Source organism: Arabidopsis lyrata, assembly GCF_000004255.2.
Source record: "Arabidopsis lyrata subsp. lyrata unplaced genomic scaffold ARALYscaffold_4, whole genome shotgun sequence".
In the NCBI taxonomy this organism is placed as follows: domain Eukaryota; kingdom Viridiplantae; phylum Streptophyta; class Magnoliopsida; order Brassicales; family Brassicaceae; genus Arabidopsis; species Arabidopsis lyrata.
Window position 1 is genome coordinate 5848467 of NW_003302552.1, and position 64642 is coordinate 5913108.

At 38.4% G+C, this 64642-nt stretch overlaps 10 protein-coding genes, 2 long non-coding RNA genes and 1 pseudogene across 14 annotated transcripts in view; 1 reads left to right on the forward strand and 12 right to left on the reverse strand.

The window, feature by feature from the left end:
- LOC110229089 overlaps positions 1-1149 on the reverse strand; it is a 2067-nt gene extending 918 nt beyond the window's left edge. The window contains exons 1-2 of the mRNA XM_021027963.1: positions 912-1149; positions 86-667 (exon numbers count right to left, since the gene is read on the reverse strand). Of these exons, the coding sequence (XP_020883622.1) occupies positions 86-667; positions 912-1149 (820 nt within the window). The remainder of the gene's footprint in view (positions 1-85; positions 668-911) is intronic.
- Positions 1150-12895: 11746 nt separating this feature from the next.
- On the reverse strand, positions 12896-13748 carry LOC9314997 (B3 domain-containing protein REM14). Its single transcript, XM_021027528.1, has 2 exons — positions 13389-13748; positions 12896-13301 (listed from the first exon to the last, which is right to left on the reverse strand). The coding sequence occupies exons 1-2, from the start codon at positions 13725-13727 to the stop codon at positions 13038-13040; spliced, it is 603 nt and encodes a 200-aa protein (XP_020883187.1). The 5' UTR covers positions 13728-13748; the 3' UTR covers positions 12896-13037.
- An 11-nt stretch (positions 13749-13759) lies between these two features.
- On the reverse strand, positions 13760-15237 carry LOC110228985. Its single transcript, XR_002332508.1, has 3 exons — positions 14431-15237; positions 14056-14335; positions 13760-13963 (listed from the first exon to the last, which is right to left on the reverse strand). It is a non-coding gene; the product is annotated as an uncharacterized LOC110228985 (long non-coding RNA).
- Positions 15238-16738: 1501 nt separating this feature from the next.
- On the forward strand, positions 16739-19631 carry LOC110229090. The gene has a single exon (XM_021027964.1). It carries the CDS (start codon positions 17104-17106, stop codon positions 18265-18267), a length of 1164 nt encoding a protein of 387 aa, XP_020883623.1. The 5' UTR covers positions 16739-17103; the 3' UTR covers positions 18268-19631.
- Positions 19632-22384: 2753 nt separating this feature from the next.
- On the reverse strand, positions 22385-24308 carry LOC110228964. 3 transcript variants are annotated; one of them, XR_002332478.1, is made up of 6 exons: positions 24201-24308; positions 24062-24106; positions 23923-23970; positions 23753-23821; positions 23251-23679; positions 22385-23156 (listed from the first exon to the last, which is right to left on the reverse strand). XR_002332478.1 is itself a non-coding variant. In XM_021027454.1 (5 exons), the coding sequence occupies exons 4-5, from the start codon at positions 23260-23262 to the stop codon at positions 22521-22523; spliced, it is 648 nt and encodes a 215-aa protein (XP_020883113.1). In that variant the 5' UTR covers positions 23263-23679; positions 23753-23821; positions 23923-23970; positions 24062-24308; the 3' UTR covers positions 22385-22520. The 3 variants fall into 3 exon arrangements, 2 of the variants coding, with proteins under 2 accessions (XP_020883113.1, XP_020883112.1); XM_021027454.1 differs by having other exon boundaries at positions 24062-24308; XM_021027453.1 differs by having other exon boundaries at positions 23923-24308.
- A 397-nt stretch (positions 24309-24705) lies between these two features.
- Positions 24706-25431, reverse strand: LOC110228921. The gene is made up of 4 exons (XR_002332421.1): positions 25393-25431; positions 25228-25281; positions 24899-25141; positions 24706-24812 (listed from the first exon to the last, which is right to left on the reverse strand). It is a non-coding gene; the product is annotated as an uncharacterized LOC110228921 (long non-coding RNA).
- Positions 25432-25523: 92 nt separating this feature from the next.
- On the reverse strand, positions 25524-27941 carry LOC9316817. Its single transcript, XM_021027965.1, has 5 exons — positions 26852-27941; positions 25933-26643; positions 25810-25845; positions 25665-25730; positions 25524-25571 (listed from the first exon to the last, which is right to left on the reverse strand). The coding sequence occupies exons 1-5, from the start codon at positions 27716-27718 to the stop codon at positions 25524-25526; spliced, it is 1728 nt and encodes a 575-aa protein (XP_020883624.1). The 5' UTR covers positions 27719-27941.
- A 13529-nt stretch (positions 27942-41470) lies between these two features.
- On the reverse strand, positions 41471-42721 carry LOC9316819 (F-box/kelch-repeat protein At1g64840). Its single transcript, XM_002880706.2, has one exon. It carries the CDS (start codon positions 42652-42654, stop codon positions 41500-41502), a length of 1155 nt encoding a protein of 384 aa, XP_002880752.2. The 5' UTR covers positions 42655-42721; the 3' UTR covers positions 41471-41499.
- A 70-nt stretch (positions 42722-42791) lies between these two features.
- On the reverse strand, positions 42792-44037 carry LOC9316820 (annotated as a pseudogene).
- A 14-nt stretch (positions 44038-44051) lies between these two features.
- On the reverse strand, positions 44052-46007 carry LOC9316821 (F-box/kelch-repeat protein At1g64840). The gene is made up of 2 exons (XM_002880708.2): positions 45990-46007; positions 44052-45850 (listed from the first exon to the last, which is right to left on the reverse strand). The coding sequence occupies exons 1-2, from the start codon at positions 46005-46007 to the stop codon at positions 44702-44704; spliced, it is 1167 nt and encodes a 388-aa protein (XP_002880754.1). The 3' UTR covers positions 44052-44701.
- Positions 46008-47931: 1924 nt separating this feature from the next.
- LOC9316822 (F-box/kelch-repeat protein At1g64840) lies at positions 47932-49565 on the reverse strand. The gene has a single exon (XM_002880709.2). The coding sequence runs from the start codon at positions 49193-49195 to the stop codon at positions 48056-48058; it is 1140 nt and encodes a 379-aa protein (XP_002880755.1). The 5' UTR covers positions 49196-49565; the 3' UTR covers positions 47932-48055.
- Positions 49566-55289: 5724 nt separating this feature from the next.
- On the reverse strand, positions 55290-58277 carry LOC9316823. Its single transcript, XM_021027967.1, has 9 exons — positions 58255-58277; positions 58038-58104; positions 57732-57956; positions 56453-56579; positions 56209-56282; positions 56024-56110; positions 55769-55917; positions 55545-55675; positions 55290-55414 (listed from the first exon to the last, which is right to left on the reverse strand). Exons 1-9 carry the CDS (start codon positions 58275-58277, stop codon positions 55290-55292), a joined length of 1008 nt encoding a protein of 335 aa, XP_020883626.1.
- On the reverse strand, positions 58255-59484 carry LOC110229091. The gene is made up of 6 exons (XM_021027968.1): positions 59456-59484; positions 59224-59341; positions 59011-59070; positions 58883-58910; positions 58708-58782; positions 58255-58616 (listed from the first exon to the last, which is right to left on the reverse strand). Exons 1-6 carry the CDS (start codon positions 59482-59484, stop codon positions 58531-58533), a joined length of 396 nt encoding a protein of 131 aa, XP_020883627.1. The 3' UTR covers positions 58255-58530.
- Positions 59485-64642: the final 5158 nt, after the last annotated feature.

Genomic DNA, 64642 nt, shown 5'->3' on the forward strand with positions numbered 1-64642 from the left:
TACAGAACAAAGGAGAATAGTAGATTAATAAAATAGCTGATGTCTGTAACAAGTCTTGCTAAGGCTCGCGTTCTAAAAAACTTACCAGTTTCAGAAATCGAAGCTGGTGAAGGGTTTTCAGTACTAACACTCAACCCTTGAGACGAAGGAAACTCTGGTCTCAATTCATCGATTTCTTCTGGAATTACTATGTCGCTCGGAAGAGGGAGCTCAGGGTCTAAAGGTTCCAAAGAAGGAAAAACAGAATGCAAAGGGCTAGGAGCTCGTAACGGAGAACTAAATCTGACGGTTTTGAGTTTCTCGTTTGACAAAGTATCTGAGTCTGGAGCTTTCCTCTTTGTATAAGGAGAAGAAGTAACTTCTCTCTCTCTCTCTTGTACGGAAGGGCAAATAGCGGTAGCAATTGGAGGGTTGTTAGGAATCTCGGCTCCGTGAGAATCCACCGCAATTGACAGAGCTGCTTCTAAAGAACCGTCATCGACCAAGAGGGTCTTCATGTGGAAGTTACCAACCCTTGAGATTGGGGCGATCCATTTCTTTTTCCCAATTTCGGATAATTGATCCTTAAGAGCCTTAGTCTTGGCAAGGATTTTTCTTTTATCACGGGCATTCAGGCTCGAGACATCTTTCTCTTCAGAAGGAGGATCGAGGGGATGAGTTTGACCATCTTTGATAGCGAGCCCCGCATTATGAATACGTTGAAGGGTGAAGGAATTCTAATTTGTTTCACCCTCGGAAACGATTCGAAAGAAAGATAAGAAATCAACAGTTGGACGGGGAATAGTTTGATTCCCTGAAATAAAATGTTGAGTTAAGAATTCTATTTCTTTCACACAGTACAGTAAAAAATAGTAAAGGTTGGTTCTAACCAAGTATAGACGACCAATTTAGGAGAAGAAGACCGGAAAGACCTTGGACGGAGTGAGGATTGACTCGGAAAAAGAACCAGTATTTCCTCCAAGGCCCATCATGCGAGGGCATTCCGTCGATCAGGTTACGGTCAAAGATAGGGTTCATAGAAAAAATACCCGCCGCTGTGGATTCACGGGCTCTAAATAGCCCTAAGAGTTCGCTACTGGTGAGAGAAAACCCTGCTTCTACCGAAACAGTCAAGGTACTCAGGACATATCGGAAAAAGTTGGGAGCCATTTGGGGAAAAGCAATACCCAGATGGAGGAGGTACAAAAGAAGAACTTCCGGTATGGGAAAAAATAAACCGCAACCTTTGAAATAGACTTCGTAAGCACAACAGTAACCTTCTCGTACTATTTCCGGAGACTCATTGGGTTTAGGAAGGGAGAATTCTATTTCCTGAGGGATGTTGCAGAGGCGACGAAGAGCGCCAAGGGAAGCATGGGTCGATTGAGACCTAAAATGCGGACCGAATTTATCTCCACTTTGGGTGAAGACTTCGTTCCCTCTGGGAACAAGGATTCCCTGACTATCATCCTCGTTGTCTGAGACATAAACGGCTGGGGAATAAATTTTTTACTAGAAGATTTTTCTTTCTCTGGTTTGGTAAAAGCTTTTTGGGGTGAATGTACGCTGTAAAAGTCGTCGTTCCATTTAACCCTATTTAGCGGAAAACCGCCTCAGAAATATTGGGAAGCGGGACAGTTTTCCCTGCAGTATTAATATAAAATTAAGAAATTAATGATGACGGTTGTTAGGAAAATCAAATCATTTGATTATCCGAGATCGGCGTCACAGCGTAAAACGTGGAGAAATTCCAGAATGTTAAAGATCTCGATTCATTAATTACTATTTACTTAAGTCTTCCAAGCCGAGCACTCAGCTCGCAAGACTTGGGGGGCAAAATGTTGGGGTCGGATCCCACACATTTTCGGTAGGATCCACTTGGATCTGTCCACGTCATTATTACATAATAATACTCTCGGAATTCGAGATATTTTATTGAACTTGACCAGTTGGGAGTTCGATTCAGCTCACTAAAAGAGTTCGATCTTTACCATTACGGAGTTCGCTCTTATTCAACATACAGTTCGGCCGAAGCGAGGAGAATATTGTTCAAGGCTCGCAGTAGCATTAACGCACGGGAGTTCGGAGTCAGCAAGAAAGAGTTCGGAAAGCCCATGTGAAGCCCAAGACAGTTCAAGTTCAAGCCGTTTCGGTCAAAATTGTAACTTACATGATTAATGCGGATCAATATAATTATGTACAGTGAATGACCGCATTAATCATGTTTTATGTATAAAAACAACCTCAAACGCATGTGTTTGAGGGAGAGATCTTTTTACTTACTACTATCAAACAATACAATATACTCTTTTCTCTTACAATTTCGCAAGGCCTGTTGTACTTCGTTCTTATCAAATTATCAAATTTCTTTACTTTATTCTTTTCTTGGTTAATTTCCCTTTCGAATTCTCATATTCATTCGTTGATTTTAAAAGTTTATCTCCACTAAAATACTTAAAGACAATTGAGTGTGAATCCTACATCCACATACAGGGAAAGTGAGATTTAGAGATGACTCTCGGATTGATATCAAAGGCAAAGGTACCAAAGCTTTTACAGATGCGAATGGAAGATCAAGAGTAATGACTGATGTGTACTGATATGTCTATAATTTGCATGTTTTACACATCCAATTATAACCATTTTGAGTCTAGTTTCATTCATCTTTCATAGCATTCATCATCATTTCTCACAATTTGCATGTTTAAGTGTGTCTAGCATTAGTCTTGCATGCATTTTGCATTCTGGAGTTGTTTTAGGTGCTTCGGAGCTATTGGTGTTCAGAAAGTGCAAAAACAGAGCTGAAAGTCACATTTGGACCACTCTACTCGATCACCAGTAGCAAAGAGGGAAGCAGTCAGCTCAGCAGTCCATCCAGACTGTTCTACTCGATCGCAGAGGAAGAGGAGCAGTCCATCCTGACAGTCTACCCACATACTCGATCGCAGGGTTGAAGAAGCAGTCCAGATCATGCCATCAACCAACCTAATCGATCACAGGAGAGAAGAAGCAGTCCAGATCCTGCCACCAACCATTCTACTCGATCACCACCTCGACCCTCTGATCAATCTGCACTCAACCAGACAACCTGAGCATAGGAAAGAGAAGAGGAGAGAAGGAACCACTTGATCGCGGCTTCGATTCACGCTCGACCATGAAGCCCACTTTGAGCCCATATACTCGACCTCCACGGTCCATGGGCTTGTTAAGCGGACTCGAAGCCCACTTACTTGTCCTTGTCGTTTTTACTATAAATAAGTATCTAAGGGTTTCGCCTGAGACATTCACTCTTAATTGACGTTTTAGTCTCGAACCCTAGTATTGTTTTAGTAGCCGCTTTTGCTTCTGCAACTTTGTATTTTTTCATTTTTCTAAGTTATTGAGATTCTGCTTTCATTCTCTTGTTGATTTCTGTTTCATTACCTTTAATCTTTGAAGTTATGCAATCATCAATCGTTTCTGTGTCTTTGAGCATGTTGTCTGAGTAGTGACTAGGATTTATAAGGATGGGATAGAGTAGATTTGAGATCCTTAGTTGATTCTGATGATTAAGTGTAGTTTTATTGAATCCCTTCTGGATTAGTTGAGTTTACCTCTTATTCCTTTTTGATCAACTGGAATTCGATCAAAAGCATTCCCGCACCCAGAAGGTGTTCGATGGAATGCTTGATCTACTAATTCCAGTGATAATCGTCTCTATCCCAAGGGATTGGCCGTTTAGAGCGGTTATTGACTTTAACAGTCGGTTCTTATTGCCTGCATAGTTAGATTCCGTTAATGGGAATTAGTCTGGGCTAGCTTTGCTTGAGGATTTGTTGCACGGGAGTGAATAAGTCTGTTGTTGAACCTGTTGTCTAGGGATAGCTTCATTGAGAATTGTTAACCATCTGAATTGATTATGGAGTCCACACTATTGGATTACCCCATCCTTAGGAGTTTCTTATCCAATTGATTTATCTGTTTATTTACCTTCCGCATTCACCTTCTCTGTTACTTGCTATTGAATTTTGATAATTGTCTGTTTTTGGACCCTTTTACTCTATCACATCCTCCTTCTGGCAAAGAGCCTTGTGATAGAGTATAGCAATCCATTTCTGCAAATTTACTATTTTCTGCATAAATCACTAGGACTGTTAGAAAACAACCAATTCCTGCTTGGCTTGACTTAATAATTTTTTATCATATCTCATTTGTTTGCATCACACCTGATTGGATTGACACCTAAAATACTACAACGACATGATAGTGCTTTAGGATTAATTGATCTTAAAAACCTATTATCAATTTGGCGCCGTTGCCATTTGGGTGTTATCTTTGCTATATTTGAGATTTTTGGAAACGTTAAGATCAAGTTCGTTTTTTTTTACAAGGTTACTAACGCTGTGGCTTTCTCTTTATTTGTCTGTTTCAGGTACTATCTCTGATTACTCTGCTGCTCAAGCTGAGCTGATACCTGTTGCATGCATACTAGATCAAAAGGACATCAGAACCTGCTTTTCAACGAGAACATCGACCGTATTGCTCGTGACTTAAGAGAACAGACAGGCACAGACGTTATGGCCGACGATCAGAACCCAGAATTGCCAAACAACATTGGTGTATGCGATGCTCCACGCAATGACAATCAGCGCAATGGCATTGTGCCTCCACCAGTGCAGAACAACAACTTCGAGATCAAGAGTGGTCTCATTGCCATGGTTCAGGGCAACAAATTTCACGGCCTCCCAATGGAGGATCCACTCGATCATCTGGACGAGTTTGATAGGCTATGCAGCCTAACTAAGATCAATGGAGTCAGTGAGGATGGCTTCAAGTTGCGTTTGTTTTCATTTTCTTTTGGAGATAAAGCCCACCAGTGGGAAAAATCACTTCCTCAAGGCTCCATCACCTCCTGGAATGACTGCAAGAAAGCCTTCCTGACTAAATTTTTCTCCAACTCCAGGACAGCAAGACTCCGGAATGAGATTTCTAGCTTCACTCAGAAGAATGCTAAGACTTTCTGTGAAACATGGGAGCGTTTCAGAGGATATCAGATTCAATGCCCTCACCACGGTTTCTCCAAAGCCTCACTCCTGAGCACTCTCTACAGAGGAGTTCTCCCTAAGATCCGGATGCTCCTGGATACAGCATCCGACGGGAATTTCCTGAACAAGGAGTTGAAGAAGGATGGGAGCTGGTAGAGAATTTAGCTCAGTCTGATGGAAACTACAATGAAGATTATGACAGAGCCATCAGAGGAAGTTCCGACTTAGAAGAGAAGCACCGAAAGGATATGAAAGCCATGAATGACAAGCTGGACAAACTACTTCTTGTGCAACAGAAGCAAGTCCATTTTCTCTGTGAAGATGAGACGTTCCAAGTCCAGGATGGGGAGACTCTTCAGTCAGAAGAAGTAAGCTATGTGCAAAACCAAGGAGGCTACAACAAGGGCTACAACAACTACAAGCAAAACAATCCCAATCTGTCTTACAGGAGTACCAATGTTGCAAACCCGCAAGATCAGGTCTACCCTCCACAACAGCAAACCCAACCCAAACCATTCGTCCCATACAACCAAGGACAAGGGTTTGTTCCTAAGCAACAGTTTCAGGGAAGTTATCAACCACAGCAGCCGCCACCCAGATTTGTACCACAACAACAACAACCCTCTAGCGCTTCTGACTCAGAACTGAGGCAAATGCTCCAACAGCTTCTTCAAGGACAAGCATCAGGCTAAATGGAGATCGCTAAGAAGCTGGACAAAATGAACAACAAGATAGACATCAGTTATAACGATCTCAACATCAAGGTCGAGGCACTGGCCTCAAAGGTCAGATACATGGAAGGCCAAACTGGGTCAACCTCTGCTCCCAAGATTACAGGACTTCCAGGGAAGTCAATTCAAAACCCCAAGGAGTATGCCACTGCTAACGCCATCACTATCAGTCACAATCGAGAGATGCCTACTCGATATGCCCATAACTCAATCACTACGGACAGTGAAGTTCAAGATGGGGTGGATTTCTATCAAAATGAAGATTCAGCTGAAAAGGCAACAGAGGAGCCTATACTCGATCCATCTACTCGATCACCAGCTCCTGCAGCATCGCAATCTGTTGAAAAACCAGCTGCTACCAAAACCAAGGAAAACTTCTTTGTTCCCCCACCTTACAAGCCTCCACTCCCATTTCCTGGTCGATTCAAGAAGGTTCTAATATAGAAATACAAGGCTCTCTTAGATGAACAACTGAAAGATCTTGAAGAAATCATGCCTCTAGCTGATTTTCTTGCTCTAATACCAGATTCCCACAAATACGTGAAGGATATGATCACAGAGAGAATCAAAGAAGTTCAAGGAAAGGTGGTGTTGAGTCATGAGTGCAGTGCAATCATCCAAACGAAGATTATTCCCAAGAAATTGGGAGATCCTGGTTCGTTGACCTTACCTTGCTCACTAGGTCCTTTATCTTTCAGTAAGTGCCTATGTGATCTAGGTGCTTCTATAAGTCTCATGCCTCTCTCCGTGGCCAAGAGACTAGGTTTCAGCAAGTACAAATCTTGCAACATCTTCTTGATCCTGACTGATAGGTCTGTTAGACTACCTCATGGGTTATTAGATGATTTGCCTATTAAGATTGGAAATGTTGAAGTCCCGACAGACTTCATAGTGCTAGAAATGGATGAAGAACCAAAAGATCCATTAATCTTAGGAAGGCCCTTCTTAGCTACAGCTGGAGCAGTCATAGATGTTAAGAAAGGGAAGATTGATCTTAATCTTGGAAAAGATTTCAAGATGAAGTTTGACATCAATGATGCTATGAAGAAACCAACAATAGAAGGACAGACCTTCTTGGTTAAGGAAATGAATCGGCTAGCTGATGAACTCCTAGAAGAGCTTGCTGATGAAGATCACCTTCAAACTGCTTTGACCAAGAGTGGTGAAGCTGGGTATCTCCTTGGTGAGACCTTGAGCTCTGAGAACTCATTAGACTTACGCAAGGTAACAACTGGGTCTGATGTCATTAAGGGTTTGATTGCGTCAGAAACAAATGTTATGGCAGCAAATGAGGCAAGCTTGACCCGTACTCGACCTGCTGACTTGACCGTCTACTCGAGTAATCCTTTAACTCGCCCACAGAGCTCATGCTCGACAAAACTGCTTGATCAGAAGCTAGAGTCTCACAATTTCGCATCAGAAGATTGGTTAAAACTTATGGAGAGGTCTAAATGGCAGGATAAAGCCATAAGGGAGTTAACAAACACTGTGAGAAATCTAAAGGATCAAATCAAAGAGCTCCATGGGAAAGCCAACCAAGGACCACTCAATATCAAGGACGTACCAACTGATGAAGCCATTACTCTGGTTAACAAAGAAAAAAATGAATTCACACTAGAATGGTCTATAGAAGAAGACTATCCGAATGATCAGAATGAAGCTTACTTTGAAGAAACGGCCATTGAGTACTCAGTTGCATACGTTTCAAGAGAGCATGCTGAGTTTGATGATCCATCTACTGAGGAAGAAGAGGAAACCTCATGTCATCTCTACAAACCTCCCTAAGCCTAATAAGTGTGAGGAGTCAAGCTAGAGACTTTAAACAAGCTCACTTGGGAGGAAGTCCCATGACTATCTCTGTAAATAATTTTTCCTTTCTTGTTATTTTTGATTTATTTTGGTTGTGTTTGTGGTTCTCAGGAATGGAGAAACAATCTGGAGATAGAGTAAAAATTCAAAAATTTTACTCTACCAAGGACCTTGTGATCGAGTATATCAGCCCAGTGGAGTCCAAAAATTTGAAAAAATTTTGTTGCACCCAGAGACCTTGCGATCGAGTAAGAGGGTCGAGTACCCACGCAGAGCTGAAGCCGAGACTGAGCAAGGAGATTCTTCAATGGCCTGGCAAGAATCGCAAACGGGCACTAATGATCACATCCGCTCCTCCTTCCATTGAGGTAAGCACCATACTTCAACACTGTGCATTACCATCCCCTGTTTCGTTTCAAGGATGTGTTTGTCCTGAGTACTCTCTTCCAAATTTGGTCACACAGAGGACTGTGTGATTTAAGTTTGGGGGAGGGCTCAGGAAGTGTGTGAACTGATGAGTCTTTTGTGTTCTTATCTTCATATTTTTGCATTTCATACTTGAGTCTGCATTCATCTAAGGCATAGAAAAAACCAAAAAAAATTTGAAAATTTTTCTGAAAATGTATTCCACAAAAACAGAGTGTTCATTTAGTTGCATCACATTTAGGATTGAGTCTAGTATGTTTCATATAGGATTGTTGCATATGCATAGGGGATTATGATGAGATAGCCTTGTAAGCATGTTGGTTCAGTAGATAGACTCAATGCCCTCGTTGCTAGTTGTCTGATGCGTAGTCAATGAAATTGAAGTAAAACTGCACCATGTCTTGAATGCTCTACTCGATCACACTGTCATGATTTGATACCATTCCCTATCAATTTGAACTTGAACCTGATTTACAATTATCATGTCTTAGCATCAAATTTAAACTCATGGATACCATATACATACTTGGGTTTTCTTTCAACTTTTCACCACCCTTGCTAACCCAAGTAGCTGCTTCCACCATAGAAGCAGTTTCCCTAGCCCTTAACCAAAACTTTCTTTTAAGCCCTGTAATATCTCGTGTGTGATTGTGAGGCCTGTTTCAGGATTGAGCTTGGTAGAAAGTTTTAGGTTTGAACCGACAAGAATAGTGTCTCATGTAGTTCTAGTCCATGTTTTCTGGACTAGATAGGACTAGGTGGGAGTCTATTTTTGGGTGGGGATCGAGTATATGAGTAAAATAAGGTAAAGGTTGATGTTTTTAGGAGAAGGAAGTTGAGAAACAAGTTAGTCTAGTAATGGGTTTTGAGGAACTAAAATTCGAATAGATAGGCTCTGTAACAAAAGAAAGCAAAAGTCTAGAAAAGTCTTTATCATAAGAAGATAACAAGAGCCATAGTTGTCAAAGAAAACCAAAACCCACTAGATCCATCAAGTAAAAGAAAACTTCTCCTTAGAACAGAGTCAGAGAAAAAGAAAGAGTGATTTGATCAAAGATAAAAATGAGAAAAAAATGCCTTGAGTGCAAAGGGTAGAACTAGGATCATCTTCTGGGCTTGAGGGTAGTACCATCTGCTGGTGTAAACACGGTTTATGTTATTGGGTAGATGAGATACTGTTGTTGTATGCATAAGTTAGATCTTACCTATAGCATTCTCCTAAAGCTCAGTCCAATTCTTTTGAGAGTCCCCTGTTACTAAACTTGAACCACTTTAAAGGGACTGTCTTTATCTCCTAACCTTCACCTTAAGCCAAATGAGTTCATTGATGGTGCGTTGCTTGATTCACGTTCTGATACTAATGAATGTTAAAGGGATTGGTCGATTTGAAAGCATTTGTAGATCGAGTATAAGAGTCGGATTGAATTATAACAAGGCATGGCTAACGTTTTTGAGTAGAGATCGATCATATCGCATCCTAGAACTATCAACTTGGACCTTGATTTTATCTATTCTATCTGATTCTTTGGTTCTGAATCCCCACCTTCAAACCTCGGCTTCATCTTATGTTTACTTGTTTGCTTGAGGGCAAGCAAAGACTAAGTTTGAGGGAGTTGATATGTCTATAATTTGCATGTTTTACACATCCAATTATAACCATTTTGAGTCTAGTTTCATTCATCTTTCATAGCATTCATCATCATTTCTCACAATTTGCATGTTTAAGTGTGTCTAGCATTAGTCTTGCATGCATTTTGCATTCTGGAGTTGTTTCAGGTGCTTCGGAGCTATTGGTGTTCAGAAAGAGCAAAAACAGAGCTGAAAGTCACATTTGGACCATTCTACTCGATCACCAGTAGCAGAGAGGGAAGCAGTCAGCTCAGCAGTCCATCCAGACTGTTCTACTCGATCGCAGAGGAAGAGGAGCAGTCCATCCTGACAGTCTACCCACATACTTGATCGCAGGGTTGAAGAAGCAGTCCAGATCAGGCCATCAACCAACCTACTCGATCACAGGAGAGAAGAAGCAGTCCAGATCCTGCCACCAACCATCCTACTCGATCACCACCTCGACCCTCTGATCAATCCGCACTCAACCAGACAACCTGAGCATAGGAAAGAGAAGAGGAGAGAAGGAACCACTTGATCGCGGCTTCAATTCACGCTCGACCATGAAGCCCACTTTGAGCCCATATACTCGACCTCCACGGTCCATGGGCCTGTTAAGCGGACTCGAAGCCCACTTACTTATCCTTGTCGCTTTTACTATAAATAAGTCTCTAAGGGTTTCGCCTGAGACATTCACTCTTAATTGACGTTTTAGTCTCGAACCCTAGTATTGTTTTAGTAGCCGCTTTTGCTTCTGCAACTTTGTATTTTTTCGTTTTTCTAAGTTATTGAGATTCTGCTTTCATTCTCTTGTTGATTTCTGTTTCATTACCTTTAATCTTTGAGCCTTTTACTCTATCACATCCTCCTTCTGCCAGTGAGCCTTGTGATAGAGTATAGCAATCCATTTCTACAAATTTACTATATTCTGCATCAATCACTAGGACTGTTAGAAAACAACCAATTCCTGCTTGGCTTGACTTAATAATTTCTGATCATATCTCATTTGTTTGCATCACACCTGATTAGATTGACACCTAAAATACTACAACGACATGATAGTGCTTTAGGATTAATTGATCTTAAAAACCTATTATCATGTACTTTATACCCGACTTAAAGAGCAATATTATAAGTCTTGGTCAAGCCACTGAATCAGGTTGTGACATAAGATTGAAAGGAGGATACCTAACAATGCTTGATCAGGAAGGGAAACTACTAGTCAAGGCAGAAAGGTCCAAAAACAGACTATACAAAGTGAGGATGGGATTGAAAAACAGAGCAAGCTTGTATTTGACAACCATAAGCGATTCAGATCGATGGCATGCAAGGATGGGACACATAAATCTTGTGACTTTGAAAAACATGTTCAACAGAGAACTTGTTCAAGGAGCTCCATCGTTTATAGTTGAAAAAGAAGTTTGTAGCTCCTGCTTACTTGGTAAACAAACCAGACAAATGTTTCCACAAGAAACAAACTACAAAGCAACCAAGAAACTAGAGCTAATTCATGGAGATCTCTGCGGGCCAATAACACCAAGTACAAACGCTGGGAACAGGTATATATTCGTGCTCATTGATGATTTTTCTCGTTACATGTGGACCATTCTGCTAAAGGAAAAGGGAGATGCATTTCAGAAGTTCCAAAACTTGAAGACTTTGGTAGAAAAGGAATCTGATTCAAAGATACAGACATTTAGAACAGATAGAGGTGGAGAGTTTGTATCCTCAGAGTTTAATTCTTTTTGTGAAGAATCAGACATCAAAAGACACCTCACTGCTCCATACACTCCGCAACAGAATGGAGTTGTAGAGAGACGCAACAGGACCTTAATGGAGATGACAAGAAGTGTTTTGAAACATATGCATATGCCAAATTACTTGTGGGGAGAGGCTATCAGACATTCTACCTATCTCTTGAACATGATCACTACAAGAGCCCTAAAGGACATGACTCCCTATGAATGCTTTCGGGGAAAAAGGCCAACAGTTGAACACATCAGGATCTTTGGTTGTATTGCTTACGCAAAAATAGACAAACCACATTTGAAAAAACTTGATGACAGATCTAGGATGTTGGTTCACTTGGGAACAGAACCAGGATCTAAAGTTTACCGTCTACTTGATCCGCAAGCACAAAGAATAATGGTAAGCCGAGATGTTGTATTTGATGAAGCTAAAGGATGGAACTGGAAGCATGACAACTCGGTAAGAGATGGAGATGGAAGTTTCTATATCACATTTCATGATTATGGGAATCATTCAAGAAAATGAGGAATTTTCAACCTTCTCTTTATCTTTAATTCCTCATAGTGCAAATGCAAAAGCGGATAATTTAGCACGAAAAGTTCGTACCGAACCGCATCATATCACTTATGTAAACAACATTCCCCACGAATGGTTTTTTTGAATTTTAGTTAAAAGCTGTTGACAAACAAAAGAAAGATTTCCTTATCTCTAAAAATCATACCAAGAACCGATTATTCGATTTAGTGGTGTTTTGTTAGCATTAAATCTTCATAACTAATTTCCTTATCTATAAAAATCTTACCAACGGATTATTAAAATTCAATTTTAATGCAATCAATAATGTCGTGATTTTATTTGTAGAGAATCTTACCAAAAGTAATTACAAAATGTCGAAAATAAAGGAAGATCCGAAATAAAATTTCCGAGTACAAAAATTAAACAAAACCTGACCCGATTAGATGGGCTATGCCACCCAAACCAACTGAGGGAAGTTGCGGAATACAATGAGACGTTCATCCTCCTTGCTCTGCAAGCCAACTCAAAGAAAAGTAAGGACGGAACATCATCTAATATAATTCATTCCAGGGGGGGTCATTATAACCACTTGATCGACATAATGGGTGGGAATATGGAGCAAATATGTATTTCAAAAATGTTAATATAGATTTGAGTTTCTCTCATCTTTAGGGCTCTCTTCATCTATGAGTCTATGATGACAACAGTTTCGATAGCCAGTGTAAACAAGATTCCGAACCGGCTATGGTTAGCCTTTTGCCTCCGGTGGAACAGATACCTCCGTCGAAGAATGCTCAGAAGGAGCAACAAGGATACGAGGTGCAGAAAGATGAAAAAGGCTCAAGAGAAAAATCATACTAAATGTTCAAATGCTCCACATCGAAAAGTTGCGACAGTTGTTAACTAGTATATAAGGTTAACCAACTCATTGCTCCAAATGACTAGACCATTCCTCCATATGAGCATATTTGTTAACGAGCTCATTGCTCCAAATGACAAACACAAAATGAAGTTTTGACCGGAGATGTATGGAGGAAAAACGCAATAAAGCTCTGCCCGATCAACCGATGACTTCACACAAAAATATCGACACAACAAAACTTACAATGACTTCACACATAAATAGCATTCCAGAAATACACCTTGTCACAAGTTAAAACATTGATTTAGCACTTTAATGACGTCAGGAACACTTTCATTTGTTTTCTGGTTTCACCTTGGAACAAAACTTAAGAACAGAGCTTCTGTCTGTTTCCCAAATAAGCTCCAGGATGATCGACTCTCCTATCTTCACATCATTAGCGTAGCAGAACTCTTTCCAACCTCCTGACAATCTCATTCTTTTACATTTTTCCTCAAACCACAGATTGGTAGACCACTTCACGCCATGTTTATCCAAAAAACTCATCTTCTTTGCCTTTATGATGTCATTCACCTTTGTGAAAGGTACTGGAAGAATCTGAGAAAGATTTAAACGAAGGAGACGAGGATGAAGTATCGATAAGACCTATATAAAGAAAATTAATGTCTTGGTGATGAAACTAACCAGTTTAGATTGTCCTACGTTGTAAGGTGTAGGAGTTACTCTCACAAATCGGTTTTGAGGTGGTAAAGAAGAAGCTTTCACGTGACGTGAGCTTCTCTCGTCTTGGTTGTTGTCTATTGCATTAGCTTCTTCATCTAGCTCTCTGTGGGATAAACGTAAACCCAGAGTTCCTCCCCTTTCGATCAGTTTGAAAGTGAAGAAACTTCCAGCTCTAAGTCCATTAGCATGACAGAAACTTCTCCATCCTCGTCTGATGTAAGTAGTTCCACATGATTTCTTTCGTTTCAAAGCTACAGTCCATGATCTACCCTTTCGTTGATCAGAATCATATCGCCACATCTTTTGTCTAGACCATTTGTCCTCACATAGGAAGATTCTGAAAATATATTACAATAAAACATGAGTTTGATCTTAATCAGACCCTAGTATAAGAGTTTCTTCTGAGTTAAAATTGTAGAATACCAGTGAGTCATAACGTAGATTCGAAGGCGTGACATTAGCAATGAAACAAGAGAGATCTAGTGAAGACTCTGCTTCTTTCTTCTTCCTTTGAATCTTCCCTGAAAAAGAAGATACTAAATCCAACTCGTATTATTAAACAGATTCTCTCTACTTAAAGAATCATATTCATCAATATCATTTAGAGAGACAAAAGAACAAAACTCACCGAGGTTGTTCTGGTTGTCTAGACAAGACACATATTGAATCTCATAACAACTAGGTCCCAACATTGTAACGTGGAAAGTCATGGATCTCTCTTGTCTGAAAACAATGATGTCGCCGATTCGAAGATCATGTGCGAGAGCAAACTCTGTCCAACCGTTGGTGAGTCTCTGGCCATCTATTTTCACTTTCCAGGTTTTCTTGGATGCGTCTGATCTTAACTCTGCCGTCTTATGCTCATGTCATCCTTCTATATTCTTAAAGAAGAAAGCCACAGGAATTGTCTGAATAACATGCAAAAACAAAAGCAGATCCATTATTCCCAATGAGCTTCTGAAAAAGACATAGACAGAGATAGAAGAAAGATAAAAAGATTTACCAAGTGGCTGTGAAAGCCAGGAAGAAGAGGCTTGAAGAAATGTTGATTCACCATTCTCAAAGCTTCTAAATCTCTCAGCACTAAAATCTAAAATCTCAAGGAGGAAAGAGGCGATTTGTTTTTTCTTTTTTCTAAGTAGAGACTGTTTGGTTTCCACTAGTGAACATTCCTTATAAGAGGAACTCGAGAACTTTAAAAAAATAAAACCACCGATTAATGATTGCTTTTGTATATAAAAATAAAACCATCAAACTCTTTTCTAGTTTACGTGTATTCATTATGCCCTTTCAATGCTTTTTTATTACTAACAATCTGTACCCATTAAAGTATTAAGTAGTTCTAGTAACTTCTTGACAATTAATTATAAATTTCTCCGTAAAGACTAGAAGTGAATACCTAAAACGTGTTTCCTGAGTCAGAAACAGATCCTATATAACAAGAAAAAAAAAAATACCTGAAGCTTATTTCCATCTCTTGGGTGGCTTAACTTTGGCTCCAAGGCATCAATAAGAGAAACACACATGACCCATTTCAATACCCTGCAATGTACAGTCTTTCAAATTTGTAGCCATGAAGGTGGCTTGGAACATCTTCTGCAGGTTGGGTTTCATATTGTTTTGGGACTTCTTGCAAAAGCCTTTGGCAACTTTTAAAAGTCATAAAAAACACATGACCATGTGATACAAAGAACAGAGCCGGATACAGCTTGGAGAGTTCATGAGATGGCAGTTTCCATACACATGCAAAAACACAAGAAAACTTAAATACGATTGCTCTCGTCTTCAACATATCACCCGCGCCACTAGATACACACTCCACAACAATGCGTAACAATGGATCGGACCCGCGGTCCACCGCAGGACAATATTGGTTTACATACGTTAATTTTAATATTGTGCGTGTTTTAAGTAGAGCGAATTGTGTAGTGTACTTATAAATATTCATAATAACTAATTGTAGAGAAAATGATAAATTGTTTATAATTAAACTCATCATATTAGTCATGATTTACAAAATGGAATTTTGTGTTTTAGAATTCTAAAATAAGACGATTCATGGGAATTAGAGCAGTCAAAATAGGTCAAAAACTGCAGGTCAAGCCCAAATCATCTCACTATAAGGCAGATTTGAGCAAAAATATTAAACACGCAAATAAGTGGGCAACATGGATTGATTCGCAGTGGGTCATAGATTTTAATCGGTTTTCGTCCACGGGTTGGCGGATCGGCCCGCAGGTTAGTATTTATTGATAAAAATATCATTTATTCAACATATGATAATATTTAATAAATGAAATTAAAAAACTTTTAATAAATGAAATTAAAATATTTATAAATTAATGATATATAAAACTATTTACTCTTAATTTTATTTATTTATTTATTTATTTTAGTAGTATTTTAAATAATATATATTGTTCGGAATATGCTTTTATAATTAGTTACCATACGTACAATTAGATTTTATTTGATTTCCATAAACATTTGATTCTAATTCAATTTTTCATTATAAATTCGATTTTATATTCCAATAAAATTTCAAAGATCAGATTTCAGAATTTTGGGTCAGTTTTCTGATTTTGACCCGACCCATTTTCATGTGTAATTATCTTTTAATAGTGAAAAGATTGATAAATTTTAAAAAGTCAATAAAGATGTATGTTCACACCATTTAGTTTCTAAAACGTCTAAGACCTTGAATGGGTAGTAGTTGCTAGCATGGTTTTTGGTTTTTAATTTTTAAAAACCATTTAATCATTCATTCAAGATTATGAGAAAATGGATTCCCTAATTTTTAGGGAATCTAGATTTTGACAGTTTTTGCAATTTTCTTAAGAAATCCTAAAAACCCATTTTTGTTAGTTTTTAAAATGTTTGCCGTGGATTCCAACTTTTTTTATTTTCCATTTATTTCTTTTTCTATTTTTTCTCTCTTTTGCAAAATCCAAAAACCGAAAATCAAAATCTATAAACCAAAATCCATTATCTAAAAACCACTCAAAAACCCCAAAACATTCATGGCCTAAGTTTCATATCTAGAAGATAAAATTGTTTAGCATAGAGATTTGAAAGTTTCCTACTTCTTATTAAGCTATGAGGAAAAAAAAAATCAATAAAGCTAAGGGTCAATGAATTATAAAACCACAGAGGAAACGATATTTAAAGATCTGGGAAGAGAAAGACATTAATTGAAAGCGTAACAAAATCTGAAATGTTAGATGACGAAAACACCCCTATTTTGCAGAGAGAAACGGCGCTGTCGTTTGCAAAATCTGGGCATTAAATGCGCGATAAACCTGATGCAAGGATTGTGTAAGATTCCGCCGGCGATATGGGGAAAATAAAGATTTACCAAAACAAAATCATTATGGCAGAGCAATATCTCGAGTTGCGGATAAAGGAAAGTTTTGAGTTCATCTATTTATTACCCCAACATCGACGATGCCTAGAAGAACAGAGATAAACACCATTAAAGCACCTTCAAACATTTTAGCAGTTAATGTGCCGGCGAACAGGGGAAAAGTTTACGGTCGAACCGGAGTGCATTTAAGGGAACGAAAGCATTGAAGAGGAAAAGGTAAAACTTGCCCTTCTCTAACTGATTATGTTCGAATTATGTGTTAATGCAAATGATAGTCGGTAACGGTTATTACTGGGTTTTGGCAGGTACAAAATGGCTATGATTGTGCGTCTGGTCAGAGGAGAGTGGAAAAAGGATGAAGACGGGTGCTACGAGCATGTGTCAGCGTTAGAGGGTTTTACCCTGGCGGTGCGATTGAGAGAAAAGGACGGGTATGAGCAAGCTGTTAACGCGGTAAAACAACGGCTAGGGCTCCGGGATGATGACGATGTAGTACTGAGCTATCAATGGCCGCAGTGGATGATGGGTCCGGAGTGGAAAAGAGCTAATCCGATATACATCATGGATGATGAGGACATGACTCTGTTCATGGCGATAAGAGCCGATCTAGAGGAAGTACATCTCCGTGTGAAGGGAGTGAAAGGAGGTAATCAGAGAAACGTAAATTCTTACACGAGCCACATGGATTTGGGAGGGCTGACTTCGGAGGAAATATCCGATAAGTACTGGAATAACGCAGAAACGAGAGCCGTATGGGATAGCGCGCTAACACGGTTGTTAACACGGACTGCGGGTGATACAAGCCACGATAAAGCCGGAGACCCAGAAGCGATGTTTGGAGTACAAGGAGGCTCAAGATCGATAAACACCGAAGGAGGGATAAGGATAGAGGAGCCAATAAACGCAACCCCAGTTAGAGCGTCTATACCGACGATACCCGTTAACTCTGGACAAAGACGGGCAACAGCTGCAGAGAAAGGTAAAGAACATGTTACCGATGGAACAATCAGTGGCATGCAAAACGGGCGGCAAGATAAAAGCAAACACCCAGCTGGACTTCAATCCACTGCTGACGTCGAGTTTGAAATGTTTAGAAGAAACTATGTTGCAGAAATGTGGAGGGATGTTTGTGCTACAGAAATGACGCTCGGTGGGCTACAAGGGGTGACACCACCGTCTAATCCGGGGCAAAAGATAGCAAGGGCGTTGGATTTTGGGCCAAGAGAGGAGGAACGTGAAGCTATTGAAGACGATGGTCTCCGCCTAACACTGGCAGGAAAGGGAATTGGAACTCATAAACCAACTATTTTAACGTTGTCATCAACTGATTCATCTTGCGGGACGCCTTCCACAGAATCAACAAGCATATCATTCTCAACGGAAGACCTAATGGATGATTCCATTGATATTAATTCGCCTACCGGGGTAATAGGTACGTTAGCGAGTAAAGCAAATGTCTTTGTCTATGACCGGTAACTATATTGATACAAACCTTTTATTTACAGATGGCCCAACGAGTGAGGAGTATCATACAGACCCAGATGGACCATTGTGTATATCGCCAGTTGTTCCAACAAGCATGACAAATTGGAGGGGTGTGGTTGAAGCTAATAAGAAGGCTGCATTGGAAAAAGGTTCGGGATCCAATGATGTTGTTCATAGGGGGGGCTCAGAAATGGTTGTTAGAGAGACACCAGTCCCGACGGTGTTGTATGACAGGGATGCACCTCCATACTTTGATGATCCGGGAGAAGAAGGTATGTGAAAAAACTGTTACCTAAATATTATACGATAAGTTAGATATTATCATGTAAAATACTTTGATAACTGGTAACTAATAAGATTCCATTCTAAATGGTGCACTTTTATGTTAACAGACTATCTCCACCGAGCACTAAAAGATGCAGATTACGAAGGAGATGACATCTTTGTTGGGAGAATTTTTAAAAACAAAGATGACTGCACCACCAAATTAGCCATCCACGCCATGCGTCGGAAGTTTCACTTCATTCATGCAAAATCGTGTCCTACCATGGTGATTGCAGTGTGCGTAGGGAATACTTGTCCGTGGAGGGTATACGCAACAAAACTAGAAGACAGTGAGAGGTTTGAAGTGCGCACAGCAAGTCTACAACACACATGTAGTGTAGACGCCAGAGGTGATTTCCACAAGCAAGCATCAACAGCTCTGATTGGGAAACTAATGAGGACAAGATACGTAGGCGTTGGAAGAGGTCCAAGACCTAATGAGCTGCGAAAAATGCTAAGACAAGAGTTCAGTTTAAATGTTTCCTACTGGAAAGCATGGAGAGCCAGAGAAATTGCAATGGACAATGCCATGGGATCAGCGGCTGGAAGTTTTGCTCTGATCCAGCCATATTTTAGGCTCCTGTTGCAAACAAATCCAAATTCACTAGTGTACTTGGAAACCGACACAGATAACACCGAAGTTACCAGGTTCAAGTATCTATTCTTTGCGCTACATGCATCTATTCAGGGGTATGCATACATGAGAAAGGTCATAGTTATTGATGGAACTCATTTGCGGGGCCGGTATGGAGGGTGTCTGATAGCGGCAAGCGCCCAAGATGCGAATTTCCAAGTATTCCCGCTTGCTTTTGGAATAGTAAACAGTGAGAACGACGATGCATGGACTTGGTTCATGCGTAAGTTGACCGAAGTTGTGCCGGACGATCCAGAGTTGGTGTTCCTGTCGGACAGACACTCTTCCATATATGCAAGCATAAGAAAGGTAAATCAAGTTAAATATTATTCTGGTTAACTTTTATATTACCGTCCCATATATGGATGCTTTTGGCAATGTGATACCTGTAACCAGTACAAATGTTGGAGACCTGGTAGTTAATATAAATTTATAACATTTATAATTATGAAGCACTATAGGTAGCATACAAAAATATAATTATCGTGGTAAGTAAATATAGTAACAGGTAATGTTGTGATTAGTAATTGTTTACTATTTTATTAACTGATAAGTGGAAAAATCTATAAGTTAATGTTGTTTTAAACTTATAACTTACTGTTGTTATTTCCTTATGACAGGTGTATCCGATGTCATCCCACGCTGCGTGTGTGGTACATTTAAAAAGGAACATTATCGCAATATTCAAATCAGATGCTCTAGGAAGTTTGGTGTCAAGCGCAGCAAGAGCTTACCGGTTAAGTGATTTCAACAAAATATTTGCTGAGATACGGGCTATGAACGGGTCGTGTGCAGACTACCTGACCGGAATAGGGTTTGAACATTGGACACGGTCTCATTTTGTGGGAGAAAGATTTAACGTCATGACAAGCAATATCGCGGAGTCTTTGAACAATGTGTTGACAATGGCGAGGGACTACCCCGTAATCTCAATCCTAGAATCACTACGGACGACATTGGTAACATGGTTTGCTCTTCGCCGAGAAGCAGCTCAGCTTGAGGACAACATATTGCCACCAAAGGTAAATGAAATGGTGATTGAAAATTTTGAAAAAGGAGCAGGTAATAGCGTGTTGAAAATAGGGGATGGGCAATATGAGGTTAGAGACATGGAGGATTCAGGATTCGCAGTCCATCTATGGGAAAGGACATGTACTTGTAGGAGATTCTAGCTGCTGACAATACCATGCTCGCATGCAATTGCTGCTGCGATCAGAGAAGAGATCAGAGTAGACACAATGGTGGGAGTGCACCACACAGTCCCTAACCTAAGATTGACTTACCAAGGAATAATAATACCGGTACCCGATATGGATACAATGGCACCATCGCCAAGTGATGTTGGGGGAGGGAAGCTGGCACCACCGTATGTTCGCAGACCACCAGGACGACCAAGAAAGAGACGTTTTTTCTCACGAGGAGAGTACAAGTTCAAGGTAAGGAAATAAACAGTCCCTAACATTTTCAATATTTCCAATAAAATATATGTTACTTTGGTAAACTTTTATTTACTGGGTAATAAATAATATAGAGGACTTCTGGAAAGCGTTGCAGTCGATGTCGTTCTCTGGGGCACAACCGGGCCACTTGCAGAGGCCCAATAACGGTAAATAATGAAAAAATGGAGTTAACTACTGTTTTAACGTACTAACAGTCGACTAACCAAAATGGGCGATTGCAGGAACAATAGAATGTTCGGGAAGATAAGTTTTTTGGCGGCTGACACAAAGGATGGAAGCGTTGGGCAACACAGAAGACCTCAACGGATGTTTTATAAATAAGAAGGCGTTAGAATAATTTTGGTGTATAGGAGAAAGCGGTTTCTAGTGCCTACATATGTATAATTATGTGAGCTGATACCCATCCAAACAATGAAGTCAGTTAATGTTATATAATTAAGAACGTATGGGGTAAACACGTTAAAGGCTAACAATCAAATTGACAATGAATAACTACGTTTTCTAGAAATAAAAACCCAAAAAAGAATGTAAGAATATAAAGTAAATAAAACATATGTACAACATGGTAGACGCTAAAGTAACAAACAACATATCCGTAAACATGAATCTTTCCACTAATATGCGGTAGCCTTAAAAAGCTGTAAGAGTCAATGCACATAAGACAGTCCAATGTAACAAGTAACAAATATAATAAACAGTAACACAATAACGAGTTATAAAATAAGCAAAAGGTTAAAAAACTTATCGGCTAATTATGGTAACGGGTATATATGTTATCGGGTTATGAAAAGGCAGATAAAATTCACTTAGCAAATGGTATATCATTTAGGTAATATAATGATAGATAATTAAGAACATAGCGGGTAACAAACTTAACGGCTAACAAGTGTGACTATTCCTTAAAAAGCTGTAAGAGTCAATGACCAAAACACAGGAAAATGTAACAAATATAATAAACAGTAACACGATAACGAGTAATAAAATAATCGAATGGGTAAATAAGTTATCGGCTAATTATGATAACATGTATATACGTTATCGGGTTATGAAAAGACATATCAAATTCACTTAGCGAAAGGTATATCATTTAGGTAATATATTGATAGGAAATGAAGAACATATCGTGTAACGACATTAACGGCTAACAAGTGTGACTATTCCTTAAAAAGCAGTAAGAGTCAATGACCAAATACAGGAAAATGTAACAAAATATAATAAACAGTAACACGATAACGAGTACTAAAATAAGCAGACTGGTAAATAAGTTATCGGCTAATTATGATAATGGGTATATACGTTATCGGATTATGAAAAGGCAGATGAAATTCATTTAGCAAAATGGTATATTATTTAGGTAGTATAATGAAAGGTAATGAAGAAAATATCGGGTATCGATATTAACGGCTAACAAGTGTGTCTATTGCTAACTACGTTATCCAAATACAACAATGATAACAGCTAAACAAGTTATCTGCTAATGATAAATAACGGGTACATACGTTATCGGGTTATGGAAAGGCAGATCAAAATCACTTAGCAAATGTTATATCATTTAGGCAAAACAATGGTAGATAATTAAGAACATATCGGGTAACGACAGTAACTGATAACAAAGGTGACAAAGGGTAACCACATAATCCAAATATAGGAACCAAAAAAGAAAAAACACGATAACAAACATAGTAATGCGTTTTCAGATAAAAAAGATAATAGAATAGATAACATAACAATTGCGAATAGAGTAGCGGAGAGTTATGATAAGTTTGCAATACGAAACACATATAAAACAGAAAACATTATGAAAAGGCGGGTAAATAAAGATAAGTCTAAGGGACACCAGCGAGAATTATAGCAGACACAAGTTTTTTGGTCTCGGAGACAAGACTGTCAGAGTGGAACTCGGCGCATTGTTCCATCCCACCGGTAGCATGGGCATGAATAAGGAAAATGGACATGAGACCGGAATCAACAGACGACGCCACCTGAGGGATGCAAAGAGACCTTTCAATAGTAAATGGAGAAGTTAAGAGTTGACTCATTTCTGGATTCGCGGCAGCTTGTTTGAATAGCACCGGGAGCATATCCGCAAGGGGTTGGACGTCCAACTTGATAGTTTTGTCGGTGCGCAGATGGACATTGCAATCAAGGACAGTTATCTTCCTGCAATTCAAATCAACAACTAAAGCAACCCAATGCTTTTTTTCAAAGTTGAAAGGCAAGTATAGGTAGTCAACTTCTGAATATAACTGAGCACGGTCTTCAACCCCAGCTGCAGAGACAATATCGATGAGAACTGATGGAAACTGAAATTCCAGAGGCGAAGGAGATTTTAAATACTTTGGATATAGCCGACATAACTGGGAGACAAACTTAGTATCAAGGACATCAACGCGAAGCTTTTCCCCATCTAAGTCGTCTGTCCTCAACAGGTGCCTGCTAAACTTTAACAAGGCATCCATCACCTATGAAGGGTTAAAAATAATAAAACTTATTAGCAGTTAAAAATCGGGTAGCTATGCTACCAAAGTAATGAGGTAATATCTTAGTTAGACAGACCTTGTTTGCCATTGGTTTCTTCCTGTCGACCAATTCAAGAATGTCTTTGCTAGCGAGGGATACCTCACCCCCAAGGGAAACATAACTATATCAGATAACAAGAATGTTAGCATACTAGTAGTGGATAGTAATTGACAATAAACTCTAACTCGAAAGTATAAAAATTAATACAGACCGTATTGCTTTAAGTTTCTTCATAGAATTGTTGAATCGCTCTTCCGGATCAATTGGAGACACGGGTGGTTTGGGAATATTAGCAGGGGAAGGGTGACCCACCAAACCTTTGGTTTTCTTGTCAAACTGAAAACGACCATCAAGCTTGGTAGAAATGGTCCTAAGCCTTTTACTTCTTCGCCACGGAGGGACTGCAACAACACTAGACTGGGAAGCTACCTCCTGCTCTTGTGCTCTTTCCATAGAACCAACAACCTGAAAACGCAAAGTTACTAAAACTGTCATATATGAAGGGAAAGAAGAGTTATAAATTTGAAAGCAATAAAACCTTGGGAGTTGGCAAAGGTTCAGCGGCACATGATAGAGGGGTTAGGGAGGGCACATCAGAGTGAATATCCTAACAGTAAAATAAGCCAAATAGTAAGCTAGCAGGTAATCGCGAAGAGGGAAAATTACCTTCATAGTGTTACCAACTAATAGGAGATAAAACATAATTACCTTCTCAGAGTTGCCTTCCGTAGGGTCATCAGCTTGGGTTTGAGAATCCTGCAAAAACAACGTTCGGCAATAAATTCCTTAGTCCCTATAAAACGAAGGGACGGGTAACATATATATTACAGAAAAACTGAAAACAAACCTCAATAACTCCAACAGAAGATGAAGAATTAACTCTCCCACCAGACTTTTATTATGAGGAAGTAAAACATGTCAGGGGCAACGGGAAACAAATAGGAAACTTGTAATAAAAAAATTTAAAAATTTTTGAAGCGAAAAACCTGTGTAGAATCGCCGGTGAAAGACTCACTAGCACCTTCCTGCTGCCCTTCCTGGAAAAGGAAAAAAATAAATAAAAGAAGAATAGAATAAAAAACTTGGAAAAAAATATGAATAAATTTAAAATATATATTTTGGAAGTGTAAATTAAATGATAATAGGAAACTTATCAGCTAATATTTTTATTTCTGGCTAATCTCGCTGTTAACTTCAGCTACGACGCCAGTGGTAACATGTGGCTCATTGACCTAGAATGTTGATAGGGATTACAATTAATTGATAACAAAAATAATAGCCGTTAACACTCTTATCGGGTTAACATTAATTAGAGTACCTTGGGGTTATCAATCTTTTTACTATTATCAACAGTTTGGAAAAAAAATATAACAAACCCGATAATGATAAAAAAAAATTAGTAATTCGATAATGTGTATACATAATAAAAGAAAAGTAGGAAAAAAAACTTGGAAAATAGTAAGAATGGATTTAAGAAATAAATTTGGGAATAGTAAATAAAATGATAATAGGAAACTTATCAGCTAATATTTATATTTCTGGCTAACCTCGCTGTTAACTCCAGCTACGACTCCAGTGGTAACAAGTGGCTCATTGACCTAAAATGGTGATAGGGATTACAATTAGTTGATAACAAAACTAATAGCAGTTAACACTCTTATCGGGTTAACACTAATTAGAGTACCTCGGGGTTATCCATCTCTTTAGTATTATCAACAGTTTGGGGGGCGACGTCATCCTGGAAAGGGAAAAAAGAAAGACAACAAACCCGGTAATGGTAAAAAATTAGTTATTCGCTAATGTGTATACATAATAATCTACATTATCAAAATGATAATAGGAAACTTATCAGCTAATATTTATATTTCTGGCTAACCTCACTATTAACTCCAGCTACGACTCCAGTGGTAACATGTGGCTCATTGACCTAAAATGGTGATAGGGATTACAATTATTTGATAACAAAACTAAGAGCAGTTAACACTTTTATCGGGTTAACGCTAATTAGAGTACCTCGGGGTTATCCATCTCTTTAGTATTATCAACAGTTTGGGGGGCGACGTGATCCTATAAAGGGAAAAAAGAAAGATAACAAACCCGATAATGGTAAAAAATTAGTTATTCGCTAATGTGTATACATAATAATCTACATTATCGGGTAAAAATTAATTAGAGCACCTCGGGGTTATCAATCACTTTAGTATTACCAACAATTTGGGGGGGGGGGGGGGGCACGTCAGCCTACAAAGGAAAAATGAATGATAACAAATTAGTTAATCGATAATGTTCATACATAGTAATCTACATTGTTAACGAATAACACGTTGGTCGATACCAAAATAATTTTCATCGAACCTCTACATTTATTTGGGGTTTGAAAAACCACAGTTGGACTACTGAGAAACCAATATTTAACAAATCAGGAAAATGGTAAACAAGGAGGAAAGTACCTCAAGATGACCAGATTGTTTAACAATATCATCAGCTGGGGTGTGCTGGTTGTTGGCAACCAAATCCTAATCCACAAAAATAAGTTCTAACTTATCACCATCAAAATTTATAAGTTACCAGATAATAAAAGAAAAAACAACTAACCAAATCATTGCCGGTACAAGTGCCAACCAAGTTAACCTACAGAAACGGGGACAACAGTTAAGGGGCAATGCAAGTCAAAAAGGGTTCAAATATTGAAAGGTAACAACAAGCATAACGGCTAACCTGTTGATTACCAACATAGACTTCTTCCTGATTCCGGGTAAGAGGATCAACATCCATAGAAACTACGCCAGTATCATCACAAGGAGAGCTTCCGTTATAAAAAGCAACCACCTCTTCGACGGATGCATCGAATCCCAAATTCACGGCGTCTGCTTCCCCCGAAGGTTTTGGGTGCTGAACACCACGTTTTTTCCGACCTGTGGCCGCGCTGCGAGAAGGGATGATGTCAACGTTTTCAGAGTTAGCTACAGTACGATCTCCAGCCTTCGGATCAGATCCCACTTGCTCAGCAGATATTGTGTTTTTCATAAACCAATTAGTCACAGCCTTTATAATCCGTTTCTCAGAGGCAGCAAGTTTATCATCAAACATACGAGAGAGCGCAATCATGTCAATAGGTCCATGCCCACCATCCTCATCGACATCCCCCGAATTTTGAGCACGTCTAACACCAGTAGGATTCCTAGACCTCTTGGCCTGTTTCCTAACCCGACCACCTTTCACTTTAGCACCTCTCTTTTGTTTTTTTGGAGCAATAGAAATTTGAGAAGGGATGCAACCACCAGGGAACATATCGTTATTGAACTTGAAACCTTGCTCAGCGAGCTTAACCAAGGTATCGACTCGCGGATCTTCTTCTTCATCAGACCACGAAAAGTCTTCATCAGCCTCAATTTCGACATCAGGAAATATTATGGGTTGAACATGAGTCTGGTAGGAGAAAAAGATGGTAATTTTATAATTAGTTGATACTGCGATAACAAAAATAATATGAGATAATCATATTAATATTCAGATAACAATCAAGTTAGTACCTAGCAGGAGAAAAAGGTGAAAATCTCAAAATTGTTTGACTTTGCGATAACAACCAGATCATGGGATAAAAATATTATTAAACGGCTATAAACCAAGTTGGTACCTGGCATTTTCTATCCAACTCTTTCGCGTTACCAAGCTTGAAGGGAACAACCTGACGCGGGGAGTTCTCAATCTCCGCCACTTCCTCAGACTCTGAACCAACAGTCTCCTCAAGTACAGGACCTTCTTGAATCGCAGGAACTGAATGCAGAACAACAAGCTGGAGGGCGTATAGTAGGCCTTGGACCGCCACCGAAGCAGTGGCAAGCTGTTCAAGTTCCCTCTCCTTAATCGAAGCCATCATCATCTCGAAAGAAACCCGACCCCATGGATACGAAAGAAAAAATGTTAAATTTTCAGACATCTCGGCGTGCTCTTTCGAGATTTTTGGATGATGGGAAGTGGGAAGCAGAAATCCATCTACAAGGGCAAGACAAGCATACCGTATCCGCAACGAGGGGTCGTCAACTGCCTTTGATTTTAGAATGGTGATAACTCGATCGACGGTAACATCGGATTCAAGACCAAATAGAGTACTGTAGAAAGGAATCTCTTTTCCGGCTGTCCCCTTCTTCTTTTTTTTTGGAAGCGGCGGATATCTCCCGCATGGAAGTCGGGTTACAAGATAGAATTCTCTCAGCGAAAAACGAATCGGCGTACCAGCGAAGATAACCCAGATCTCATTTGATTTAGAAATATCCAACTGGCGGCCAAGGAGAAACAGGCCAAAACTAGCGGACCACGCCGGCTTGTTCGGGAAGTCGAGTAATCCGGCGAGAGAAGAATCCCTGATGAACGTAATCTCATCATCGTCTAACGCATCAAAAATCCCTCTCAAAGTTTTCATCTTGTTGTAAACATTTGCCCTCTCCCCAAGCGGTACTTCACCGGCGGCAATAAGCCGATGAGGAAGTTCTGGATCTTCCATATGAAAAAACAAACATTCGTTACACCAAAAACGAAGAGATAAACAAACAGATCCGGAAAAAGAAATACGAAAGACCTTCGCCTATGAGAAACTCACGATGAGATGTAAAACCTATCGAAAAAGAAATTGGAAACCACCGCCGCCGTTATACACCGCCTTTGTGTAGGAAATAAAATGAAGTTATAAGACCGGCGTTAAAAAGAAATCAATGAACTCGAGAAGGAATGCACCTGGGTTTTATAATTCATAGACTCAAAAAATTGCGACTCTTCCCTTTTCCATATTTATTTTCTCTGTTAGTTTCCATAAAATCTTTAAATTGATATCTACAAAGATATGGCATATCAACACACTGACACACGTAAATCTCTGACCCTATTTTCTCTCTCTTTTACGACACTAGAACTATAGGGGTTTATTGGTCTGAATATCGACGGCTGAATAGGACATATAGTGTCAGTTAATTATAAAGTTTTCCATTGCTACCGCGTGCAAATACCCTAAAGCTAAGTTCACACTATAATAGTGCATAACGTTCAAAACCGGCAATTTCACGGCACTCCGCCGCGAAGCATGCGATACCTACTCCCAATCTTTCTCCTCTGCATATTCTTCATAATCTCTAAGCATACTTTATCAACCATGGCAAGAAAATCTCTAACAATAACAAATAGATGAAGAGGATTCCCTTTGTAACAGCTTCTGCTTGATAATAATAATCTGTTGTACATTTCACAAGCTCCAGACTATATGCACTATATTTATACTGGTATGTTACATTTTCAAAAATATAGGGTTGCCGCAAAGAATATTCGGTAAATTATTCTAGAAAATAAAATCTAAACTAAAAAAAAAGATTACGACGGCAATCTATCCAAATTAAATGGCATAGTAATTTGGATAGTATTAAACTCACCAAGTTAAATATAGAAAATATGAAAATAAATTTTTTTACGATATATATAATATCGGCAATACCAGTAATCATGTCAATATATTCATATTTATGAATAGTTTTAATTGTAACAAAGAAGTTACCCTATAAGTATAAATATTCCGCAATTAAAGGATTCCGAATATTGTTTGCCACATCATCCGTTTTTTGTTTGATTTTCACTTTAATGCTGGAATTTTTTTTGGCATAATTACTCAAAGATCCGATTGATGAATTTGCGGGTTATTTTTTCAATTTTTATTCTAACCCAACCCAAGTACTTTTGTATTTCTCTTTTAATAGTATAGAGATAATTCTTGTGATTTAATAAAAACAAATATCAAAGTGTAGCCAACACACTTAGGTAAATACACAAATCTAGAACTAGAAGGCATGGTGAGCAACCATCACTGGTGGGGAAGCTAGTCCAAATGATAGACAAGAACATCCGAAACCGGCTGATCACAATCCGGAGTAGGGGGACTTCAAATACGAAGGCGGTCTTCAACTGTGGTTTGGATCAAGACAAGCTCAAGACTAATTTCTTTATGTTAGAAACTATTTTATAAAAAGTATGCATTAAGTTGTAAAACATGTTTTCTCTCTTTTTTTGAATATAATTTAACATCTATTAGAAAAAAACACAAATCTTACTTTTAAAATTTGGTTTCTACAAATTTGTGTAAGTAACTTCTTCTTGGGAGAACCGGAGATCGACAGTCGAGATGATCACCCAAAATTATGGAAATCAGGAAGATCGAGAAGGATTTAGAAGTTATCATATCATAAGTTTAAGAAATTTAATATTATCTCTAAATATATTATTTATATTTATATTTATCTTAGATTAGGAAATCTCATCTCTATATAAGAGAATGTAATTTATACCTTTAATCTTATGAGAGTCTAATTATAATTCTTCCTAAATGTTCTTACTCTCATCAATTTATCATGGTATCAGAGCATGGATCCAAATCCTATGGGTTAAGGTTCGTTTGCTTCCACGATTACCCAAAAAAATAATTCTAGTTTCTTTGACCTAACGTCGCTTGCTTCTTACGCAAGCTTCGATCTTTGATTTTATCATCTTTGTTCTCTCGTAAAATACATAATCCCATTGGTTTGTGTACCTTGCTTTACCCACGATTATGGAGATTTCATAATTGTTTACTTCAAAAAAAAAGAAAAAAAAAAGGTGAAGAAGAAGGAAGGCATGAGACGTTTTGGTGGATATGACCAGGAACCGGGTTCGTTTGGTGATGATTATGCTTAAGCATATTGGTGGCTTATTTTATTAATTCGGCTAATGATGGGCCAAATTCATTTTGATTTTGGCTAGCAAAGTGGCTAGTTTCTTGAAGACCAAGATATTGGTTTATGAACATGGACTTATTGATGAGTTCGTTCAATCTTTGGCAATGATGATGTTTTCTCGCCTTTTGACATCTTCTTTTGATTAAACTTCTCGCCCTTGTGAGTTGTTTTTTTAGTCTCGCCATCACGAGTTACATCCGAATTTCGCAATCGCGGGTGTTATTTTCTATTACTTGAATCCTACGATCAGGTATAAACGTCGATGATCCAACGACTGTATTTTATAGCCGCTTTGAACCCTACGATCGGGTATAAAAATCGATGATATAACGGCTGGGTACTGTAGCTGCTTTGAACACTACGATCGGGTATAAACGTCGATGATGACCCGACGGTCGGAGATAAAGCCGCTATTCTGAAGACTTTTCCAATCTCACACGTGTTACCACGTATAAGCTTGCTGGGGGTATTGGAAGAACCGGAGATCGACCGAGATTGACGGTCGAGATGATCGCCCAAAATTATGGAAATCATGAAGATCGAGAAGGATCTAGAAGTTATCATATCTTAAGTTTAGAAAATTTAATATTATCTCTAAATATATTTTTTACACTTATATTTATCTTAGATTATGAAATCTCATCTCTATATAGGGGTGTCAAGTTGGTTAAACCAAACCAAACCAACCCATATCCATATTGATTTAGTGTTTAATGGTTAATGAATCAATCCAATTCATTTAGCAAATGGTTTGGATTAACCCATAACTCATTTAAATGAATGGATTAATGGATTTAATGAGTTGATCCATAACATAGTTTTCTTATAATTTAAATCCTAATTAATTGATAATTAGTAATTATCATGTTACCACCACCATCATCATCATCACTCCATCATCATCTTCATCACTCCATCGTCATCAATTCACCACCATCATCATCATCATCACCATCACCGTCACCGTCACCATCACCGTCACCGTCGCCGTCGTCATCGTCGTCGTCGTCGTCACCGTCGCCGTCGCCGTCGCCGTCATCGTCACCGTCGTCATCACCGCCGTCGTCGCCGTCGTCGTCGTCATCACCGCCGTCGTCACCGCCGTCGTCGTCTGTCATCGTCATCGTCATCATCATCAACTAATTTGATCATCACTCACCATAGCGAAGTTCCGTCATAGAGTGTAGTCGAAATTGTCACTATCAATGCCATCGAAATACTCGTATCTATGATTATTGGTTCATAAATTGATCACAAAAAAGGTTTACGCTTGCAACACGGTTACACTAACGCAATCGACAGTTCGACACGATATCCCAAAACGACGACCAAAGACTCCATGAATGGCGGTGAGGGATTCGAGTGTCAGTGGCTTTGCCGGTGAACGGCGTTGTTGGCTTCGTCGTTTAACATTGTTGATGGATTTGCCGGTGAAACCATAAGATTGAGAGAGATCGACAGTGAGAGATTTGACGCCGAGAGAGATCGATGGTTAAGCGATTTAAGAAAATTATGTTTGTTTCGGTTTACTAAAATCGGTTTAGCTATTCAATTTAGTTATATTTGGTTTATATATTTGATATTCAATTATTTAATTTTTATTGGTTTGGTTATGGATAACCTATTAATCCATTTTAACCAAACCATTTCAATCCAACTCATGAAACTCAATAAACCATTCAATCCACTAATCCATTAATATCCAAATTTTCAACTCATTAGATCCATGAGTTGGATTGGTTTGGATTGATCCATCAATTTTAAACCATTTTGACACCCCTATCTCTATATAAGAGAATGTAATTTATACATTTAATCTCATGAGAATCTAATTATAATTCTTTTTAAACACATTTGTGTTCTTACTCTCATCAATTTATCACTTCTAACACACAAACAAATAAAACAGAACCCTAGACACAATTACTACAGCCTATAGCCGACGAACATACCTGTAGTAATTGAAAGATTAGGACCACGAGACCAAGAATGGAGAAGTTGTCGGAGTAGAAATTACTCAACTGACACTACGTCGATTTCAGCCGTTAAGATATGGAGAAGAAATGGATGAAAGAGTTTTCTTTCATTAGTTAAAAAATCAAGGTTCTTAGTTTTTTTTTTAAATCTCATTTTAACAAATAAAAAACTAATGGATAGTTCTGATTATTATAATGTAAAACCAATTGAAAATGAATCGTTTTAGGCAAAAGGTATGATTCAAGATTCACTACTTGTATTAATGTTTTAAAAAAGAAAAACACAACAACAAAAACAAAAACAAAAACAAAAACAAAGAAACAAAGAAGCTAAAAAACAATTAAAAAAAACACAAATGATATAAAGTCAAAATCATTCGTTAAAAGAAGTAGAATATATCGCCAACTTGTACTCCAGAAACTGGACCAATTCTCCGCATCAAAACCAAAATCAACTATCTCTTCGTTTGCCGTATCTCTCTCCACTTCAGTTCTCCTTGAATCAAAATTCGGACAAGATATAACCTTTCTGCTGTTGGGATCATCTGTTTTAGCTTCTCCGGCCCGGTCGTTGAATAGAGAGAAACGGAGAAGTAAGAAGAAAATTACGAAAAGGAAATGGTCGAAGATGCAAAACTATAATGGTTTATGATTTGAGAGTGAAGAATAAAGTTAAGATAATCTTCTATTTGTAGGCAATTATGATATATGATGTGTCATTGTTTACAAGAAGAATGATAGCCGTTAGATTCATCTGTACCGTCCAATTTTGAGTCATTTAAAACTCCTAGATTTTTTTCTATGTTAATTCAATGTATCTTAGACTACCAATTAATGTTTAAACACTTTTGTCTGAAAAAATAATTAACATAAATGTGAAATATCTTTACTTTCCCTTTTTAAATATTATTTTCTACATATATGCAATTTATTCAAACTATCTTTAAGAAGTTCAATGGTTTGAACTATATACCCCTAAAAGTATTAAGTATTATACACCCTATGATTAAATTTTGAATATGATTCAGAAATTTGTTATTTTAAGAAATATATATATATATATATATGGGAATTTTATGATTAACTTTGAATACGAGTTTTCCAAACGTACTTGAACGGGCTTCATAATAGCTAGCGAATTCAATCGCTTCAATTAATTTTGAAACACCACTACAATATGTTATCTATCGTACATAATATATGAATATGAAGCTCTTGTTGCAGTTCCTTTTCCTATAGCCATGGACTTGTCCTAACACATAAAATACCAATTTGACTTGATATATATGATAAAGTATTTTTTTTTATGGATATTGATGTTTGCAGCCACAAAACTGAAGAAATTTAGAAAGTTTGGTCACATAATATTTTGAAGACAATTGGGTTGAGAATCTTAAACTGGAATAGAGTCTTAAACTGGAATAGAGTTAAAACACATATAATGAGATAAGAAGATGTTTCCTACGAAAATATGTTCAGAAGATAATGTACTTTCTTAGAAGAGCACAAAAGAGATACAAAATAGATCGAGAATGGATTTGGATTTTCTTAGTAGAGAGATTTTGTTCCACTGTAATGGTGGGTGTAGCATAAAATTTTCCTAAGAAAATGACTAGAGGTTATAATATCCTTAGCAATTGTCAGTAAACATTAATATTATTATACATTTTCGCAAGTGAACAAATTTTATTTGATATTTCCTTACTTACTTAAAATATAACATGAACTAGGGATTTGTTGATAATCTTTAACGGAAAAGGAGTCACAAGGTTACTCTAAAGTGATAACTACCTTAAATTTCTAACTACGTTCACATTTTGAAAAACTTTTATGCATACGAAAAGGATGTTGATTCATGTGGTATTGCTTTGAACGCAGGTTGGAACTTGCCCTATACAAAATCAACCAAAGATAAGTTAGCCGCGGCACGAGCCATGGCCTTGATCACATTCGATTATTTCATGGAGCCGCTTGTCACCGGTACATACCCGGTTGACATGGTCAACAACGTTGTGGAAGTCGAAACTAACACAATCAAGATTTGTCTAGGGTTTTATTTTAGGGATACAATAAACGCGAATTCTCAAAGAACAACAGAACGGATTGAAACCAAAGATGGCGTTCTTGATGTTATTAGGAAAAAGATGATTTTGATCGTACAAGAATTTGATCGTAAAAGAAAAAGTGTTTGTGCTTCAGAGCTTTGTGTAGTCTAAATTCTAGAGCGCTCTTGCTTCCCGTTCTGTGAGAGCCTTGAGTCTTCTTATATAGGGATGGTAAACCGCCTCTCCAGCGATATTCTCGGAACATTTCCATTTGTCTTGAAGTCTGCTTAGAATATCGCGGATTAGGATAGTTTCCTTATTCTTCGGGGTTTTCGGAAGTTTTCCTGATTTGAGTTGATCCTTCGAGATTCTCCCTTATCATTTCCGGGCATTTCGGAAATGATCCTTCTTTTTCGGAAATGATGCCTTGTTTTAGAAATGGTACTTTGAAGGTGAATATTTTACTAAGTCCTTGCCTCGGGCAACTGATGATGAAGACTTCCTCCTCGGGTGACTGAGAACTTCTCCTCGGGTGTTTTGTCCGGTAAGCACCTGAGGCTGCTCTGGCGAAGTTGGCTAGGGAACACGGGCGAAGTCGCCTCGGGGACATGGGTGAGGTCGCCTCGGGGACACGAGTGAAGTCGCCTCGGGGACACGGGTGAGGTCGGCTCGGGGACACGAGTGAAGTCGCCTCGGGGACACGGGTGAGGTCGGCTCGGGGACACGAGTGAAGTTGCCTCGGGGACACGGGTGAGGTCGGCTCGGGGACACGAGTGAAGTCGCCTCGGGGACACGGGTGAGGTCGGCTCAGGAACACGGGTGAAGTCGCCTCGGGACGGGATAACGGTGTTGTATACAACCAGAACAGAGGCACTTAGGGTGTACCCCAGCTGACGGTGTACCCAAGCTATCTGACGGTGTACCCGAGCTGTCTGATGGTGTACCCAAGCTGTCGATGGTGTACCCGAGCTATATGACGGTGTACCCGAGCTGTCTGATGGTGTACCCAAGCTGTCTGACGGTGTACCCGAGCTGTCTGATGGTGTACTCGAGCTGTCTGATGGTGTACCCGAGCTGTCAGATGGTGTACCCGAGCTGTCTGATGGTGTACTCGAGCTGTCTGATGGTGTACCCAAGCTGATTGGCAGGATACCTTGAGCTTATTAGAAAGATAACCCGAGGTGTTGAAGTTTGGCTCGGTCTCAAAGGATGGTTGAAATCTGACCCTAACAGTTAGCCCCCCAGCTTGTTGACTTGGGGAGCAAGTGTAATGAGCTTCATGAACGAGCAGACCGAGCTGTTAACTTCTGCTTCGAGTCGCCAGTGAACCTGAGGTGGCACTCATAGAACCGTTCTTTTTCTTCCTTTTTGTTGTAGTGTAAGATTGTGAGGATGGCTTTATCCAAACGAACATGAATGTTTTGTTAATTCTGCAAGTATTCTTGAAACGTTTCTCGTTCTTTTGAAGCGGCTTTCGTGATTCGAAGTGTTTCTCTTTTTGACTTGGAATGAGGACGTTCTTAATCCTCCGAACCGTTTCAGCTTTAGAACTAAGTTAAACACTTGAGTACCAGTGTTAGGATAACTGGGTTTCTGAGAATATGACTTTATCGTTTTCGGTTAAGTAGAAGTTATTCTTTCAAACCGAAAGAAAAATGAATTGTATACCAGTGTTAAGGTGACTGGGTTTCTGCAAATACGACTTAATCGTCCTCGGTTGCGACCCGATCTGATATAGTCAATATCCAGTGCTTAGAAGCGAACTGGGGCACAAATGTTAAGATTTTACTGGGGTTTCTGAAGACAATTTCATCTTTGGTCGGATATCTCTGACCAGATTGTCTCGAATGCTTATATAGCGCGCTGTAACCGTGGAGGTGCAGATGAATTTAGTTCGCGGGCGTGGCCATCGCCCAAACAAACCGAACGGAGTTTAGACCGTGTTAAATTCCCGAGGCGAGTTTCGGGGTGAAGATCGTGGGTTTACTTCAAAGGAATAAAGCCCGAGGTGTTAGCCTTAGAAATAAATTCGTTAAAATTTTGAGTGAGAGTATGGATATACGGACCCCACTCCCCCCCTCTTTTTGATTCGGGGGGGTAGCTGAACTCGTCCGAGGACGAGCTGCCTACGTACCCTTTTCAGGGATCAAGCCACCCCGTAGTTCAAATTTACGCATACCTTAGGTTTTTAACGGTAGTATTTCCTGAGGTGTTTCCACAACTGGGATAGTCTCGGCCTCCTCGGGGCCAGTTGTGACGGCAATGGGGCTAGGATTCGTCATCTCCACCTCAGGCTCATCGGTCGCTTTGGGAGGAACAAGAGTTCCGAGAACGGCCTCCAGAGCTTTCTTCTCTACGGCCGCCTTCTTTTCCGCAAGGTACTTCTCCTTGCTTCGGCCAATCTTCGCCTTTTTATGATTGACCTCGACTTTAGATTCGGCGACGAGGTTTTGAAGTTTATGTGCTGCCATGAAGCACATCCTGGATTCTTTTGGCTTCCCCATATCGTTTTCACACCGTTAGGCGTCGGGAATTTCAAGCAGAGATGGTATGTCGAGGAGACAGCTCGCATTAGGTTTAACCATGGGGTGCCCATAATGGCGTTGTAGAGAAATCAACTATCTTCGTTATTCCACTGGCCTGGACTGGCATCTGAATAGTTCCGAGTGTCATTAGGGTTTCTCCAGAGAATCCAAGTACTGGCCTCGGAGTCTGGTTTACTTGCGACATGCTGATGTTCATTTGCCGAAGCGTCTCACGGAAAATTACATCAATAGTGCTGCCGGTGTCGATCAACACCCTTGATACGTCGTGATCTACGATGGCAAGCGTGATTACCAGAGGGTCGTTATGAGGCCTGTCGAGCCCATTTGTCTCACTTTCTTCGAACATGATTACATCGTTAGGTTGGTCGAATGGCCTTAACCAGTTGCTGGGTGCTTTGGCTCGTCTCTGATAGGCTTTGATCGCGGCTACGGTGTTGGGGCAAAACGCTGATCCTCCCATTATCGTGTGGATTCTTTGTCGTGTTCCGTCATGCTCCTCGTCGGGTGTTCCCCGGATTCTCTTCGGAGCCTCTGGCTCCCTTGGCTCGGGACCCCTTGCTGTGTCCACCTGTTCGGGCTGAACTTGTTCTGGCTGTAGGTCTTTGAGGGTTATGTTTGTCCCAAGCTCTCCGGCTAGAAATTTGGCCGCTAATATTGCTCCGAGGCTCCTGCATCTGGAAGTGTGATGCCCGAAGGTCTTGTGATGCTCGCAGTATTCTTTTTCGTCACCTAGGGGTTGACTTCTTGTCCAAGTGAATGAATCTCTTCCTCGCCCACGGCCTTGGCCTCGGCCTACGTCGACTTGATAGTTGTGGGCTCCTGAGAAAACATGCCCCTCGTGGTGCGTGTACGTTTCACTGTGATTCAACTTCTTCTGGCTCAGCGGTCCTGTTTGGGCTTTCTCGGTCCGGGATGCTTGCTTTGTCGGCTCGTGTCTCTTCGCTAGTACCTCCATTTCTTCTTCGTGGGCGACGAAATCTGAGGCTCGGTGCAGCGCGTCGCGAATTATAGTAGGTTTGGATAGGTTCAGCTCTTTTCTGAATTCTGACTTGTACCAGAGAGCTTTCTTCAAAGCCAAAAGGGCAGCTACGTCTGTGATTCCCTCAACCTTGGCTAGCGTTGATTTGAAAGTCATGAGGAAATCTCTTAACGGCTCGTTGGGCTGTTGAGACAGAGACCACAGATCTGCGTCGGAAGTTCCGGGGTCGATGAGCACAGAGTATTGCTTGAGGAAAAGTGTTGACAGCTCGTCAAAACTATCAATTGAATTTCGATCTAGTCTTGAAAACCAATCCAATGCGGGTCCCTTGAGGTGTTCCACGAACAGTAAGCACAGACCAGCATCCTTTTCTCCGGGTTTGAACCTGGCTCGGGCCACGGATATCACGAATGATTTAATATGACCCTTTGGGTCGGTTGTCCCGTTGTACGAGTCGATCTTGAACTTTCCCAGATCAGAAATCGTTGCTTCGGAAATTCTTCTGGTGAAAGGCGTATTGCGAGATTCTTCCAAGATTCGATCGATATTAGGTGCTGAGGAGGAAACGCTATGCATCTGGGACTTGACGAGCTTCATATCGGCTTCCGCTTTGGCTAGAGAGGCTCGGATTTTGCCGAGCTCGCGATCTCTTTCGGACTCTTCGGCCCATCTTACGTTTTCCTCGGTTTCCTCGTCATCTGTGAGGTCGGTTCGCTCGGCGAAGTTAACTCCAGCTCGGGGATGCTTGTCTTGCGGATCACCTGGCTCGTTTGTTTGGTCTGCTGCGTTCGGCTCGGCGGGATCATCCTGAATCTCTCGTAGGGCAGGGTCGGCTCGGGTTGCGACTCTGGTGTTGTCGGTTGGTGTCGCGAACACGAGTCTTGTTGGGTTGATGCCAGGTAAATCCCTTCGAGCTCGTGGCGGCCGAGTTTGAAAATGCGTGGTTTTGCGTTGCCCACGGGATGCGACTTCGTCGATCTGTTGCGCCAAGGTTCTGTTAGCTCTCTCTTGATCGTCAGCTTTCCTCTGGAGTTGAACCATCATACCCTTCAGTTCAGCTAGGGTCGCCGAGATTGCTGGATCAGCCTGGGGGTTCTGAGGGTTCAGAGGAATCTGGTTACCTCCAACTGGCGGTATTTGCGGATCGTCTTCGTTCATCGTCTTTTTCGATGATCGAGTTCTGCGTTCTTAGGGTAAGAGAATTCTAAAGTATCCCCACAGACGGCGCCAAATTGTGAAATTCGAAACTAACATAATCAAGATTTGTCTAGGGTTTTATTTTAGGGATACAATAAACGCGAATTCTCAAAGAACAACAGAACGGATTGAAACCAAAGATGGCGTTCTTGATGTTATTAGGAAAAAGATGATTTTGATCGTACAAGAGTTTGATCGTAAAAGAAAAAGTGTTTGTGCTTCAGAGCTTTGTGTAGTCTAAATTCTAGAGCGCTCTTGCTTCCCGTTCTGTGAGAGCCTTGAGTCTTCTTATATAGGGATGGTAAACCGCCTCTCCAGCGATATTCTCGGAAGATTTCCATTTATCTTGAAGTCCGCTATCGCGGATTAGGATAGTTTCCTTATTCTTCGGGGTTTTCGGAAGTTTTCCTGATTTGAGTTGATCCTTCGAGATTCTCCCTTATCATTTCCGGGCATTTCGGAAATGATCCTTCTTTTTTGGAAATGATGCCTTGTTTTAGAAATGGTACTTTGAAGGTGAATATTTTACTAAGTCCTTGCCTCGGGCAACTAATGATGAAGACTTCCTCCTCGGGTGACTGAGGACTTCTCCTTGGGTGTTTTGTCCGGTAAGCACCTGAGGCTGCTCTGGCGAAGTTGGCTAGGGAACACGGGTGAAGTCGCCTCGGGGATATGGGTGAGGTCGCCTCGGGGACACGAGTGAAGTCGCCTCGGGGACACGGGTGAGGTCGGCTCGGGGACACGAGTGAAGTCGCCTCGGGGACACGGGTGAGGTCGGCTTGGGGACACGAGTGAAGTCGCCTCGGGGACACGGGTGAGGTCGGCTCGGGGACACGAGTGAAGTTGCCTCGGGGACACGGGTGAGGTCGGCTCGGGAACACGGGTGAAGTCGCCTCGGGACGGGATAACGGTGTCGTATACAACCAGAACAGAGGCTCTTAGGGTGTACCCCAGCTGACGGTGTACCCAAGCTATCTAACGGTGTACCCGAGCTGTCTGATGGTGTACCCGAGCTGTCGATGGTGTACCCGAGCTGTCTGATGGTGTACCTGAGCTGTTTGATGGTGTACCCGAGCTGTCTGATGGTGTACTCGAGCTGTCAGATGGTGTATCCGAGCTGTCTGATGGTGTACTCGAGCTGTCTGATGGTGTACCCAAGCTGATTGGCAGGATACATCGAGCTTATTAGAAAGATAACCCGAGGTGTTGAAGTTCGGCTCGGTCTCAAAGGATGGTTGAAATCAGACCCCAACAAACGTAAAAGACGGTCGCTTGCCTAAATTCACTGCACAACAATCTAAAATATAAAGCTTAAAGGCTCATATGATTTCATTGGCATCAATCTAAAATGCTATCTCGGTCGGAGCTAATGTAAAGGTTTTTTTTTTGCGTGGTCGTTGCTAGACAATTTTGAATGGGCGTCAAGATACACAGTTTGGTTTGGGCTGGTTTACGTGGATTTCAACGATGTACGTAAAAAATATCCTAAAAAATCGGTCAAATGGTTCAGAAAGTTGATGAATGAAAAGAAAAACAATTGATGGGGACATACATCATTTCAATATATTAACTAGGTTAATGTCTGTCTCTTTGTTTAAAAACAATTATTATTGATATTACTATAATATTATGCAGAACTAAAATATCACAATAGTTTTGATTTTCGTAACTTATGTAATTTTAAAAATAAATAACTAAATTTAAATTTAAATCTTTGTGTACACTAAATTAATTGAAACAAATCAACAATTAGTTTGTTAAACACCTTCAAGCTAAACGTTTTTGTTATTCTTGTTTCGGCTTTTTAAAATTTATTAATTAATTCAATTATATAAGTGTTTTAGTATAGTTTATAAATCAGATATAAAAATATAGTTCATGAAATAACACTATACTGAATGTTATATAAAAATGGTTAAAATTAATTTTATAAAAAAAAATTACTCAGTTTATGTGATTTCTTAATTTTTCGTTTCAAGTCAGTGATCTCATTTTAACAAAAAAAAATAGTTATATCGAGTAAGTATGGTGAAGAAATTCAAGTATGTAGAGTCCTATTTGCTTTATGATAACTCTTAAGCTTGCCCGAAGAGACATGGCATTCATGGTTTTCAACTTTCTAGATCAGCCATTGGGGAATGATTGCCATGAGTTAAAGGCCTACTTTTCCTTAGTTTCAACAAAACTTGCAAGGAGCAATGCAAGGACTCAGTGAAGATAACCCATATAAGTGATCAATACTCAGATGTAACCATTTTGGTGTAGACATTTGTGCATTTTTCAACGTGTTTCACTACTAATCCATACGAGTCCCAATAACCATTTTTCTTGGTAATCTTTCTTATCTTTATACATTTGGGGTTTCAAGTCGATGATCGATATATCATTTCTCTGATTGTTAGAATGATAAATCCTTGGTGGATAAATTCAAGTTAAGTCCTTCTCTGTTGATGATAACTAGCATACTTGCACTACATTAAAATGAAGCTGATTTAAACTTGTACATGCAGCTCAACTTTGGCTCCAAAGGCATATATAAGAGATGGACATGACCAATCTTAATATCTTATTATCATCTAATGCAGTCTTTCAAGTTTGTAGTCATGAAGGTGCCTGGTCTTGAGAAGGTCGTTGAAAGTTTTAGAACAAAAAAATATTAAAACCGGAATACATATCACCGGGACACAAATACGCAGTCCAAAACAATAGGTAACATCAGAGATCACAAAATCTAATGAAAGCAAAAGCAACAGTATGTCTCAAGTATCAAAAAGCTGAGTTTTTAGCTTGTCACTCAAGCCGGAGAGCCACAACTGGAAATGTGTTGAGGATCGTCACACGAATCTGTCTTGATAATCTCCAACAATTAAGGTCTTCTTCAGCCCTTCCTGTCTGCACTCCATATTTGTAGGCAAATGTTACATTGCCTGGCACATTGGTGAACAAAATTGAGTTCCCACTCACACCGCAGTCATGAGGAAGCTCCTTAGCCGAGCAGCAAATATTTCCAAAGTGTCCAATAAACAAAACACAGTCTCCCAAATCACTGACCACAACCCATTTACCAGCTTCCTCATCTAGCCTACTCACTCTACATATGAACCGCTTAAAATCTATTCGACCACATTCAGGAAATGGGTTGAATTTCTCAACCAGAAAAAGCTCATCATTGCCAGATGGAATCAGATAATTGCTTGATCGTCGAGGCTCAGAGGGCACCAGGGGAGTCCGTTGCATTGAATAAGGATCGAAAATGAAAATATCCCCGTTGAGAAAGGCTGCATAAAATCTGCCTCTAAAAGCGACTAAATCCGAGCATGAAGCATCTGATGTTACCTTAAGCTTCATCCATCTCATTTCAGTGCTTCTTAACACATACAAATTTTTAGTGTAGTTGAGGAGCACAACAAATTCTTCTCCTCCCCCCTCCTGTAATCTGTTGCCCAATTTTTCAGGATTCCAACCCATCATTCTGTATTGATATCCCAGAAGGACAATCTGGCAGCCGACAATGTTCATCAAGGTAGGATCAGATCCTCGGATTTTCACTCTCACTGAGAACTGAAGAGGAGATGGAAGCTCCATATGATCCTCTGACTCATCTCGACCTATTCCTCCCAGAAAATACGCGGATGGTAACGCAGCAGCAGGGGTTCGAACTCTATATAGGAACAAATGGATCTTCTCGAGGGTGCACAAGTCTTTGCTTACAAAAGGGAAGTCGGCGAAAGTGGGAAGAGAGTAACTCGGGCGTAATAAGCAAGAAGGAAAAGGAAACGTGGATCGCCACGAGCTGCAAACAGAACGAGCATGAAGAACATCGAAACAGTTGTCCAGATTCTTGGAGATAAGGTTTAGTAGCTCATCCGGGAGCTGAGACCAGTCAGGCATCATTGATGATATCTTTATCCTTGCAGGTTTTACCATGTTTGCTGATGAACACATAACCGCTACAGTTTGAGATCTGAAAGAAAATTTACACTTTTAGGAAATTGTAAAAAAAAACATGAAAAGAGAAGATTTCTCTCCTGGTCCAGAAAGGTTGAAAAATATGTGCATATCTTTTATGAAAAGGAATCATAGAAAGAAGAGTTAAAAGAAGTCTGGTAATGAAACATATATCAAAGAGCAACCAACACACTCAAGTAAATGAATATATCAAGAACAAATGTCACTTTCACATTAGTGTAAGAAACTCTAACGCACATCATTTGGACCAATCCGAAAGTGCAGAGAACACAAACAAATGAAGCATTGAAACAAATATTGAGTAGCTAAATAATCAACAATCCACAGGTATACTATAAAAGGTGACAATCTTGGAGAACTAATACATAACGCAGAAGATTTCTCTAAGAACCCTAGATACAATTACGAAAACAATTTAAAACTTAAATACCAAGTGATCTAGTATTCAGCATATTAGCGTGACACTAGAGAGATTACACACTCTGCAACAATATGTAATAACATCAGAGATTACAAACTTTATACCTAAAATCAGATAGATATATTAAGAACAAGACCAACAAAATGTCAAATTTAACCACTTAGCCCTCAACCTGTAGAGCCACAACTGGAGGTGATTTGTTGAGGATTATCACACGGGTCGCTCTAGTGGATCTCAATATATTGAGGTCGTCTTCTGCGTTTCCTGTATGTTCTCCATATATATAAAATAAAGTTACATTTTCTGGCCCATTGGTGAACAGAATTGAGTTACCACTCACACCACAACCATCAGGAAGCTCCTTAGCCGAGCACCAGATATTTCCCAAACGTCCAATAAAGAACACACGGTCTCCCAAATCGTTGACCTCAGGTCCTCAACCCATTGACCAGCCTCATCATCTAGCCTACTAACTCTGCATGTTAACCGCATAGAATTTAACACACCACAATAATTTTCTCAACGAGGAAAAGTTCATCATTGCCACATGAAACCAGATAATTGCATAACTTATGAGGGTATAAAGGGAGTTGCTTCCAATGAATACCGATCGATAACAAACATGTTCCCGTTAAGAAAGACTGCATAAAATCTGCCTCTAAAAGTGACTAAATCATGGCATGATGAATTTGAGATTTTCTTAAGCTGCATGAGGAACACCACAATTTCTCCTCCGTCCTTGTTTCGCATAAGAAAAGCCACACTAATCTGGATCTGGCAGTCGAGCATGTTGATCAAGGTTGGATCAGATCTAGCTATCTTCACTTTCATTGAACATTGAAGATTTGTGTATTTTCTTTGCAGGCTGGGATTTCGAAACCTACAACAAAAATAATTCATTCATAGGGTTTAACTAAATTGTGTTAAGAGAGGACTAAAACATGAAGATTTAACGGTCTATCAATCCTGAGAACTAAGTTATATATGATTTATTCAAATCTTCATTTCACCAAACGACATCCGAAATTGAGAATCAAATAAAAAAATTCCAAGTAGAAATATCCAACACCAAATCAAGAAAAACAAAACAGAGAGTAAAAGGCTTCTTATAGAATCTAGCATAATGGATGATTGCTTCTGTTCCTTTGCAGGTTCTGCCATATTTGCCATCTGAAAGAACTAATTACAAATTAATCCCGATATCCGAATTGACTAACTCTTAAATAAACAGAGACTACAATTCCACAAATATGAAACAGAGGAATATAGTTGTTTAAGTAACATTGCGCATATGCTGCATATTAATTGTATGTGGAGAGGACTGGTCGAACACATGCTCACGTGATAGTCTCAAATATTCCAACATATATGACGATCATTTCCATATATAAAGGTGCGTGGTCTTGAGAAGGTCGTGAGTGAAATGTTAGAACAAAGATATTACAAAAAGTTAAAAATTCCAGTGATCTAGCTAGTCTTCAACATATCGCTGTGACACAAGATACAGACTCCAGAACAATGGGTGTAACATCAGAGATCACAAAATGTAAAAATAACAAAACCAATAAAATGTCTCAAGTATCCAAAGTAAGATTTAACTGCTTAGTGCTCAACATGGAGAGCCACCACCGGAGGAGACTTGTTACGAATTATCACACGATTCTCTCTTGAGAATCTCAAAAGACTGAGGTCGTCTTTCACATTTTCTGAACTTAATCTATACTTATAAAAGAAAGATACATTTCCTGGCCCATTGGTGAACAAAATTGAGTTCCCACTCACACCGCAACCATCTGGAAGCTCCTTAGCCGGGCAAGAGGTATTTCCAAACTCTCCAATAAACAATACACGATCTCCCAAATCGCTGACCACGACCCATTTACCAGCTTCCTCGTCAAGTCTACACACTCTACATGTAAACCGACTAAAATCCAATACACCAACACCATTACTTGGGATAATGATGCGCTCAACTAGGAAAAGCTCATCATTGCCAGATGGAACCAGATAAATGTGTGAATCAGGGTACAAATGATGCAAGGGCATAAGCGGAGTTACTTTCATCGAATAAGGATGGATAACGAAAATGTCCCTGTTAAGAAAGGATGCATAAAATCTGCCTCTAAAAGCCACTAAATAATCGCATGAAGCCTTTGAGATGTTACTAAACCGCATCCATATCTTGTCTCTACTTCTTAACACCAACAAAACTTTAGTGTAATTGAGGAGCACAACGAATTTTCCCTTCTTATTTAGCGGAAGATAAGCCACGCCTTTGTAGTCTTTAGGATTGCAACCAATCATTCTGTACTGATGGCCAAGAGGGATGATCTGGCAGTCTAGCATTTTAATCAAGGTTGGATCACATCTTGGGATCGTCACTTTCACTGAGCACTGAATAGGAGATGGAAGAAGCTCCATATGATCCTTTGACTCGTCTCGGCCTATTCCTCCCAGAAAATACTTAGAAGTCGACGTAGCATGAGTTTTGACTCTAAAGAGGAACAAAGGGATCTTCTCGAGGGTGCATAATTCTCTGCTTAGGTAAGGGTAATAGACGAACGTGGGAAGAAAGTCACGTGGGCGTAAGAGGCAAGAAGGAAAGGGGAAGATTGATCGCCACAGGCGGCAAACGGAACGAGCATGAACAATATCGAAACACTTGTTCAATGTTTTGCAATAATTACTGCAGACGATTTCCAATAACTCATTAGGGAGAAGAGACCAGTCTGGTATGGACAATTTCGAAACCTAGAGGGACAAAATTACAATGTATAGGGTTAGCAAAATAGTTTTAGGAAATCGATATCTTAAATGTAAAGCTACCTTCATAAACACTACAATAACCTAGAAACTACTATATACTAACAAGGAGAATAAGAATTGTTACACATTCATGGTCTGCCATTTTTGCTGATTGCTGCGATTTTGAAATCTGAATGGGAAAATTAAAATGTTTAGGGTTTATGAGATTCTAAGAGTCCGTACCCAAACCCTCGAGGATTAGAAGTTTCGAACCCTAAAATCTCAGTGACATAAAGTTGTTAACCGACGTCGTCCAATATTTTTTTTTTCGCTTTTGTCATAAGAAAACATTTTCTTATTTTCATTTAGCCTAATTGTTTCCACTAGTAAATAATTGCGATTTTCATTAGAAAAACAGAGCAACTAAAGTTATTAATGAAAAAGAAACTCATCCATTAATAAAAAATCTTATAGGTGTGGATTCCGTTTAAGAAACATTGGGATGGATTCCGTTTTGCATGAATTCGGACCAGACATTAAACCGCTTCAAGCATTTACTTGGAAAATAAAATGTCCGCCAAAAGTTCAACATTTTATGTGGCAAGCCTTAACTGGGTGTGTTTCGGTTACCTCGAATCTGCGTAAGAGAGGTATTAATTGCGATACGAGATGTGATCGGTGTGGGGCTTCGGAAGAGACAATTAACCATGCAATCTTTGAATGTCCTCCTGCGCGTCAGACTTGGGCTTTATCACAGATTCCAACAGCACCTGATATTTTTCCATCAGGATCCCTATACGTTAATATGGATTACTTATTCTGGAGAACACCCTCAGAGGTCTATACTGCGATGTTTCCATGGATTATTTGGTATTTGTGGAAAGCCAGGAATGACAAGGTATTTAATAATTTGGACCAAAGCCCAACGTATATTTTAAGATTGGCAGAAAATGAAGAGCAAGCATGGCAGTTGGCCCAGGTAGAGATTTCGGATGATAACATAAAAACGGTGGTAACAAATATTCAACTTCCTTCTAGAGTTGAACATATCGAGCAACGTGGATCAGTTTATCGTTGTTGCTTAGATGGTTCTTGGAAAGAAAGCGACTGTTTTTCAGGGTTAGGATGGTTTTGTTCTTATCCAAATGAAGAAACGCACGACATGGGAGCTGCAAATACTCGAAGAAGCTTGACCTCACTCCACACAGAGGTTGAAGCACTAATCTGGGCGATGAGATGTATGATCGGCCAAGACAAAAGAGAAGTAGTTTTCCTTTCAGACTGCTCCGACCTGGTGAAGATGGTGTCTTCCCCGCAAGAGTGGCCAACGTTCACGACTTACTTGGAGGCGATTCAGAGCGACAAAGAAGAGTTTGATTTTTCTTCTTTATCGCTAATTTCCCGAAATTTGAATATGAAAGCGGATAAATTGGCACGAAATGTTCGTACCTTACCTCATCTTTCTACTTATGTAAACAATATTCCTACACATTGGCTAATTTGAGCCAATCAAATAAAGCTGTTGACAAAAAAAAAAAAAAAAATATTATAGGTCTATAATTCTCTACCTAAACAAAACTCTGCGTTTTTGTTTGCTAAAAGTAATATAATGTTAAAAATGTAGGACAATTGAACACACGTAGTAGACATGCAAGTACACTAACAAGATTGCGTTATCAAAGTACCACTGATCATAGTTTCCTGAAGCTGTTTATATCTCCTGTGTGGCTCAACAACTTTGGCTCCAAGGCATAAATAAGAGATATACATGGCCCATAAGCTTGTAACCATGAAAGATGGCTTGGAACACTTGGGTCAGAGGCAAAATATGTATAAGAAGTTCAAGTTTCAATATGATTTTGTGTAGAAAACATACTTCTTTTAAAGTTTTTGCAAAATGGAAAAACTTTGGTCAAATACATGACCGTGTGATACCAAGCCACACTTTTATTTACAGAGAGACATGGTTGTGTTGTGTTGACAAGGTTGTGGGAAATATTTTAAAACAAAAAAAAAATATCAAGACTTGAACACCGAAAGATCTGGTCTTGAGCATATCGACTTGACACAAGACAAAAACTCCAGAACAATGGGTAACATCAGAGATCACAAAGTCTATCAATGGAAAGTTTGTATATTATCTAATAAAAAAAAAAACAAAATTAACCAACATAATGACTAAGGTATCCAAAGCGAGATTTAATTTTCGGCTTAGCGCTCAACTTGGAGAGCCAAAACCGGAGATGTATTGAGGATCGAAACACGATTCTCCCTTGTGGATCTCCAACAATTGAGATCGTCTCCCGCGCTTCCAGTATCTACTTCATATTTATAAGCAAAAGTTGGCTCATTGGTGAACAGAATTGTGTTCCCCCTCAGACCACAACCATCAGGAAGTTCCTTAGCCGAGCAAGAGACATTTCCAAAGTGTCCAATAAAAAACACACGGTTTCCCAAATCGGTGACCTCAATCCATTTACTATCCTCCTCATCTAGCCTACTCACTATGCATGTGAACCGGCTAAAATCTATTACCTCAAAATTTGGGATGGTTACCTCAACCAAGAAGAGTTCATCATTGCCAGATGCAACCAGATAGTTTAGTTGCTTATGAGGTGAGGGAATCAGGAGAGTCACCTCCAGCGAATAAGGATCGATAACGAAAGTATTTCTGCTAAGAAAGGATGCATAAAATCTTCCTCTAAAAGTGACTAAATCCGAGCATATAGCATATGGGACATTCTCAAGCCGCTTCCACTTCATTTCCGCACTTGTTAACACCATCAAAACGTTAGTGTAATTGAGAATCACAACGAATTCCCCTTCTCTTCCCTCCTTGTTAAGCGGAAGAAAAGCCACGCCTTTGTAATCTTTAGGTTCCCAACCGATCAATCTATACTGATGGCCTAGAGAGAGGATCTGGCAATCTAGCATGTTCATCAAGGTTGAATCAAATCCTGGGATCTCCACTTTCACTGAACATTGAAGGGGAGATGGACGATCCATATGATCATCTCGGCCTATGCCTCCTAGAAAATACTCAAAAGGCGACGTAGAAGCAGCAGGAGTTTTGACTCTAAAGACGAACAAAGGGACCTTCTCGAAGGTGCACAAGTCTTTGCTTTCAAGAGTGAACTCGTCGAATGTGGGAAGAGAGTAACTTGGGCGTAATAGGCAAGAAGGAAAGGTAAATAAGGATCGCCACGAGTTGCAAACCGACCGAGCATGAACAACATCAAAACAGTTCTCCACATTTTTGGACACAATTTGAAGTAACTCCTCCGGTAGAAGAGACCATTCTGGCAGCTTTGATGATGATGCTGATGATGACGTCTTCTTTCTCGTTGCCATGGTTGTGTGATTTCGAAATCTGAAAAAAAAACTTGTAAACCATAGAAGATTGATTGATTAACTAGATGCAAAGCTACTTAAAATGATACGAATTGACTATAATCTTTATTCCTACAAGAACATGAAAACAGAACATCAAATGATTTGATTCCAGTAAGAAAAAATAAAACTTTCAATTACGTTTACGTACCAAAACGCTAAAAAGTCACACAAGTTCTCTTAGGAAATGGTCAGTTTTTAAATACGAAAAGGAGCCGTTGAGGGAGCTGTTCATGTGGTGATTTCAATTCTCTTGACTTCCGCTAACAAATGAGTGACCAGGTCATGATCATATCTTTTTGACCCTTTTTTCTAACATTCACATTTTATCTGCTCCAGTAAACCCATAAATAGGAAAATAAAATTAAAAAATTTGTAGAAAACAGAGCAAAAAAAACGAAAAAAAAAAAAAGACAAGTACGAAAGAAGTTAATCATATGAAGAAGCATAAATATGTTAATTTTATTGACTTCTGGATAAAAGATGTTTGTTTCTGCAAGTTTCTTATAAACTAATGAAATCATTGAATGATTATGACTTTTCTCATATTTTATGATTAAGCTTCTATAAGACTATTAGCTCAAGTAAATAAAGATCACAGATTAGCTAAAAATAAAAAAAGAGGCTAACAATATAATAAGAACAGTAGAAATATTAGAATTATCCCTAATTATGGTGATGAAAACTAACCAGTATAAGCTGAGTTCTGGAATACCGAAGATGAAGCTTTCCATATGGCTGAAATTAATCAAATCAAAACAAAGAAGAAAAGAGATTCAAAACTCAAAACTGAGGAAAAATGGGTAAAAAAACCTTCACTTTTCTTAAAAACATAGAAAAAATGTTCAAATTTTTTTGTGGGTTTTTAAACCCTCACCTTTTTATAAATGGTTAAATAAACCCTAATATTAATAAACTCAATTTAATTTTTTTTAAAAAATCATTATATTAAAACAGTAAGAAACACAAACAATTTAATTTATGATTTTATCTTTCCAATTCGAGTTTACAGTTTTTTTTTCTAAAATTAGGGTTTTTGCGCTATGAACATTTCACCATTTAGTTGAGATTAGGCAAATTATTTTTGTTACAATTAGAAGTTATGTTATATAAACTACAAAAATTTATAGGATATCACATTTGAATTTTTTTTATTCGAGTGTTCAGCTTTTGGATAAAATATGGTTAAATAATGATTAATTAATTATAATTTGTATTATATTTTAATAATCATATATATATATATATATATTAATTGTTAGTAAATCTTATTTAGTTTGTCCACTGAAAATATTTTGATGAGGAAATTCATGTACTTTTCATAGTATTATAAATTTGGTTTGTTTTACGTTAGTAAATTTGTGTGATCAAACCTAATAAACCTTTATTAATATAAACTCATATTCGGTTTCGATATAAGAATTTACATATAATTCGTAACAAAATCTGTTTGGTTTCACCTTGATGAATTTTTGTAACAAACCGAATAAAACTTTACTAATTAAATTTTTTACATCATGACTTTCATATTTTCAGTTTAGAATAATATTGTAAGCTAGAATTTTAGAAGAAACACTAAATCAAATTGTTTATATCTATTTATGTTTTAGTATAACGATTTTTTTGAATTTAAATTAAGATTATTAATACTAGGGTTTATTTTAGCATTTATGAAAAGGTGGGGGTTTAAAAACCCACAAAAAAAATTGAGGGTTTTTTCTATGTTTTTAAGAAAGGTGAGGGTTTTTTAACCCATTTTTCCCAAAACTGAATAACAAAGAAACTTTAGCAACAATTAAATAGAGGAGGCTAGACCTAACTACTTAAAAAAAAAAGGAAATATAGCAAGAATTCGAAAATAGAAATTCAACATAAAACACAAAACACAACGATAAAGAAGAAAGGAAATAAGCCTTTTGCGTGAGGAGAGCAACAATGTATGCTGAGTTCATATCCGCAAAGAACTGTATTTCACTATTTCTTAAGAATTCCTTACCATGACCATCCATTTTTCATATCCATGCCTACATTTAACAAGTTTCAAGAAGTAAACAACATATAAGCAAGCAAGAGAAAAATGTTTCAAGTAAGCATTTTCTTTAAAGGGTCCTTAATTAGAAATAACGCGGATCAGTATCTTGTCATGTTCCTCCTTTAAAACAATTTCACCTTTGAGTTGGGGAAAAAAGATTTTGTCGGTCTTCCAAAATTTTACACTGTCACACCAAACACGGAAAAACGGTCTATTTCCCCACGAAAAGTATGACATCGTAATAGATATAGCCCAAACTATGATCACGAGATATTTACCCATGAAAAAACAGTTCTATATCTATTTCTCCCTGAAACGAAAATTCGATATCTAAATCTCCCCGAATTAATTGTTTTAGATCTATTAACCCATAAAATTTGGTTTTGTCGGTTTACTGTTTACTTAACCGATTACTAAAGAAACTAAACCCAATTATAACCAAAGAAAACCAAATTTGAAAAATTAAATAAATAAAGAAATGAATTTTTATTAATTTTTTATATAAAAACACGTGGTTTCTCCTCCATTCTTCCTTCTTCCTTCTTCATCGCCAGCATCAAAATACGATTTGTGTTTTGATGGACCCAAATTCAAAATTCAATTATGAACCTAAATTTTAAATTCAATTATGAATCCAATTCAAATCGATTCAGGGAACTATGCTCATCTGTATCATAAGAATGTCAAAATTAGTATCATAAGATCTCTTCTTCTTCTTCCCCTCGGAACATTCAGATTCGAGTTCACAGGGTTAGATTTCTCAATCTGGGCACGGAGCTAGTTGACGTTTCCTTCGATTCGGCTCTGGAGACGGATGAGAATTCGATAAAACAGATTTAGTAATTGAGATGTTGATTTTGTCTAATTAGATTGTTGTTTTGTGAATTGTAAACTCTCTGCAGAATCTCTCATCGATCTTCAAAATAAACCTGAAATCCATCATAACAATCAAAGAGAGACATGCACTAATTTTCCAAATAAGCATAGTCTGGAATGAGAAGGGGAATAATGAAGAAGACGAAGAAAAGGATGTAATTTTGTCATTTGTTTTTTTTAATTTTTTTATTTGTTTTGATTATTAAAACTCTCTAAATCAGAAGAAGGTTTGACATGCAAGTGGTTTGGTACCGGTTTGAGTGGTTTTTATCGGATTTGGTTAGTAAACCAATTAAACCGAGATCTCTGGAAAATTAGATGAAAACTATCGATTTAGGGAGATATAAGTTGAAAAGTATTTTTTCGGAAACATCTGGATCGTGGTCATAATTTGGGCTCTATCTGGTATGATGTCATACTTCTTGTGAAGAAATAGACTTTTTTCCCCACGAAACACTGAAAATTTTCTCACACAGAAAAGCTTAGTGTATGGAAACCAGTGCCAAAAATGAAAATTCTAAAAAAAAAGTTAAGAACTGATAACAAAACTAAAAATAGCACTGAAATAATAACCAAGCGTTATACCGCATGTATAATTCACTAAATATTCTCATTTTATGGTTTCTAGACTGTTACAACCACAAATACTATCAAACTATGCATTTAACATATATAGAGACCTAATTAAACTCGTTGTAGCAAAACAATTTATTTAAAGATTTAGGTATACTCATATTAAAAGATGGGATTTTTGCCAAATGTACCACAATTTTCAAATTTCTTAGTAATTCTACCATAATGGAAATCTCTTTAGCACTTGTACCACTTGTTTGTAGTATTGTGGTAGACAGTGGACGATTTTGCCCTTCTGTTGTGTCAGGTGTGTGTCAGAAAAAGGAGCTACATTTAAAAGTTGGGGACAATAATTATTTGGAGACTATGTTTAGTTTTAATAAACATAGTAAAAAGTTGGGAGACAATCATTATTTAATTAAATGGTGACAATGATTATTAGACCTTAAAATATAATACAAAGTATTAATTAGTAGGTCAAGGTAATTAATTAATTAATAAAAATGCTTAAGGAGATGATATGGGTTAAATTCGGGGACAACTAGATCGGTGACAACTGGATCTTGATTGTCCATTGTCTGATGATGTGGTTTTACCAGCCAGAGATCTGGATTTACTCGGAGAGAACTTCTTTTAATTGTCCATCGCCAGATGATGTAGTTTTATCAGCCAGAGATCTGGATTAACTCGGGGACAACTTGATCTTTATTTTATTCTGCTAGAGAGCCGAAGACGAAGATCTGGATTTACTCGGGGACAACTTTTTTTTACCAGCCAGAGGGACGAAAACGGTTACCAATGCGCTTGAAGAGAGAAAAAAGACGGCATAAATTTCGGAGGGTCACATCAACCGCAGTTCCTTATCTCACCAGTTGGAGGGTAAAATAGTCATTTTACAAACACAATGTGGTATGAATGATAATTGGGCTTCCAATTTGGTAGAAGTGATAACTTTTGGACCAAATGTGGTACCAATGCTAATTTTCTCTTAAAAGATTTAGTATGTTTCACTCAGTACAATTCTATCAGATAAAAAATCAGGTATAATCATATTAAAACATTTTATTCAGTATGTTTACCTTTTCTTTTATTAGCATAAGATTAACACTCAACACAAGTATTTGGTCACTATTTAGTTCATTTTTGGGGACTCCATATGTAGAGATCATTGCAATAGTAACTTTGAAAGAGGATATATAGTAGAAAAATAACAATGGAAAATTTTAAAAAATGGCTACGAACAGATTATACCAAATAAGTTATCTAACATCTGGAATAGCTGGTAAAGTATCGTTTGACTCTTGTGCTTCGGGAAAAGTATTCCATAAGTAATTAAATGAATATATGACCAGAAATTACGAAATAGCAAACGAGGAGAAACAAAGTTCTTATACAATCTAGCATAATAAATAGTTGCTTCTCTTCTGTTGTTAGATTTCTAAATCTGAAAAACAGAAATGAAGCTTGTAGGGTTTATAAAATTTCATAACACACATGAATATAACAAATTCATCGAATAACACACATGAACACATCAAATGAATCGAAGTGGCAAAGAAGGACCCGTACCCGAAACCTGAAATGAATATAATATTTTTGGTTTATGCTTGAATGATAATGTTGACACGTGTATAATAAATACTACTCGTGATGTAAACTGTTTACATCAAAAACACTACCAGTGACGTAGAAAAAATTAAACATATGCTAAGCTAACAAGTAACTTACAGATATTACAGATGTTGATGCCTGAGCGTGAAAGGGGGGTTTTCAAACTTGTATTCAACTCTATTACGTTCGTCTACCACCTCAGCAGTAATTATTACGAATATAATACTTTTCTAAATCAAATTTTGTTTTTGTTTACCTACCATTACCATCAGTTCATAAATAGGAATATTATATAGATGTGTGTATATATATATAACACAAACTAATGAGAAATCTCGCTACAGGAAATGTGGGTATTAATAGTGGCCGAAAAACGCAATTATTCATCTACCATAGCGTTTTCTTAAGCGCTCTGACATCGTCCGTTATAGAAAGTCGGACACTTTTGATAGCGGTTTTGCGTTGTGCAATAGTTAAGTATACAACGATAGCGTTTAAGACGCTGCTATTATTAATATTTATAATAACGTGTAATAATCATTATGATTGGGTTGTACCTATTTTCATAATTTGTTTTTTCTGTAATATTTATATTTGATTAATTATTTCAGTAATATATATTTTTTACAATATTTTTATTTTTGTTAATGATTTTAATTGTATTTAAATCAAAAATAAAATAAAAAAATACAATATTTTATTATCATTATTACATGAAATATATACAAAAACCTTCATTAAAATACTACATCAATAAAAATATACAAGATCGATAAATCTCCTATCTTCATCTACCCCTATGTCTTCTATCTTCATCTTCCTCCTCTGTCTCCTATCTTTTAGAACCACAATGAGCAAACAAAGAACTCATATACAAAAAGGATCACTAAACTCAAATCAAAGTCACAGACCAAAGGCATAAGAATCTAGTCGTAGATTCAATCTATTAATGCACGTTTGAGCTCAAGGCTTGATGTATTCTCGAATGAAGTCTTGGATCTGGACGTTTTCTCCGGTGAGTCCAGATGCCTCAGCTACAATGACTTTGTTGTAGCAATGCGAGAAGGAGAAGTCGTTCGCTATATCAGCTTTAGATACCGCACTCCTAGAAGCCCTCAATTTCTCACTGCATAAACTCATTTAACCAATAATGATGATTAGCTTTTATCCAGCAAGATTGGCTTATATATAATTTGCCATGAAAATTGAAAATCTTACATTTCTTTCTCCATCTGCTTCGAATAAACTCCTTGGTGTGTGCAGTGAGTTTATCTGTCTTGTTACAGCAAAGGAGGACTGAAATCTTGTTCTTGACAACATTCGCATTGGTCAAAATATCATATAGGTACCTATTGCCGGAAAAAACATTTTTTCAAGAGTGAGATGCAAACATGTCTTTTATGTATGTGTGTGTGGGAGAGAAAGAGAGGGTTTAAAATTACTCTGAAGCTGCACGACAGTTTGGGAGGAACTCCAAGGCATCCACTACAAACACAATGGCAGCTGCTTGGGGCAAGAATTCTTCAAGCTTGGGTCGAAGCCGAGAGTGCCCAGGAACATCAACAAGATGAACAGGATTGATTTTTCCTTTCTGTCGCATAGAGAAAGCACATGACGTGGTTTGGTAATGTGTTAGTCCATCCCATCACAATCATCTGCACTTGTTGTTTAAGATAAAACAAAGTAAGAATCTTTACCTTAGTGTTTTCAGTGTGAAGAACGAAAGTGCCTTCATTCGGTTCCATTGATGTTACAGTACCCTGGTGCGACGATCCATCTCGGAGCTGCCAATCAAACAATTATCATGTTATAACTCCCCAACAATTTGCTTAGGCTGAAACAAAAACCAAATCATAAGCATCATTAGCTAACTGCCGACAACCTCAGCCACAACGGACCTAACCCAATTAACCACCGGAGATTGTCCGGATTTCGTTAATCCCGACAAATGCAGATCTAAAACACCGGATTTAACCACATAAGCTTAACCGACGCAACCGGAGAATTGATTTCGCTGTCACCACCCTCAGCTGCGAGATCTGCCGCTCAATATCCGTCACAGAGATGACGGAACCCATAAACCCAAATACACGACTGAAATCTGCCTTGAGCCTCCGTCCTCTAACAGCTCGGAATCAATAGAAGTAGCCACCTTCGCCTCGCGAGCCGGAAAAGAAATTCGAAGATGTCCTCACCGCCACCTTCTATATCCTCCAGGACCTCCACTGATCGGAGATGTGAACGGGAAGCCAACTGTTTGATTTTCACATAAGAGAAGGATACGAAGAGTCAAAACAAGGAGAAAATCTTAACCGTTGGATTTAATTCATCAATGGTGGCGAATAAGCCAAAGTTCAATCTCAGAGGTTAATGCTCATTGGCTAAGAAAAAGAACGGCTCAGATCAAAGTTATCAAGACAGATCAACGGTGTACATTAATCGCGTCAACAATAAGAATGGACGGCTGAGATCAAAATCGGCGCGATCTAACGGTGTAGGATTCGTCCCACAATCTGGGAGGTTACTTCTCATTGGCTAGTAATGAAAAAATCAGAAAAGTATCATATAAAATAGTTTATTAATGAAAAAAATAGAAATTATGTCTATAAAAATTCAAGATAAGTATTTCAATTTTTAGAATATTTTTGCTTATATAAAATTTTAAAATTAAGAACAACTAATATAGGTTAGTATTCCAACTTATCTAACTTATATGTCCATAAACACTAAGGCATAGTTTAGGGTTTAGGGTTTAAACTTTGGGGTTTAGATTTGTTTACTCAAGTATTATTACTTTAAAATAATTTCATTGCATTTTATTTTGTTAATTTATAAAAAGTGAAATATGTTTCAAGATTGAACTTCCAACCCTAAATCCTATACCCAAAAACTAAACCCTAAACCCTAAACTATTTTTAAAAATGAATTTTATTTATGTTATTATTTGTTATAATTAATATTATTACTATTTCAAACAAATATAATCCAAAACCCTATACCCTAAACTCTTTAAAATTATAACTTTGTTATTATTTATATAATTATTAATATTATAATTAAATATTTGTGTCTTTTTGAGATATTTGGTTATATTTTTTTTCTTTCTTTTTCCTTTATTTTTTTTTTTACAAAATTCGAAAATCATAACCAAAATCTTAAAATCCTAAAAATCATTTAACTTGAAACCTAAAGTACATGCCATAAAATAATTAATTCAATTTTTTTCCAGTTAAGATGTTTTAAGTTTGTGTATTTGTGTTTGCATTCTCAGATATATTTTTACCAAGAGAAAACATATGCCATTAGTAACATAAGAAAACAAAGTCAAGTGCATGTAATAAAAGAAAACACAAAGTGTTCGACACTTAAACTAATTGTAATAGCCATCGTGGATCCCTGAGAGACCTCGCAGTTCCTGCTGACTTTCTTTTTGATATCAGAGAAGATCATTCCCCATTTGGGTTTCCATGTGATATGAGACAATACTTCAACCTCTTGAAAACCAGTCATGTAAGTAGCTTTAATGGCTTCTATAGCTCCTAATGGAAGTCCATCAAAGGACATTGCTTCAGGTGGTGGATTTGGTAACGAAACCACAAGCAACAAGAGGTTTGGATTCTTCACTTTCACCTATCAAACAAACTCATAAAATCAGAAAACTGAACAAGAGCATATGGATCTTATACAAATCTTAAGAGTGAAAAATTTCACCTGAACATGGTAACAAACATCATCAAATGCAATCCACTGATAATTTAGCTCCACAACTTTATCAAGACTGAACAAAAATAATAATGAAGACCTAAAACTCTACAAAAAGGATTGAACTTTTCTTCCATTCTACAAAATCTACAGGATGTGGTCGGAGTTAGCCTCAGGTGTGTCTTTTTCAGTCGGCAGTACAACTTGCCAAAACTTGGCTAAATACTAATCCCATTCCTCTACAATCATTGTTCTTTTGCTGCTTCCCGTAAAAACATGAAAGTCTATGTTAATCGCACTAATAAAAAAACAGTCCAAAACAAAAAATGCAGACTTTGCCAAAGAGAAGAACCTAAGAACATACTTAAAGTGCATCTACGATATAAAGCTTCCTATGAGATCAAAACAAAGTATCAATATTTAACCACCTTGCACATATGAAACAAGCGAGTATCTTTTTCTCCTACCCAAATAAGAAACTAAATTATCATGAAAAATCTGGTCATAAAATAACTTTGATATACCTCCTCATGTTCATCATCAAACCAAATAAAGGTTGTGATGAGCGGGCAATCACATCTCCACTTCCTGCAATAAAGATAAAAAAACAGCAACATGTAAATGTGGAAGCTATACAAACGAAGTACAAATGGAAGTACCACAACCGGTGTATTTTTACCTGGATGACACCACAAGATCACAGGCAAGCGACATCTTGCCAAAACATGTAACTCAGTTATTCTCATGAGCGTAACTCAGTTGCAAGAAGTCAAGAACAGTCACACAGAGATCAATTAGATATCAATTATTTACCAAAACATTAAAATTGATATATCAAAATGAAAGTCATAAACCTTCAACAGAAGTTTCACCAAGCTCTTCCTGCAAAAGAAAAAATTCATCGATGTAAATTAAAACTTTACATGAGACAAATACCCAAAACCCAAACACAATGTCACCGTAAATGTCAAATTCGACTTACACGGATGAAGATCGATGAAAAGTGACAATGAAGGATTGAGACAGAGATCGAAGTACTAGACTGAAATTAAGAAAAAACAATAGAGACTGAATCGAACGAGATGCTGAATTGAACGAGAAATTGATACAGATTGAGACTACACATAAGAGGATCGAGATTGACATTCAGAGAACGAGACGAAGATAGATTTGCTACGATTGAATATGAACATACCTGTTGGAGATCGAGAGATATCGACTGAGATTGAGTTGCAGATTGTGAGAATTCGAGTGAAATCAAGTGAGATGTGTTGTTGACTGTGAGAAATCGAGAGAGAAGAAGTTTATTTTGCCTTAAGAAAAAAATGAAAAAGTGATGTTTCTTGTTTTAATTTATTTTGCCTTAGCCAAAATTTCATATTTTTCCCTCTTAACAGATTCAATAGCGGGAATTAAACTTTAGTAACCCGAAAATTGGCCGCGTCAATTTCAGCATGTCCCGCTTAAATCATCTATAGCGTTTACAATTCAAAAAACACTATCTTTAAATCATGATCAAGTCAAACATAACAGAGACATAAAAACCACTATCTTTTAGTGCTATCAATACCCACATTTCCTGTAGTGTCTGTTTCTATTATTACGACTTTACTATTAAGATTGAGAATAAAGAAAAATAGTTTCAGGACAAATATAATACTGTAATAAGTGGATAAGAAAGAAAAAATTGTGGGTAAGAAAACCACAAACCTTGAACCAGCCTGAAATAGGTGAACCAGGCTGTGCAAAGTACAAACTGTTAATCTGAATTGTGGAAGTCACAAACAGATTTCTGACTTCTGCTAGAGACTAATTGTTTGCAAGCAATTTGGTTACATCAAATATAGATATGGAGCACTGGCCTACCAAGATCGACACAATCACAGAGTTTCTTCTTATACCTAGCTAGTTTTGTCTCTTTAGCAGAAGTCAGAAAGCTATTTGTTGTATTTTCTTATTTGTTAAATATATGTCGTCCAATGTCATGTTCATGATTTGAAGATATACGATGGACCCACGACGTTGCCATATAAAAACAAGGGAACTTTACTCAGATGTATAACATTTTATATGAAATTACCAGAAACATACAGATCTTTTTTTTATTACTATCATATTTCGGGTATATTTTTTATACAAACGGCCATCCAGTTGTTTTGCCCCTGTTAAACGTTACATGAAAAAACGTAATTACAAAGAATGCCACTGCCATGTCAGCAAAGCTGCGTCGCCACGTCAGAAATCGCTGACGTGTATTAATGAACTCAGCCGTAAAGCGATACAGCGGCAGTGACGGCTGAGTTACGGTTAGTAGCGGCTGATTTATGGAAAATGACTGAGTTATGAACAAACGGCTGACTTACGAGTATAACTCAGACATTAGTTACGGCTGAGTTAATGAAGTCGGTCTGAGTTATGAGAAAATGGCTGACTTTCGAGCATAACCCAGCCTAAGTTACGGCTGAGATTTCACCCGTTGGTTGATTTGTCAAAATTTTGGCTGAGTTATTGCTTCGACACGGCTGAGTTAACTTTTTCCGGTTGGTTGAGTTATCAAAGACGGCCTAGTTATGTGATGTCGTTACGGCTGATTTAGCCTCTAGTGTCATAAATCAGCCGTAATGAGCTAAGTTAATGGAAAACTCGGCCCAATTACGGCTGACTTAGTAGCGAAAGATTAATTACTAGAATAGCTTGCAATTACGGCCGACTTATCAAACGATACGGCTGAGTTAAAGATTTTCGGTTGAGTTACGACATTAAACGGTTGAATTTGGCTGCATTTTTTTCGATTTTTAATTACTGTAATAGTATGCATGTTGCGACTGAGTTAAAGTTTTGTTTGATGGCTGGTTTAATTCGGTTGATTAACATTTTCGTTTGGTGGCTTACTTGCCACTTCATCAATTAAAAAAATGACGTCGGATGCAATATTCCATGTCATCATTCCATGTCATCATCATCAAGGGAAATACAAAAGGTCTTTTCTACTACTCATCTTCTTCTTCATTATGTCGATCTTCACCTGTGTTTTTTCACATCTCTGGAACTTAAATTTCACTTGACTCGTCATCGTCTTACTTCTTCATTTTCGTTCTTCCTTACCCCGATATGACTGATCCGGTTCCGGTAATGGTTGTTTCCGGTAATTGGGTAAAGAAACACAAATTCGTATTTAACACCGACGATAAAGGGTGTAGAGTTGTGCAGATAGATGCGGAAACAACGCACGACAAGCTTGTGAATTTGGTGCTCGATGACTACGGATTGAATGAGTTGAGCCATCAGTTAAAGCTGAGCTACATGTTCTCGAAGAAGGCTATAAAAAATATGTCGCTTGATACTCCACCAGTTTATGTCTCCAATGATTGACAGTTGCAATGTTTTCTAAGCCTATGGAAAATCGATCAACTACGTCTCTGTGTGGAATTTACGGTGAAAGAGTATATGGAAATTAGTCGGAAGGACGGATCGAGAGGAAGGATGAAACGGCCATCCAGTTCTGGCTCAAAATTAGAATCTAGATACGAAGTTCCCGATGGTGGATTTGAAGGTTTCTGTTATGATTATAGTGAAAATCAAGACGAAGAAGCAGGTGACCAAGAAGCAGGTGACCAAGAAGCAGATGACAAAGAAGAAGATGATGAATTTTCAAGCCGATTTGATGTTTTCGACGACTCCGATGGTGCCTCATCTGATGATGATAACTTTACTGTATACGGCGATCCTCAGAATAAAGACGAAGATTCACCGTCTCTGCCTCCTAAGAAGAAACCTCAGAACATTGAAATGGCCGGATCGGCTGGGAACTCGGAGGCTTTAAGGTTGGAGTTGTCTTCGCTAAACCTCGCTGTAGGTCAACGATACCGGAGCAAAGAAGATTTGGTGTATCGACTCAAACTTCTTGCGGTAAGAGATGGATTTGATTTTAATGTACCAGTATCAAATCCGACCGCAGTGAATATTGTTTGCTGGGTTGATGAATGTCGATGGAGAGTTCGTGCATCTACACAAGGGGATGAGCCACATTTTTATGTTCGTATATACGATTCAGAACACACATGTTCTGTAACGGACCGTTCTAATCGATCCCGACAAGCAACACCTGATGTTTTGGGAGTTCTTTACAGGGACTTTCTTGGTGACGTTGGTCCGGATGTTAAACCTAAATCAGTCGGAGTAATTATCAATAAGCATTTTAGAATAAAGGTAATTACTGTGTGGCGACTGACCTATTGATTACTATACGACTGACTTTTTCTCATCTTAGCTGATTTATGAATACATTCCGGCTGACTTATAGTTTACCACTTATATATATTACGGCTGACTTATGTTTACATTGTGGCTGACTTATATATTACGGCTGACTTATGTTTACATTGTGGCTGAGTTATATGTATTACGGCTGACTTATAGTTACGATATGTTGGTGTCAACAGATGGGTTATTGGAAGTCACATAGGACGCTCCTGTATGTAAGGCAGATCGATCAGGGAACTCCTAAGAGTAGTTTTGAAGAACTGCCTTCTTACCTATACATGATAAGACGGGCAAATCCGGGTACAGTCACGCGTCTTCAACTTGATGAGGAAGGAAGATTCAACTATGTGTTCATTGCTTTTGGTGCCAGTATTGCTGGGTTTCCTTTCATGCGCAAAGTTGTTGTTGTCGATGGTACGTTTCTCCATGGAAGTTACAAAGGGACCCATCTAACAGCCCTAGCTCAGGATGGTAATTTTCAGATTTATCCAATAGCTTTCGGTATTGTTGACACCGAAAATGATGATTCTTGGCGTTGGTTTTTTACGCAACTCAAAGTTGTTATCCCTGACGATAAGGATCTTGCGATAATCTCGGACAGACATAAGTCAATAGGGAAAGCAATTGGTGAAGTGTTTCCGTTGGCTTCTCGTGGAATTTGCACTTACCATTTGTATAAGAACATTTTGGTGAAATTCAAAGGAAAACATTTGTTCCCTTTGGTGAAAAAAGCGGCAAGGTGTTTTAGGCTGAGTGATTTTAATGAGGCGTTCAATGAGATTGAAGCGTCTGATCAAAACCTACATGGATACCTCCAACGAGCTGGTGTCCAAATGTGGGCACGTGTTCATTTACCGGGTGAAAGGTACAATTTAATGACTACTAATATTGCGGAATCAATGAACAAAACACTGTCAAAGGCCAGAAGCCTTCCCATAGTTCGACTGTTAGAATCGATACGGACTATGATGACCAGATGGTTTGCTGAACGGAGAAAGGACGCGAATTCGCAGCAAACAACGCTCTCACGAGGTGTTGAAAAACTGTTACAGGTAACTCAGCTGTAACTGCTTACATAAGTCAGTCGTCAAACGTTCTTAAACTAGACATTATTTCCATAAATCAGACTTAACGTATATTGTTTTTTTTCCCCTCTAATAGGCCCGTGTCACCGCGGCAAGACTTATGGGTGTACAAACGATTGATGCTTTACGCGTGCAGGTAACTTATGGAACACAGTTGCATATTGTAAATGTGGATGCTAAAAAATGCACATGTCGTCGTTTCGACCACGAGAAATTACCATGCATACATGCAATCGCAGCTGGAGAGCATATGGGTGTGTCTCGTATATCCCTGTGCAGTCCTTACTATAAGAGAAGTTACTTGGTTAGCGCATACGCTGCTCCAATCATGCCTTCCGATACGGCAATCCCTGTTCCTCAAATTGTAGTTAACCAACCGTGCTTGCCTCCGATTGTTGTAAACCAGCCAGGAAGGCCCAAGAAAATTAGGATTAAATCATCTTTGGAAGTTGCCATTGGAAACAAACGCCCTAGGAAGCAACATGTATGTTCTCGATGTAAACAAGTTGGGTATAATGCTAAAACTTGTCAGTCGTAGTATTGTTTGTATGAATTCTCTTTTATGTATTTGTTAATGGCGAATTAATCTGAGTAACTCAGCCGTATATCGTTATAATAATTCGGCCAAACCACGAATTCATTTGTAGTACATCAGCCGTGTTGTTGTCATAACTCGGCCAAACCACGAATTCTTCTGTGGTACATCAGCCGTGTTGTTGTCATAACTCGGCCAAACCACGAATTATTATGTGTTAATTTCGTGATTTGATTTAATCTGAAATTAAACAACGTTTATAAGATGTATTTAACTTCTTCTATTCACTCATCTTTTAATGATCATAAAATTAGCTCATGTTTGTACCCTAAACCCTAAACCAACACCATCTAAACCCTAAACACACAGAGGCCATACTTAACTTCCATTCCTAGAAAGTCGATCTATATAGAATGTGAATGGGCTGGAAGTATAAATTTTTTATTGTGATTTAATGTTATAACATTTGGACATTATTAGAACCAGACATAATGTTAATATACAAATGGCCCTCTAAATAAAATGATTTTTCTCATAACTCGGCCGTAATTAGTAAATACCTCAGCCGTAACGTATATGAATTATTTTGAATATTTTTTAATTGTTTTAGTTATTATAATAATTTTTTTTGTATTATTTTCAATTATTATGTATTAATTTATGACATTAAAACGCGTGTGCGTGTGAATATGTCAGCAATTATTGTTGGGGTCTCCCCAAAAAACACTTTC

What these genes read in the sequence shown, in the direction of transcription:
- LOC9314997 (XM_021027528.1), bottom strand. Translation starts at nt 13,727, where the DNA reads ATGTGGCGATATGATTCTGATCAACGAAAGGGTAGATCATGGACTGTA. An exon ending in ACGTAGGACAATCTAAACTG is followed by an intron (nt 13,302 to 13,388) that starts GTTAGTTTCATC and finishes AATCTTTCTCAG; the next exon opens with ATTCTTCCAGTACCTTTCAC.
- LOC110229090 (XM_021027964.1), top strand. Translation starts at nt 17,104, where the DNA reads ATGGCTATGATTGTGCGTCTGGTCAGAGGAGAGTGGAAAAAGGATGAA.
- LOC9316817 (XM_021027965.1), bottom strand. Translation starts at nt 27,718, where the DNA reads ATGGAAGATCCAGAACTTCCTCATCGGCTTATTGCCGCCGGTGAAGTA. An exon ending in TCTATGTTGGTAATCAACAG is followed by an intron (nt 25,846 to 25,932) that starts GTTAGCCGTTAT and finishes CCGTTTCTGTAG; the next exon opens with GTTAACTTGGTTGGCACTTG. An exon ending in AACAATCTGGTCATCTTGAG is followed by an intron (nt 25,572 to 25,664) that starts GTACTTTCCTCC and finishes AAATAAATGTAG; the next exon opens with AGGTTCGATGAAAATTATTT.
- LOC9316819 (XM_002880706.2), bottom strand. Translation starts at nt 42,654, where the DNA reads ATGTGTTCATCAGCAAACATGGTAAAACCTGCAAGGATAAAGATATCA.
- LOC9316822 (XM_002880709.2), bottom strand. Translation starts at nt 49,195, where the DNA reads ATGGCAACGAGAAAGAAGACGTCATCATCAGCATCATCATCAAAGCTG.
- LOC9316823 (XM_021027967.1), bottom strand. Translation starts at nt 58,277, where the DNA reads ATGATTGTAGAGGAATGGGATTA. An exon ending in TTAGGTCCGTTGTGGCTGAG is followed by an intron (nt 56,111 to 56,208) that starts GTTGTCGGCAGT and finishes TTTGATTGGCAG; the next exon opens with CTCCGAGATGGATCGTCGCA. An exon ending in AAGCAGATGGAGAAAGAAAT is followed by an intron (nt 55,415 to 55,544) that starts GTAAGATTTTCA and finishes CGGTATCTAAAG; the next exon opens with CTGATATAGCGAACGACTTC.
- LOC110229091 (XM_021027968.1), bottom strand. Translation starts at nt 59,484, where the DNA reads ATGCTGAAATTGACGCGGCCAATTTTCGG. An exon ending in TTTCATCGATCTTCATCCGT is followed by an intron (nt 58,911 to 59,010) that starts GTAAGTCGAATT and finishes TTTCTTTTGCAG; the next exon opens with GAAGAGCTTGGTGAAACTTC. An exon ending in GATCTTGTGGTGTCATCCAG is followed by an intron (nt 58,617 to 58,707) that starts GTAAAAATACAC and finishes TCTTTATTGCAG; the next exon opens with GAAGTGGAGATGTGATTGCC.